This window comes from Denticeps clupeoides, chromosome 17 (assembly GCF_900700375.1).
Source record: "Denticeps clupeoides chromosome 17, fDenClu1.1, whole genome shotgun sequence".
NCBI lineage: Eukaryota > Metazoa > Chordata > Actinopteri > Clupeiformes > Denticipitidae > Denticeps > Denticeps clupeoides.
In genome coordinates this window covers 15387994-15460082 of record NC_041723.1, presented here as the reverse complement: position 1 = coordinate 15460082, position 72089 = coordinate 15387994, and the positions used below count along the sequence as shown (strand labels likewise).

At 42.3% G+C, this 72089-nt stretch overlaps 3 protein-coding genes and 1 long non-coding RNA gene across 6 annotated transcripts; 1 reads left to right on the top strand and 3 right to left on the bottom strand.

The window, feature by feature from the left end:
* Positions 1 to 3299: 3299 nt before the first annotated feature.
* On the bottom strand, positions 3300 to 7163 carry gnrhr4 (gonadotropin releasing hormone receptor 4). Of its 2 annotated transcripts, none has more exons than XM_028957942.1 (4): positions 6814 to 7163; positions 5428 to 5990; positions 4180 to 4384; positions 3300 to 3904 (listed from the first exon to the last, which is right to left on the bottom strand). In XM_028957942.1, the coding sequence occupies exons 1-4, from the start codon at positions 6818 to 6820 to the stop codon at positions 3375 to 3377; spliced, it is 1305 nt and encodes a 434-aa protein (XP_028813775.1). In that variant the 5' UTR covers positions 6821 to 7163; the 3' UTR covers positions 3300 to 3374. The 2 variants fall into 2 exon arrangements, with proteins under 2 accessions (XP_028813775.1, XP_028813776.1); XM_028957943.1 differs by having other exon boundaries at positions 5428 to 5977.
* Positions 7164 to 26696: 19533 nt separating this feature from the next.
* Positions 26697 to 39303, top strand: plin1 (perilipin 1). 2 transcript variants are annotated; one of them, XM_028959376.1, is made up of 7 exons: positions 26697 to 26834; positions 27014 to 27212; positions 28140 to 28222; positions 28303 to 28564; positions 29949 to 30136; positions 34137 to 34319; positions 38456 to 39303. In XM_028959376.1, the coding sequence occupies exons 1-7, from the start codon at positions 26790 to 26792 to the stop codon at positions 38633 to 38635; spliced, it is 1140 nt and encodes a 379-aa protein (XP_028815209.1). In that variant the 5' UTR covers positions 26697 to 26789; the 3' UTR covers positions 38636 to 39303. The 2 variants fall into 2 exon arrangements, with proteins under 2 accessions (XP_028815209.1, XP_028815210.1); XM_028959377.1 differs by lacking the exon at positions 34137 to 34319.
* LOC114767500 (ras-related and estrogen-regulated growth inhibitor-like protein) lies at positions 39052 to 41128 on the bottom strand. Its single transcript, XM_028959378.1, has 4 exons — positions 40718 to 41128; positions 40581 to 40634; positions 40415 to 40491; positions 39052 to 40267 (listed from the first exon to the last, which is right to left on the bottom strand). Exons 1-4 carry the CDS (start codon positions 40908 to 40910, stop codon positions 39845 to 39847), a joined length of 747 nt encoding a protein of 248 aa, XP_028815211.1. The 5' UTR covers positions 40911 to 41128; the 3' UTR covers positions 39052 to 39844.
* An 8554-nt stretch (positions 41129 to 49682) lies between these two features.
* On the bottom strand, positions 49683 to 67927 carry LOC114767142 (uncharacterized). The gene is made up of 4 exons (XR_003742894.1): positions 67882 to 67927; positions 67758 to 67800; positions 49921 to 50124; positions 49683 to 49820 (listed from the first exon to the last, which is right to left on the bottom strand). It is a non-coding gene; the product is annotated as an uncharacterized LOC114767142 (long non-coding RNA).
* Between the last annotated feature and the right edge of the window lie 4162 nt (positions 67928 to 72089).

Sequence of the window (72089 nt, the reverse complement as noted above, 5' to 3'; positions counted from 1 at the left end):
GTGTGAAGTGCTCATTCACAACTAAATATTGTGTTTTGTTATCTTGTACCTCGAGGACTGATGAAACACAGCTCTGATGACCATAATGGCAGTAGACTTGTCTCCATAATTTGTGTAAGATTGGGCATTCTGCAGGACCACGGCACTTCTGCAACTTTGCCTTGTGGAGAGGCAAACACCTCTTTGTTCTCGTGACCATTTGGTGGTGATGGTCCGTGGGGGTCGGTCTCCTGTTCTTTGTTCTTGCGACCATTTGGTAAATAATAGGTGTGAAGCGCCAGCCATGTTTTTTGAGATCACCTGCTCTCTTTGTCTGCCCCAGACGGGAGACTGAAACAACAAATTCTGATTGGTCTGTGACAACGTCCTGTGGGTCAAATGTATAAAGGATGTTCACATGTGGTAGCTGGGGGTCTTTTCCATCGGAACTGGGCATTCCAGCTCCTGAGTCTTCTCTCTACCCATTTTTCTCCTGGATCAGGTGATGTCTCTGAAGCTTGGTTCAGGCTTTTCTGTCTTTTTTCTATCTTTTCTTCCTGTCTCTCATTTTGGTTTTCTCTGTAACATTGGTACCTTTTTACATACAATATTTACATGTAACTGCAATAATAATCTACTGGTGTTAATAAATTAGAAACTGTTCATCCTTTTAACCTCTGCTGTGCCATGCCTCTTTCTGCCAGGTAACATCAAGTTCAAGTGGTTTGAATACAGTGCTTTTGTGTGTAGAGAGAGAGTTTATAACCATTCTCCTCCGTTTCACATTTGTGAGATGAGAGGTGACAGAACATTGATGTAGACCCTGTACACTTGTTTGCGCCTCTTTCTGCCAGACAGTGTCACCTGCCCCAACTTCAAAATGGGGATAGGTGGGATCTGCACAATTTTTGGCAGGTGAGGTTAATATTGTGGCTGATCAGTGTATAAGCTACAGGACAGCATGTGTACAAATAGGAAAAGCAAAAACATGTTAATATTGTAAGCAAAGTACATTTAATAGCAAATGCATATCTTTTGTGATGGGAATTTATGTTCCTTTATGTACATTAGTAAAAATACTAAATACAATCATGACTTCATAATTATCAAATACATGTATTTATCATGCAGATTTGCAGGTCACATTCCAAAGGAACCAGTTATCTCTTTCACAGACACACACACACTGTCATATATACAGTTAGCTAAATACTTCATCACTAATACTTCATCAGTTAAAACTATCAAAAATTACAGTAAATGTTGCACAGATTCTCATGTCACAGGTGGAAAAAACTGACCATAGTGAGATACTGTGTTACACCCTCAGTAAGTACAGTACCTGTCCATTCTGCTGCTTCACTCCTTACAACTACACTACTGGGGCAGTGGTGGTCCAGCAAGTAAGGAAGCAGGCCCATAATCAGAAGGTTGCCAGTTCAAATTCCAAACTCCCAAGGTGCCACTGAGCAAAGCACCGTCCCCACACACTTCTCCCCGGGCGCCTGTCATGGCTGCCCACTGCTCACTAAGAGTGATGGTTAAATGTACTAGACACATTTCATTGTATGCACTGTGTGCTGTGCTACAGTGTATCACGATGACAATCACTTCAATTTTTCAATATACTTTCACTACAAACACCAATATATAAATACTCAAAGAAACACTTTTTAAACATTTAACAGAGGTACGTCCACATTATATCACAAATGAATGTTTTAAATATACAGTTTGACAGGTTTTACAGTTTTGCAGCCTCCAGTTACATTTGTTGTGTAAAATGTGCAGCACTTTCCCTGAGATGCAGGAAAAAAATGTCAAAGACATAATACCACCATGCCCAATACACATGATAATATTATAAACATAATATAATTCAGCTACCCCATAAACCCATGTCATTGTTTGTCCAGGTGTGAAATGACAGAATGAAACCTTGTGTTGCCATAGCAATTGTCAAAAAGAGTCAACCTGCAGATGATTTGCTATCGTCTTTGAATACATTTCAGGTGTCATGCAATTTCTATTGTGATTAATTTCTATTAAGATGAAATATTCCATAAAAATCTATTGATGGAATTTATTTCCATTCATTTGCATTTGTGATTCATCTAAAGTTACATCTTGTGGTAACATATAACATTTTATTAGAATGTAGAGGTTTTCTGTATGTGTTTCACGAGTGACCTGTAGTTTTTCTCCCATATGACAAGGTTTATACTTCTAGGCGTATTGAGCCATGTGAGAAAAACACTGAATGAACTAATGAAAACCTCCTGAAATGGGGCACATGTTACAATGCATTAAATGGAATATGAAGTATTGCACTCTTTCTTAAAGCTGAAATAAGATAATATTTAATAGCAAAACACTCTTGCCAGTATGTATATCGCTTTTAATATCCTCTTTTTGATGGGCTGCTCAGCCCTGGAACAGAATATATTGCCTGGGATATCATTCTGATCATTTATTAATAGCCAAAACAGATGAACATGTCATCAAATATCTTTTTTTTAAATGATGAGTGAAAATAAAAAAATATATTTGAAATCTCATTCATGTTTACGTTCACTTTCAGTATTTATTCACTCTACCAACAGTCATAATGTGCAAACTGCAAATGAACATGACATGACAAGGTGACCTATAATCTATAATGGAATGAAAATTACAATTAAGATGAAACTTAATTTAAGTGTCCATCCCTTCTGTGTAAGATTATTTACAGGCACCTCCCACTGCACCAGGAAATTTAGGTGGAACATTCTTCGAATGTGCTCACATATGCTAATATGCCAATAGGAGATTACAGCATGTAGCTGGATATCCCTCCTAATAAAAACTACTCAGGCACTACTAATGCCAGCATCATTTAGATTTTAAATTGCAGTATGTAACATCCTGCAGAATACAGCCAAACCAGTGGCCCTCACTCACTCTCTCATTTCCAGGCGTAAAGTAGAGCCTGCAGTGTCCATCAGGTGCCACTAACACTGTACAGGGTTTGGATTCACGATTAGCAATAAATTACAAATTGTAGTTGTGGTACATGAATGTAAAATTACAGTCCTTGCAACAATTATTGCATAAATTGTATTTAGGGACAATAGGGACAATTTCTCATGTCAAATGTCAAAGGATTTCTCCAAATTTTGGTTCTAAAACCCAGAATACACATGTTCAGTTTCACACATACAGTCACAGAAAATATTCATACTGAACTATTAAGTCAATCAAAAAGAATTAGCTTCTTTAAATGAACATTTCTGTTCTCTGGTGAGATAAATATTAATAATGATATCTCTTGACCTGTTTCTTTTCTAGAAGGAATAACTAACAGTGTAATTAGGGGTAATCTCAGCACATTTTTTGGGGATTAGTATAAATATTCTTCATGAAATCCCACCATCCCGGTGAGACCCTGATCGGTGAGCATCACACCGGTCCCTGCCGTAAACGGTGAGGTAGTTCTGATAAAATTCTGTCTTCACGCTCTGGGCTTCGACCTTCTGCTCATGGCTGGCGACCTGACCCTGCTGGGTCAGCCTTTTCATGCGCATGGGCGATGGAGAGTATTTGAACGAGCCTGTCATCATGGTGGTGTTGTCTGACTCGGTCAGCATTACTGCACTGCGACAGTAACGCTTCAGCCCCTTGCGGAAGTGGATGGTGAACAGGCCGTAAGTGATGGGGTCCAGGCAGGCGTTAAAGAGTCCAAAAATAAAGAGGATGTGAGTCAGCGAATGGGACACCGTTTCCTCCAGGTCATCAGGAAGAAACCAGTACCACAGGCCCAGGAGGTAGTATGGGGTCCAGCAGACGATGAACGACGTCACAATAACAATGCTCATTTTTAATGTCCTCATGCGAGCTTTCGGGATGTTGCTGTTAGAGCGGCGGAGGTCCACGTCCTTTGAAGTTACTGCAAGACAAGGATCAAACTTTCCTTTTTTTCGCCTTATTTTCAGCAACTTTCATCATTGGAAGTAACATAGAATCTCACATTATAAGACAAACTTTATATGAATTATTATTATTATATCACTATTGGTTTTAAAGCTGTTTCCATAAATAGTTTTCAAATACAGGGTCAGACGCAACACTATTATTTAATCTCTGTTAGACCCTCATTCGCTGTAGATTAACACTGTAGCAGTTTTCCAAGGTCATGTAAAATTCCACATAATTAAGACTCACTGTTTCCTTTGGTCATTCGGCGGGATATCTCCACCAGGATCCGAGTGTAGCAGCAGATCATGATGGACAAAGGCAGCAGGAAGAGGCACACAAACGTGAACATGTTGTAGAGGGTCTCCTGCCAGTGCTTGGTGAAGCTCCCGCGCGTTGTGCACTGCGTGAAGTTTGCCGGGGTGGTGATGCTCACGTTGTGAAAGATGAACAACTGTTGGAAGAGAGGCACGTTGCTGCAAGTATAGCCCCCTGGAGCAGAGCGATCAAGTCAGCAATGTCAACAGGACGAGACGCAAAATGTCCATCTCAGCAAGGGAAGACATCGTCTCCAAAACAAGATTAAGAAGACTGGCAGTGAATCTGACAAGAGAGAGTAGTTGAGGAGGACTTTTGTCTCCTCAACTACAATTGTCTCCATGTCACATTGTCCCTAACAATTATCAGCAGTTGTTCCTCCACAGTAGGGAATGCAACGTGGTTTTATTTCCTTAAACTGCATTGAAGGCAGGACTGCAACCCGAAAAAAAAAAAATTGTATCCAGAAAATGGATAAGAGACATCTGCACCATCCAGAGAGTTTAAGACCATCTGGACGTAACACTAAACGGATCAGACATGGACACTGTGGCTTAATTCTAATACCCTTATTTCAAATATTCAGACGCCGTTTGCTTTTCTTGAAATCCCAGTCTTCTGAGACGTTTAATTAGAATTCTGACCGCACCCGGAATTTTTAATGACTTCAGATACGTTTTTTTGACGCCCTCTGAAATTCCTAATTATTCTTCTGATCATTATCATTTGCTAATACTCATGCAATGCCAATATTGCAACATTCCAAGCCGGGCAATATCCTGGACCACCGAGAGAATGCATGAAATAGAGAGAATGCAGCTGAATAGTCTGTTTGCAAGGTATATAAGACACTGAGATCCCTTTGATTGTAAATTGCCAGAATAAAGACAGAAATAGCCCTGAGTACATTATGATTACATTATGCTATATGTGCATTTTCACGCTATTTAATTCGACCAAGGTCCGAATAAAATAAAGTGTCTGATCGCTCATTCTCACAGTCTACTTAAGCCAGACGGAAATAAAGTTATTACAGCAGAGAGTCTGAGTCTGTGTTATTCGTACTTGACAGTTCAATGCAGCACTAATTACTGTTCTTCCTGACAGCGTGCCACATGTGTCCTTTACTGACGGGGCGGTGACAGAAAAGTAAGAGACCCCGCTGAAGCTAGACCTTACCTGGGGGACAGACAGCATCACGCTCGTAACCCACGCGACGCTCAGCATGATCTTATTTTTCTTCTTGGCTTCGTTTATGGCCAGCGGATTCAGGATGGCCGACTGGCGGTCCAGACTGATGACAACTGTCACAAAGGCGCAGGAGTACATCGCCACCAGCTTCATGAACATGAGGAACCTGCAGGCCGCGTCCCCTGCCAGCCACTGCACGGTGATATTCCAGGCGGCGTCCACGGGCATCACGATGAAAGTCACCAGCAGGTCTGCCACAGTCAGGTTCATTATCAGGATCCTGACGTGGGACTTGCGCTTGTGGTTGGTGCTGGCAGCCCACAGCACGGCGAGGTTGCACAGAGCGGAGACCGCGCACAGGGTGAAGGTCATGATCACCCGCACTTTGGCTGCGGTGGTGAAGGTGGGAAGCTGCCAGGACTCCTCGTCGGCGCCCTTGCTGCCGTTCGGGCTGAGTCCGGTCAGTTGGTGAAGCACGAGGACCTTGGAGGCTGAGGACGTGTCATTCATGTCTGTGCACCGCTGGCTTCTCCTCCATCTGTGTAAGGAAACTGACATTGTGCATAATGCATGTGTGTGCGAGTGTGTGCGAGTGTGTGCGACATGCACATGCATGTCTGCTGAGACAGTGCGCCCCAGTAACAAATTAACCGGGAGCAGAACAGCTCGTTTTGGTCATAAAAGATGCACGCTGTGTACAATGAATTATGAACCAACAGTTTGTGCGATTTGTGAGTCAGGGTTAAAAATAACTCTATTATGAAAGCGATCCACTGCGGCACAGCACACGGTGACACAACAAAATGTGTCCTGTGCATTTAACCCTGCATCACCCTTAGTGAGCAGTGGGCAGCCGCGAAAGGCGCCCAGGGGAGGCATTGGGATCAATGGGACCTCAGTGGTCCCATGCTGCCCCTGCTGTGTAGGAAGCGCCCCCCGTAATCAGAAGGTTGCTGGTTCGAATCCCGATCCGCCAAGGTGCCACTGAGGTGCCACTGAGCAAAGCCCCGTCCCCACACACTGCTCCCCGGGCGCCTGTCATGGCCGCCCACTGCTCACCCAGGGTGATGGGTTGAATGCAGAGGACAAATTTCACTGTGTGCACCATGTGCTGTGCTGCTGTGTATCACATGTGACAATCACTTCACTTTAACTTTAAGTGGCTCCTTGGCTGTTCGGAATTCGAACTCGCTTCCACTGCCCAATATTTTGTCCAAATGTATTGCTCACTACAGAAGAAAGCTCAAATTTGACTTTTTCAGTTATTTCCACATAGATTATTTAATGTGTAGGAAAATACATCCGAATGATTTTGACAGTGGAAGCGTATCACGTTTGAGGTATTTCCCTTTTCCATCTTTCCAGCCCACTCACCTGGCATGAAGTGATGCTGTCTGATCCTGGCTGATTCGGACGACCTTGCGTTCAGGTTTACTACGGCAGCAGCTCTTCGCTCCAGCGCCAGCCGCCGACTTTTCCAGCCAGCAGTAGTTGAAAAGCGTCGGAAACTGAGCTTCTCAAACGGAAAGTGGGCAGCATTAGGTCACCACACAAGGGTCTGTTTGGTCATAAATTCCCCTTGATAAAAAAACCACAGGTTGAGCATGAAGTGTTGAGGGATTTCCCTGATAGAATCCAAAAATCACAAGCGAGTGTAAATTAAGGAGGGCGAGTGTCCCAACACTCTGGGGAATCTGAGAGTGGTGTAGTGGTGAGAGGCTGATTTCCTTCTCCATCCGAGAGCTGAATTCATCATAATCCACGCAACACAGCAGCCAGGCGGCTCCCTCCCTCCCTCCCTCCTCGGCTCTCTCTCTCTCTCTCCATTTCACCCTCTCTCTCTTTCAAACCCAGTTCTCTCGCATTCTAATTCTCCCTTAAAATACAATTATTGTGCCTGTTGGCCAGCATTTGGACTCGCTCTCTCGCTCCTTTCCTCTCTTTTTAGCTCTGCCAGTATCTCTGTTCCTCGCTTGTTTTCTGAGAGAATGGTCATTAGTGGCTCATCTTTAAAGAGCAACAGTGGACGTCCCTGATCTTTCCATCTCTTTCTTCACTGCTAGACTTCTGTGTTATTTCTGATGTCATAAATTAAACCACACACACACACACACACACACACACACACATTTTGTCCTTTCAGTCAGAGTAAGGTCAATGGATGCTTCTCATGCGGCATGTACTGTACATTCTTAATTACCTGCTGAAACAGCAGAGAAGTGCTTTTCAAGCACCATTACGAAATCAGTCTTTAATACCACCCCCCCCCCCAAACACACACACTTCAAACACGGACGCAAATCTGATAAAGTTGCTTGATACAATCTTTTGCATTTGTTTCTCACAACAAGATCCCACCGATGCTTTGCCACGTGCTTCTATCACCAGCAGGTTGGTAAAAAGTTGTAGAACAGTCAAGAGAATCAGGTGTCATTGTAAACTGAGACAGTTTTTATACTGTGTTTTATACTGTGTTTTTACAAATGTGGTCATTAGAAATACTGAAATGTCATTAGAAATACCGGAATGTCCAGACATTCCATGTTCACAGGAAATGCTGATACCAGCGAGCCAATGCAGGATAGATGTTCATGTCATGGACCTTCCTGTACAACTTAATTGAATTAAAAAGGCTGAAAGTCAAGCTGAAATAAATGAAAAAGAAGATTCCACCCGAAGCATTGTTGCCTTCCCACAATTCCCATTTAATGGCTGGTGGAAAGAGGGGTGCAGAGACAGTCAAAGAAAAGAAGAACCTATGGCACATTTTGCCAAGATCAAGGTCATCTGGAAATTATGTAATCAAATTAATTCACTTTTATTGTCACATTTACATATACATTTACATTTAAGGCATTTATCAGACGCCCTTATCCAGAGCGACTTACAATCAGTAGTTACAGGGACAGTCTCCCTGGAGCAACTTAGGGTTAAGTGTCTTGCTCAGGGACACAATGGTAGTAAGTGGGATTTGAACCTGGGTCTTCGGGTTCATATAGGCGAGTGTGTTAACCACTGGGCTACTACCACCCTATGTCACATCACTTGCCACTAATACACTTGCCTCGCACACAAAAGAATATATATATATATGAACACATGTGGAGTTATGTACTTAACAAAAAAAGGTGAACTAACTGAAAACATGTTTCATATTGTAGTTTCTTTGCTCTGATTACTGCTTTGCACACTCTTGGCATTCTCTCGATGAGCTTTAAGAGGTCATCACCTGAAATGCTTTTCCAACAGTCTTGAAGGAGTTCCCAGAGGTGTTTAGCACTTGTTGGTCCCTTTGCCTTCACTCTGCGGTCCAACTCACCCCAAACCATCTGGATTGGGTTCAGGTCCGGTGACTGTGGAGGTCAGGTCTCCACTTTTTGTTTAGTACATAACTCCACGTGTGTTCATTCATAGTTTTGATGCCTTCAGTGAGAATCTACCATTTTAAGTGGTCATGAAAATAAAGAAAATACATTGAATGAGAAGGTGTGTCCAAACTTTTGGCCTGTACTGTGTGTGTGTGTATATATATTTGGATTGAAAAGTTATTCCAGATGTTATATAGTTACTGAAACGACGTTTCGCGGATGGTTTAATGAATGCGGGCAGCTGGCCGGACGTTGCGCCTCCAACCACGAGGGGGCGCGCCGCGTCGAGCTGTTAATTAGACGCGGGACAGCGTGATTTGGGAAGAAGCGGCTGTTCCAGGTAAGAGTCGCCGATGTGCAACGTCCAGAAAAGTTGTGTAGAATTCAGCTCACGAACACGGGGGTGTAAATTCGGGCTATTTGCCTTTTGAACCTTTCTGCAGCGTCGCTTAATGCCGGTTCACGTTCTTGCGAGATCAATTTCCGCAGCGAGGTGAGCAGACCTGTCTCATAATGATCACGATTAACACTCATTACTACAAATTGAGTGGAGCGAGGGGTTTTATAATGCAACACTCTGCCCTAATAAGGCACTTGAGGAAATAGCAGCGTGTGTTAACAGTTATATCGCTTCATGTGCCTAAAACCAACGTTCTTGCGACGTTACTCGCCGATAAAGCTCCCGGGAGTCGAATGGCTGTCCTTCGCAAGTTGCTTGCTTGTAAATTGGGTGTTCGGAGACATGCGATGATTTAAATTCCAGTAGTTCGTAACGCTGGACGGTCTTTGTCATGGACGGGTATTGAAATGTGTATTTAATGTTATAATGAGGTTAAGGCTGAAATGAGATGCATTCTTGGGCTTTGGACCTCATGTCAGTGCTGCTCAAAAGATGCCCTATACCCTCTGGGATCAATTTCCATCCCAAATAAAATAAAATAATTCTTTAGCCTGCCATCTGTTTGTACGGTCGAAGACGGGAGGAGAACCGCGGAGAAACAGTAGGGATCCAGTCAGGCTTAATAGGAGAGTAATGCAATGTGAACTCGTTCACCTGTTCAGTGCACAGCTGCTTTATCTGCTTTTCAGATAAAACTGGAATAAATTGATCCTTTTGTGATTTTTGGTTCCTTGTGCGTAATGAGTAAAAACTGGGAACTGGGAATAGAACTAAATGTGATGACGGTGCATGCGGGCGCGCCTCCTGAGGCTGCCTGGCTGCCTCGGAGAATAATCGCGTTTCCAGGTTTGTTCAAAGGGAACCAGAAAAGGTCTCCCTTTGTTCATGAGGAATAGACCCTGCATTAGTAACTATTTTTAACAAATGCATGTGGAGTGAAAAAATGGTTTGAGAGTGTGGGCCATTTGGCGAGACCGTGTCAAGACGGACACATTTTTGGCCTTTAGTCCGACATTTTGTGGTTTATACCTTTTAACCATCGCACTGGAGTTTGTGGAGATACAGTGGACTGTTTAAAGGTGACACTGGTTTACTGGTTAAGCAAAAAAAAGGGGGACCAACCCAGCTAAAGCGCCACATGTTCCTTCAAGATAATTCTTTTGCTTCAAGCTGATTTCAGCCCATCTTGGATTTGACCATCCCCCCCACACTAAAAATGCTGCCCTCTTTTAATGCGCAGATAAAAAAAAAAGAAAGAAAGTAATAATATATTGGGGCAGTGGTGGCCTAGCGGTTAAGGAAGCGGCCCCATAATCAGAAGGTTGCCGGTTCGAATCCTGATGCGCCAAGGTGCCACTGAGCAAAGCACCGTCCCCACACACTGCTTCCTGGGTGCCTGTCATGGCTGCCCACTGCTCACTCAGGGTCATGGGTTAAATGCAGAGGACAAATTTCACTGTGTGCACCGTGTGCTGTGCTGCTGTGTATCAAGTGCTGACAATCACTTCACTTTACTGTTTGCAGTAATCACTGATTCAGTTTGCACCCACTTCCATGCCTTGTGTCTCTTGGCCTTTCCTGACAGTCACCAGAGTGTATCCCACGCACAATATTGTGTGCTAATGTTTAAGAGATTCATGTTGTATTTAATGATTCGCGAACAAAGCCAGTTTCATACATCAGAATGATTTAAAGAAGCTTCAACGTCTGGCACTAGGTGTTTTCTCAGTTGAGAAGGGAGACCAGCAGCCGGTGCAGCCGGATGAATGATGGGAAAATGATTGGCGTGTCTGAGTGGATCCGACTGCTCAGACATCGGTTGATCCAGCTTTGTATGTGATTTAGCATTATATTTAACGCTATATCTTGCACTGCTCTGAAACCCTCATCAACACATTGTTGAAGGTAGACATTCAACATGCTGAAAATGCCTAACAAATTGTGCAAAGGTGATAAAGTGACTTTACTTCTAACTTAATTCATATTAATTTGTTCACTAGCTAATTATTTATGACTTATCGGGATCCATTGAGCATCTCATGTTTTGAGAATTTTCTAATGAGAATTTTCTAAGGACTGCTGCCATATCAACATGAATCCTAATCCCAAATATCTGAGGAAAATGTGCAACAGCAGCCATGCAAATAATTTGCGAAAAGCTGCCAGCATTCAATCAAATGTCAAACCATTTGAACACAAAGTTTAGAATGTTTGCTTCAATTTATTTCGAGCACCAGTCATGTTAACATGGCGAAAGGAAAACGCACACTGACGTTAATGAAGCACCACATGACTCCGAGCACCTATGTAGGAAACCGTGGCATTTATTATATGCTCCAGAACGCTGAAGGAATGGACAGAATTCATAATGCGGAGGAAAAACATTCTTTCTGACACACCATCGTATTGCATGATTCTAACAAGCACTGTGAGAGCCCAAGCCTGACTGCATTAAATATCTTATTAAATGATTGCATAATATTTGATCATTAAGGACTAACTGCGATATCACGATAGGAAAATCTCTAAAATAGTGATTTATTTGAATCACTGATTTATTAATCAAATGTCCACATTGTACTTACAGGATCTATTAATATTCCTGGTCCTGGAGATGGAAAGGTTGCAGGTTCGCTGAGGTAGTTCTTTGACTAAACAACGTCCTTGCACATTTTGCACTCTCATTACATCTGACAAAATGCACTACACAATATAGTCAATTTCTATTTATCAGACGCCCTTATCCACAGCAACTTCTAATCAGTAGTGACATGGACAGTCCCCCTGGAGAGTTGTAAATCCCGGCCCGACCAGTCAGGCCTGCATTGGACTCAATTTCGATTTTAATAAATGTTAATTATTTAATTAAATGTTTGATTTGTTTTAATTATTGCGACAGAGATACAAAAATGGGTGCTGAGAAGGTAAAAGAGGCTGGACTTTTGATTGCTTTAAACCTGCACATTTCCCTTCCATCTTAGGCAAGGGCTCATATCGCGCTCAAAGAAAGCAAGAGTCTTTTTTTTTTTTTAAAAAAGCTTAGGCAGCCATGTCAACCTAGGGCTTCTGACTCTGGAAGAAGCGGACTGACTGGGACTGCACACGCAAGTCCATTTGCCAGATTTGACAACACTAGGACACATGATAGAATAGTCTGTTGGCGGCGTGCTTATTTCCACATCCGGCAATCGGCATTGCGCTCTGTGAAGCCTTGCAAGCGGCTGCCAAGCCATTTCATGAAGCCCCTGGAGTATGGTGTTTTGTGCTTCCTGTTTCCTCCGTATTTTACGTGTCCTGCTGTTTCATGAATAAATAAATGAATGTCTGTTCTAGAAGGAAATTAATTTGCTGAGTGCCTGGCTAGGTGCTTGATATATTCGTACTACTTTTTGGACTGGGTTCTCTTGACGTAGTGGTTTTATACGACTCAATACTCCATTCAAAGAATATCTAGTTAGGTGAGGAATCAAAATTAATTGGACATTTAAATTCAATAGTTAATGCTGGGCTCTAGACTAACTTATTGTACTGGTGCGCCTAACCTGCTTTCTTAGGTGCACGAGCACATAAGTTAGTTGCATAATTTACGTAAAAAATTTATATAAATGACTCTTAACACACACAAAGCATGTTGGTACAGTCATGTTGTCTGGCATCTGCCACAACGATACGGTCTGTGTCGGGCTTTTAAAAAGCTGTACTTGCTGGGCTCGGGTCAGTACAGGAATATCTGGACCATGGCCAATCAGAGGCAGTCACCGCCCTTCAAAATTATCGGAATGTTTTAGAATACGACACAGACCTAATGCAACATTTTATTAATTATATCTTTGATTATAAAGTTAGTTTATAATCATAATCTATCAATGAAAGACTAATTCTCAATCTATGTCCCAATCCTCACCTATGGTCATGAGCTTTGGGTAATGACCGAAAGAACGAGATCGCGGAGACAAGCTGCTGAAATGAGTTTCCTCCGTAGGGTGGCTGGGCGCCGCCTTAGAGATAGGGTGAGGAGCTCGGACATTCGGGAGGGACTCCACATCAAGAGGAGCCAGTTGAGGTGGTTCGGACATCTGGTCAGGATGCCTCCTGGACGACTCCATGGCGAGGTGTTTCGGGCATGTCCTGCCGGCTGGAGGCCCCCAGGTCAACCCAGGACACGCTGGAGAAATTCTCTCCAGTCTGGTATGGGAACACCTTGGGGTCCTGCCGGAGGAGCTGGTGGAGGTGGCTGGGGAGAGGACTGGAATTCCCTACTTTGGATGCTGCCCCTATGACCCGCATAAGCGGAAGCAGATGACGACAATGTACTAACTTGTACATAATTGCCACTCTCCTACTTTTATCTGTTAAGCACCATTGTACGGTTCACGCAACGATTGACTGATAACCTGCAAACATTTCAGTCAAGCATTACTGTGTCTGAACTGATTTCCCACAGTGTTTGTGTAATTATTTGAGTGGTTTATTGATGAGCTCTTCAGTTGAGGGGTGGGGATGTCTGTCTGCGGCTGAATCATTATAATAAGCTGCAATCTCATTCCTTTGCTCTACTCTGGAAATTGATTTATGTGCTCTGTGTCATAGCAGCTTGTTTGACAGCAGCCACAAATCTTTTTGGACGGGTGTAGCAGGACCGATTGAGAATGTGCACTGAGAAGTGGCTTTTGGGGAAGTATTTGCAAGGATTTTCTACAAATCAGTCAATATTAAATATCAAGTTGTCAATATTCAGTCAAGTTTTCAGATTTGAAAGGTTATATATGGCAAGTAGGCCCTGCATATGATGTGCCATTGAAACCTACAATTTATCTGCTTGGGCTCTGTCCTATTAAATCTGTGAAGCAATATATTCTTAGACTATCAACTTTAGACATGTTATTTTCTGTGTTTTAGCTAATTGAAATGTGGCCATATACATTCTAACCACAAAACATTACTGGCCTTTTCATATTTATAAAGCACCTTGAATTGCCAATGAAAACGCCATATAAAAGCATTTGCCTTGATTAATGAATTGAAATCCAGTATTATGGTTTGGACATTATTGATGGAACAATTATTAATCATAATAACAAATTACAGTAAGACAGATCACCAGGGATACCCTGGGAAGGTGGAAGCCGATTATACCCACAACAGCATTGTGACTTGGGGCTCAGTCATTGAGATCACATCAACACCGACTCAACTCGACCCAGCTCAGCTATATAAAGTAAAGCCACTTTCAGACTGAACGTGGAGTGTGCTGCGCTCAACACTAAGTTTGTGATTCCTCTAAAAAAGCGACTTGCCGCAGGGGGAAAATTCAGTGGGGATTTAGGGCCGCTTAAGTTTTTCACTCATTGTTTTTCACATTGTTGGGGATCCTCCACCATTCCTCCTTGCAGATGCTCAATTGGGTTTAATTCAGGGCTCTGACTGGGCCATTCAAGAAGTCACAGAGTTGTTGCGATGCCACTCCTTCGTATTTTTAGCTGTGTTCTTTGGGTCGTTGTCTTGTCCAGGATATTCCTGTAATTGGCCACATACATCTTTCCCTCGATTGCAAACAGTCGTCCTGTCCCTGTAGCTGCACAACATCCCACAGCATGATGCTGACACCACCATGCTTCACTGTTGGGACCGTATTGGACAGGTGATGAGCAGTGCCTGGTTTTCTCAGGTTAGAATTAAGGCCAAAGACTTCTAGCAAAATCCATGCAGACTTTCATGTGTCTTGCACTGAGGAGAGGCTTCCGTCGGGCCACTCTGCCATAAAGCCTCGACTGTTGGAGGGCTGCATTGATGGTGACTTTCTAGAGCTTTCTCCCATCTCCTGAGTGCATCTCTGGAGCTCAGCCACAGTGATCTTTGGGTTCTTCTTTACCTCTCTCACCAAGGCTCTTCTCCCCCAATAGCTCAGCTTGACCGGTCGGCCAGCTCTATGAAGGGTTCTGGTGGTCCCAAAGTCTTCCGTTTTAGGATTATGGAGGCCACTGTGCTCTTAGTAACCTTAAGTGCAGCAGAAATATTTTTGTAACCTTTGCCAGATCTGTGCCCTGCCACAATTCTGTCTCTGAGCTCTCCAGACAGTCCCTTTGACCTCATGATTCTCATTTTGCAATTGCAAAAAAACGCGATTTAAGCACATGCTATTTCTAAGCCACTTAAGGCTGCGATTTTATCCATTAATTTATTTTGATTTTTATTCAGAGTACATTCTTGTACACATGATTTTAATATGTTAACCAATCAGATCTGACTCAGCGCACCAGGCAATCACAGCTAAGCTGAGCGGGAGAAAGATGTTAACCAATCAGAGCGCACAACGAAGCTGATTGGGAGAACCGAATAGGCGAGCGAGAGGAAAGAACATAAAATATGGATGCAGATCAAAATAAAAGTGATTTGGTGCCAAAGAGAAATTCAACGTCAAGTATTTTGGATTCAGGAGAGAGGATGTGTCCCAGAGCAAGGTAACTTGCAAGACTTGTGAAATTATTATTCCAACAAAACGGAGCAATACTACAAATCTGTTCCAACACGTAAAACCGAGTCATAAAAAAACTGCATGATCAATGCAGACTGAACAAGTATCCATTATTCAAGCATGTGCAAGTAATCACCTATCATATATGCAAAAATATGATGCCTGCGCACATAGTCCTTAAAGACGGCTTCCGAAGAGTAATACAAACACTTGACAAAAGATACCATCTGCCATCTCGCACTCATTTCTTGCAAAAAACCTTAATTCTTAATTTATTTCCATGTTGTCTTTTTTTTTTTAAGACAATTTATTAGTTTTGTTGTTAAACACAATGCTATTGTGTGTCATTGTGATGTTTTGTTTTGCACTTCTTGTGTACTGAATACATTTAGAATGTATGTAGCTTGTTTGAAAAAGCTAAAACAGTAGCCAAAATCGCAATATTCCAAAAAATCGCAATATGATTATTTTGTCCATATTGCTCAGCCCTAATCTGGACTCAAGGTGTGAACTAGGGCTGCACGATTTGGGGAAAAAGACATATTGCAATTATTGATCAATATTGCGATATGTGAATGCGATATGATAAAGGACACTTGCTTGTATATCAATGAAAAGTCGCATACAAATTACTAATAGTGAAATGTTTAATTTCAAAGTGAAACATACAAGCTACTTATAACAACTTGAAATGCCCAGTGCTTTCAAAATACAATATTCTACAAATTAGATAATCACAAAAAACTCTTTACTGTCGAACGACAAACCCTGGTAAGGCTAAACAACTGTTTTGATTTATATTTGGCCATTATAAAATCCCGTATTATACGTTTATCCAAAATGTTGTTTTGGAGGCTGACTTGAACACAGGAATGCATAGCTTCGCTAGCTTAGCCTAGCTTGGCTAAGGTTAAGACTTATAAATTTTATAATGGCCAAATATATTCAAATCAATTGTCCAGCCTTACCTATGAAATGTAATCTCCCGGAATCTGGTTTGGAGCATAAAGCGGTTTGTACACAAGCACTTCTCTCCATAGACATGTATATGCTTCACGCCACAGCAGAGCCTATCGCAATATGGCGGCGACGTTGACGTACGATGCAGCTCGTCATGCGACGTTTACTCAGTCATGAATCTGAGGTCTCCATTGAACCGAATAGTCATGTGACAAAACATGTCACATCCGACTGAAGTGAGACTGAAGTCAGCTCGCAAACTTTGAGAGAATGGATCGGATATGTTGCCGATCCAATCCATGTACCAATCATTTACATCGCAGGTTTTTGCGTTCATGTAATCGCACAGACTGACATCGCGATTAGATTAATCGTGCAGCACTAGTGTGAACCTTCACTGGTCTCAATTCAGATCAATTGCGATTATCAGTGCCTCAATATCGATGAATCACGATGCAGCCCTTAAACTTTTTAAATTGTCACGTGCTGTTTTCTAATGCAAGTAAGTCCGTACTTCTGTGTGGACACTTTGAATTGCTACAATGAGCAGAAAACTGTTTGTATTGTTCTCTTCCAAGATGGCTGCCTGTAACCACTAATAACTTTTCAAAACAAAATGTCTAATTTCACTGCAGTGACAGAAGGTAAAGAATTGAACTGACATTATTATTCTACTGTAATACAAATCCAAAGTAAATGTCAGTTTTTCAACTCGGAGCATAGAAATTGGACGTTTTCTTTTGAAAAAGGTTACATTCCATTCAAGCCATCTATTGTCAAGATTAAATTAAATGATAAATTAGCATTTAGAAATGTAAAACAATTTGATGTAACTATAAACCTGATATATCGAACAATTATTTTAATGTCTTATACCTTTCTATTATTTTTGTTATTAAATCGGGTAAAAATTTAGTAAACAGTAAACTGTCATTCAAACATAGATGTTGCACAGCAATACTGGCATCAGGTGAGGCCGCGCAGCATGAAACTACTGCCCCGAGCGGCGTTGTACTCTGTAGATCAGGCTGCCACAGTCACGACTGGCACTAGCTTTTATTTTTATACCGCGGCCAGAAAATCACCAAGCGACTTCACTATGATGTAATTGATTTATGTTCTGCACTACATCGATGCAATATCGTCCATGTCTGCACCGCGGTGCATGGAATATACGCGCCTATTTCAATGCGCCTAGTGTCGACCGTCTCAAGGATGATCAAAAGAAAGGGACAGCATTTCCATTTAATTAAATATGAGTCTCAGGAAAGGATCGGAATACTTTATAATGCAAAAATGAAATTTTCTGTCAATATGGGGTGCTGTGGGGGGGGAATGAACTTGACTGCAATACAACAAAGAGTGAAAAATTTTAAGGGGGTCTACGTTTCACTGGAGTGGGGATTAAAACGACGTTCTGTGTCTCAGATAACACTCCGTGTGGAGAAAATAGTTATCGTGTGGACGGCGCCTAATACTGCTTCCCTGACTACGCGCACATCAAGACCAGCACAGCTGCGGTTCTGGGCAGCTCTACAATCCTCGCATCAAACAGCCAATTGAACTGAATTCAGGTATTTCTGCAGCAGTCTCCTCTTGTTTGATTCAACCTATAGCCATAAAACCGTTTTCAACCAATTTGAAGGGGTGACCACAGCCATAAATGCAAGTGGAGAATTTGGTTGTACTGCCAGGATTGATGGGGATTTTTTTTTTTTTTTTTAAACTTGCTGACTACGTGCTGTGGGCAATAATGAATTCAGTTAAGCAAATGACTGCATTCCCACACAATTGTCTACAGTGCCAAAGCTTTTCCCTTGAGTTGGACTTCAGCTGTGTTTGTCTAAACTGGACAATATGTTGAGCCATATTTTCCATTAGCTCTCAGCAATAAATGGGTAATTGTAATGAGGGTTTTGAATAATTCACATGCCTCATTTGTATTGCAGTTGACTATTTAACAAGGATGAGCATATCTGCAAGTCAGGTGACTAAACATGACTCAATTTTGCACAAAATAAGCTTTGGATGAAGGCATCCAGTATGTCATTTTCTTGCTGGATTTCAGCATAATTCTGAAATGCAGCAGGCATGTGTGTTAGGGCATATGTTTTTTTTTGTTTTTTTACTGTGTATGTCAGCTGGTCAAAGGCATTTCCATCTTTCTGATTTGCCATGGAAACAGTATTCTGCTTCACAGACTTTGATTGCACCAAGACAAATGTTCTGAAGAGCCCTTATACCACATGAGCAAATTTCCCAACATGACTGAAACCATACAACAAACAAGACGTTCCCTTCTGCATCAGGGTTTCCTGGCCTTTCATTTTCCATAATCAGAATGTTGCCGGTTCGAATCTAGATCCACCAAGGTGCCACTGAGCAAAGCCCCGTCCCCACGCACTGCTCCCTGGGTGCCTGTCATGTCTGCCCACTGCTCACCAAGGGTGATGGTTAAATACAGAGGACACATTTCGTTGTGTCACTGTGTGCCGTGCTGCAGTGTATCACTTCACTTTCACTTTTTAATGGCAGATTGCTATTGATGTAAATAATTAATTGTCAATCTAAATTTAACCAGGTTAACCTTGTTAAAATAATTACTAATGTTACTAATTACAAATTAAGTGGAGGCGTTATTTATGCCATATTTATTTTATTATATATGTTCTATAAATTCCTGCAGTACTTTAGAAAAATCCCATTATACATAAATCCAGGTTCGATATGGAAATAACTTTTTAATGTGGTCTTCCACTGGATTCTGAAGAAAATCAATATCCATGTGAGGTTAGAATACACGGATTTAATTATTTTTGTTAAAAGGGGGGGGGGGGGAAGTCCCTCTAGACTGTTGGCAGAAACATGTTCAGCCTGAAGCGATGTGAACCTCTTTGGCGACTGGGCTGATGCGTCTTGGCCCCTGCGGCTTGATCCTGTTCAGAACAGCGGCAGGAAAGGGCATAACAACACAAACCCCGTGTCTCACGTCAGCCGGCGCGCTCAGTGGGGAGTCAGTCCGATAGAGCCGCCAATGTAGCGTAGTCATAAGGAAATGCGAGCAGATTGGCCTATTAATAGCTTGGAGAGACAATTATCAGATTATCACTTATTTCAAGCAAGCAGAATGCTCTTCCTCGCTACCTGCTGCAGAATGAATCATCAGACGTCCATCTACCAATATCAGATGTTTCCCGTGCCTCTCACACATGGCAACTGAGATTCTTGTCCCAGTGTTGCTAATGCTTATTGTAAAGAGAGAAAAAAAAACCTGTACTGTTTCCAGTCATAATTACTTTATGGATAGAAAATTAACAAACCACAAAAAATGTAATGTCTGCCCACGAGGATGTTAATCCTTCGATCCACCGAAGACTGCCTTTTGTTGTGCACATGACCCCCAGATGATTTATTTTTTTTATTTTTTTCCAGTCAACTTAAAAAATGTAATTAATTGCTGAGAATGAAGCGCAGTGTAAATAAAAGAATTAGCCTCATTTTATGCACAATATCCTGCACTATAGCAATAGTTGTGAAAGCCATTCTGGGAAACTGTGAGATTAAGGGGCAGAAAACGGTCAAATTTACTAAATTTTCTAGGTTTTATTTCTAATAAACCAAAGTAAAATATCAAAATGGATAGTTACAATTTTCTGTTGACTGTAGGATAATTTGGGTGGTAGTAGCCTAGTGGGTAACACACTCGCCTATGAACCAGAAGACCCAGATTCAAACCCTGCTTACTACCATTGTGTTCCTGAGCAAGACACTTAACCCTGAGTGTCTCCAAGGGGGGACTGTCCCTGTAACTACTGATTGTAAGTCGCTCTGGATAAGGAGGTCTGATAAATGCTGTAAATGTAAATGATAATTTGATAGAATTGTTTTGTCATTTTGTTTAAATTGGCACGTTTAATTGATACCTCAAGGGGCAATTAATTTAGTATGCTGGGACTAAATGTGCACAGGGGAACTAAAGGGGCTTAATCCAGTCCTGGTTGCATAATGTGATCAGCACATTTTTGTAAGTCCATTTGCTTGAGGTAGTTTCCACACACACACACACACACACACACACACACAGACCTCTTCCTCCTTTTTTTGTTTTTCACTTGGAACAAGCTAATCATTACTTTAATATTTTATGTGTGACAACAGACCATGTCATTTAGGGAAATGACATGGGCCGTTTCGTTTTTGGACTGGAGGTCTATGAGCAAGTAGATATGAATATTTGTTAACCTCTGTCTTTTTCACAGATTAGATGTGCAGAGGTGTAGATGTCACAGAACTTTAGACCCTAATCTTTAGATCTGAGCGCCTGACACGGTGCGCTTCCCACACAGTCATTTTCACCTGGAGCTTTTAAAATGTGGGCAGCAGTCATTTCAGGATTATTTTTAACAAGACTTGTGCCATGGGAAGTTTTAATTTTTTTTATATAAAGCAAATTAATGTAACGACCATAGTATTAATAGAATTATTCACAATAAATTTTGGTACTTCATGTATTTTCAGTCTCCAGTGAGCCTTCTATAACCATCTGGACACTTTTTTCTTATTGAGCATATATGGTTGTACTGTCTTAAACAGGCTCTATTTATTTATTTGTTAACTTTCCATTTTGTGTGCTTTCTGGGCAGACCTCGTTAATTTGTGGTTTTGTATTGTGCTTTTAATTTGTGCATGATAACCTTTATCATGCATTTCAGATTGCAAGCCTGAATTAATCAGGCACTGTGAATGAACTAATATCTTGCACAGCATTATTCCACAGTATCCTCAAAGTGAACCGAACAGTTAATCAGTTCATCAGTCTACCCTGAGAAAAACCCCACAGACAAACATGCAAGGTTCCCACCGGACCTCTAATTTCCCAGATAAGATTTACAGAAATAGGCCTAAAATTCACTAAAGTGTTTACCAGTATAATAAGACTGAATAAAGTATAACACGTACACAGTGTTTGGAGAGAATAAAATGAACCGGAATCCAATACAAATTCTGTCCAAGAGGATTCTTTTGGGTTTGGGCGGCTTGCATTGACTGAGGAACCAATGAGTTATATATTAGATTGTAACATTTTACAGCAAGTGCTTGTCTGTGACTATCATACGTGACACTGAACTTTTTTTCTAGACAATTGAGCCGAATTGACTAACAGCTCTTTGGCATTGAGGCCTCTAGCTGCTAAACATTACATTAGGTTTGGCTTCGTGAAAAAATATAAAAACAATAAATTAGCCTGAAAATGTGTTTGCTCTGTCTTAATTGTAAGACGTTTATGGGTCCAGAGACAGTGACGTGACCTGTGAGGCTTAAATATCAGTTTTCACAATTCCTGGAAGCACAGAAAGGGACTGACCCAACCTAACTCATGGGTAGCAGCTGCTGTCAAACTGCAGTCATTTAATCTTTAGTAGCCCATCCACTGTAAAAGCATATTCACTGCAAACATTTCTCAAAAATCGTAATTTTGTATATAATGCAAATATTGGCTCATTGTAATTTAACAGGCCTATATATATTAATAAACTTACCGTGCTCATTACTCATTCACATACAATTCTTCTGCTTTAATGAAAGTGATTTTCATTTATATATTTTAATTTATTACACATTTAATTTATCACATTAAGAACAAATCAATGCAAAGGGTTGGCAGCATCTGAAAAACCTGTAAAATATAGATAAATCCATCTTTAATATGTGCCTTGCCAGTAAAATCCCAGTATACATACATGCATGCTTTAACCGATTTCATCAGTGTTTTATGAATACCGCATGTGAGGCGCGCTTATGCATACGTGCGTGTTCATTATGTGAAACATTGTCCACATGTAGCACCGTCTGTCCAGGAAATACGAACAAATCTCAGACCTGTCAGTTTTGAGCTGATCCAAGTCTCTAATGTCATTTTCTCCTGCACCGTGTTTTCGGGTGGTGCATTGTACATCGATCAGCAAGGTGAAGCCCCCATGGATCTGACTGCTGCTAGACTATTCCTCTGGTACTTCACTGGGCTCATTATTCTGCTGAGGGATGCCACTGCCATCAGGTATACTGTTACCATGGCTGGCTCTACGTGATTTACAGCAAATCTGTGGGTGAAGTGAACTTTCTGCTGGTGGAAATAAGGCTGTCGAGATGAATATGCGGCACTGCAAAGGAGGACAATGAGAAATTAGGTCATTAGAAGTATTACAAAAAGAAAAGATTCCCAGGACCACATGAAAATAGATTAAAGTTGGGTGGATGTGAGGAGACAGGACGAACATGTGGGCAGAATGGTGATTGGGTCAGGCAGAGACCGGAGCAGGGGTGGACAGAGGTGGGGTGGAACAAAATGACTGTGGAGGAAGTACCTGATCTAACTGTGTGGCTGTGACCCGCACATAAAAGTGGCAGGGGAAGAAAATGGCTTAGTTTTGTTTTAATGTAAAGTTTTTTTTTATGCCTTGCCTTAAATGGCAATCCTGATAATGACACTAATCCAGTTTTGTATTTCAAAGATGTCTGGTTTTCCAAATTGCCCACTTGTCAAACATTGTGTGTGTGTGTGTGTGTGTGTGTGTGTTTATTTATATATATATATATATATATATATATATATATATATATATATATATATATATATATATATATATATAATATAATATAATATAAAAATGTGTGTGTTTTCCCCCTCCCCCCATTGATCTAGCATTAAATTTATTTAATGGAAGTCCGGAATCAGACCATGTGCACAAAAAAACGGAGAGCAGGGCCATATGGACACTTGTTCTCGCTTAATATATGGACAAATAGGCCAAACATTTGTTTTAATGACTCCTATTATGCATGCAGTTTGAATGTCCGTGTGTGTGTGGAGCTGTACATCATGAATACTCAAAATATTTAAACTGCATTTATACAAGTATAAATAACAACAACAACATTTATTTCTTATATAGCCCAAAATCACATACAGTATGTCTCAATGGGCTTTGACAGGCCCTACAGTTGACACCCCCCACACTTGACCCTTCTGCACACAAGGAAAAACTCCACAAAAAAAAAAAAAAAAAAAAAACTCTAGGAGAGAGAAAAAAAGAAAGGAAGAAACATTGGGAAGGAGTGATACAGAGAGGGACCCCCTTCCAGGGTAGAGTGAGCCTGCAAATGGTGTCAGTGCAGGGTTGGATATGATATAATGAGTCCTACAGTTGTAGGGTTGGAGAAGTCCAGGATGTAGTCAGTGTCATGGTCTAGATTACGTGTCCATAATGATGTTACTGGTCCATTTGAAGATCCCTGAAACTGTAGTTGTAATGGTGGTGGTGGCTGTGGTGACCCTCTGGTTTGTTTTATGTTTTGTCCTTGTAAAGCAGTTAAAATGCTCTTTAAGGAAGATGAGTGGAGTTCTTCCCCCTGAAAGCTCTACAAATGTGTTTCTAGAATCTATCGTTCAAAGGTTTAGGGTCATTTAGTAATGCCCTTGTTAACTAAAAGTGGCTGTTTATGTAGAGAGACCATCATCAGCAACAATGGGGGGGGAGACACCCGCAGAACACCCTGTCTGGACCAGCTGCTTTTTCTGGCCGGAGTCTCCTCACCTCTCATCTGCCCTGTCCATGGTAGTTTGGGCACGCACACATCAAGATTTCTTCTGTATGATTCTTCAGCTCCTCTCAATCTGACTCACGATGGGATCTTTTAGACTGGGCGTGATCCCAACAAATCAGTTTAAATTTGCATAAAACCTAACAGACCCTCTAGGTGGATGTACCAAGTTCCATAGCAACAAGTTAGTCTTCTTGAAAGGCCTGTTTTGACATCAAAAAATAGCCTTTTGAAAATTGTTTGTTCAATGCTGGATTTTAAAAGCATTTTTTTTTTGTAACCTCTGCATGTTTTCTATATGCATCATAAATAGTCGCTATCTTGTCCAAATGGTAGTCCAGGGTCACAACATGACTAATATGTAAACAAATTGTTCCTGTACCCCACCCAGTGCTTTGCCGCGTCTGGCTACTTACACCCTTTTCTTCATAGCTTTTATCGTCTGGGACTCTTGCCCCACTTACTGCTACATTTTTGACCTTCAGACACCTGGCCCACCCTGACTGTATAGTGCATGCATTTCCAAAGCTTCCCTTTTAGCCTGCATATTACCGTCATGTCTGTGTGGGGACTGACCCAGGCGTGCTCTCTCTCTCTCTCTCTCTCTGAGTTCTCTAATCTGTCCGTGAAAGCAGGTCGAAAGAAGTTTGCCTTCTAGCCATCTGTTCTCAAACTTCCTCACACTTTCTTAGATCTGTAGCCATGAACTGGAATGCATATTAAGTCACTCCATATAATAACCTTTTTTTACTATTATTATTTTTTTATATATATATATATATAAAACTTGCACCAGTTAATGTGCAATTCTAACACACACAGAGCGACCTTGACCTTTATGGCATTATCACATCAGTAAATCATGGCAGCACCATCCCATATTATGAGATCAACTTTTCTGTTCTTTGGACATCCAGTTGGGTCTGATCTACTTCTGCCGACACTGTAATGTCTCAAATCGAACAAGTCTTTTTTTCCCATTTCTATGTCACAGTTGGGGACATTTGAATAACTCAGTTCAGTGTGAGAAACTGTCCTCAAGTCTACGGTGTTGTGCCAGCGTTGTGGTGTTGGTGGCAGAGACCAACATGAACACTACCATTCAAAGTCATTTACTAATGTCCCTAAATTAATTTAATTTTTGAAATAAGGTAGTTGGACCCAACTCTGCTAATGCGCTGCATAATGCACTATTGTGAATGTGGACTATTTTATTGCTTTAATCAGTGTAACTGTTTTTTAACTGGACTAAAATAATTTAAAAGGGTGAAGCTTTTAACACTTGGGTTCACAAACACATTACATTGGAATTGATGAAGGTTTACATATGCAGATGTTCCATCATTAATGAACATGAACAGTGTCTGGATCAAAATAGGGTATCTCTATGTCAGCTCCCAGGACCGTGGATCCATGTGGTTACGTTTCATTTTTGATTGCTAAGTTTGTTTTAATTGGTGAAACTCTGTTTGCTAACCATTTCAAGGATAACTGATTTGTTAACTTTGACCAGTACAAACTAGGATTAGGCTAGGCAGATTTCACTATATTATAATGTACATATTACATGTACACTATAATGGTATAATATGGGACATTTAAATTTTAGAATAAGAATTTTTTTTTATTTTTTTATTTTTTCTCACACTTGTGAAATCAGACTGTCCACTTAGGAAGGAACACTGCTCACATGCTCTTCTGCAAATGGAATAAACAGGTGGAAATTATAGCACGACATCCCCAATAAAGGCGTGGTTCTGCAGCTGGAGACCACTTCTCAGTTCCTATGCTTTCTGGCTGATGTTCTGATCGCTTCTAAATGCTGCCGGTGCTCAGCCCTCATGCCATTAGGTACCAAGATGAGATCCTCAGACCCCTTGTGAGACCATATGCTGGTGTGGTTGGCCCTGGGTGCCTCCTAATGCAAGATAATGCTAGACGTCATGTGGCTGGAGTGTGTCAGTAGTTCCTGCAAGACGAAGGCATTGATGTTATGTACTGGCTCGCCCCTTTCCCCAGACATGAATCCAATTGAGCACATCTGGGACATAATGTCTTTCTCCATAGATATTTTTTGCGTGATGTCAGTACAAAGTATTTAATAAGAATATTTAATTAATTCAGATTGTGTTATTTGAGCAGAGTGTTTTATTTAATTAAGGGTAGAAATTTTGACTCGTGTGTTTCTTCCTATTCTTTTTCTCTTTCCATCATTGTAATTAGAATTAAATAAATTGGTACGAACAGTAATAATGTGCAAGACTCTGTTCTGCACTACTGTATACGGTCACGTATGCCCCCATGTGGAAGTAACAAAACACACCATGTTACAAAAGCAATTTCTCAACATGCAAAAATGATTTTTGGACCATACACAGTTGGTCCCCTGAGGTTTCAAAAAGCGATATTGTGTAAGTGGGTGTATCCTTTGAACTTTATGAGCGCGGGCAGAGGTTTATTTACCAGGGATCTACAGTGTCATTATTCATTCTATGTAGGATTTGAAGGGTAAGTTTTATACCATTTCATTTTCAGATTTATCAACATGGCTCCAGAGAAAACCTCTCCCAGCATGACCGGTACACGGCAGGTACACTAAGATTTACTTCTTGCCACATTTTTTTTTTGACAATTGTATCAATTGGCACATATATAATATAGTCTTTTTTTTTTTTTTTTTTTTTGTATTTACTTACACTTTTTCTGTTTACTGTAGATCACCTGGTTCCAGGTTCCTTGTGAGAGATTTGTGAGTTTGTTTCTTCTCAGGAGAGCGTGTTTCGGCGTCTTCTGAACCTCCCGGCTATAAACTCGACCTGTGAAATGATAGAGAGGACGTACAGCAGCACAAAACAGAGCAACCCGTTGATCTGCTCCGTGTGTGTGGTGTATGAGCGAGGGGCCTTGGCCGCCGGAAACCTGGCCATATGGAGCACGCAGCCTGCCATCCACATGCTGGAGCCGCAGAGTGAGTTTAACATGCATTTGAGAGTTCTGCCACTTTGACAGATGTATATGTGCACATTTTGGACCGCTTTTGCTGTTATTAGTTGAGTGCAGTTTAATACAGTTTAAACACAATTTAATAAGCTGACCTTTATTTTTTTGAGATTTATTTAAAGTATTTCATACCAGAGCATCATTGTGGATGTTAAGCTTAAAACATGAAGGTTAAATGTCATTAATACTTAAATTAATATAACTTACATTATGAGTAAAAGTATTTTCTTGAACACTGACCTCACCTTGGTTGGTTGGTGGGAATATATGCAATGCCTCCAATCTGAATTATTTTCTCCCACCCAGAACGTACTTTATCATATATAGGCACATGTGGTAATGTTGAGGCTAATGATGTATGTGGTGCCTGCCGTGTGGGTTGGAATGAAGATGTTCTGGGAGACAATCCACCAGTTCTAAGACTGAAACATCCTAATGCAAAAGAGTGATCTTCGTCTTTGCCAGCACCTTAAGCCTTGTTCTGTCTTTTTTTTTTTTTTTCTCCCTTTGTTTTTTAATGAGGGTACATTTCTCCAGATGGAAACTCAAAGAGACCCCAAGGGCTATGTCTGTCTGATTGTGCAAGTAATATTAAAGTGAACCTGAACCTAAAGCTGAACTAAAAATTGCACAACCAAATGATTGCATGAATAACTTGGCAGTATCAAAATGCGAAGATTGTCTAATGCGTGTCTGACTCTGAAAACTTGGTCAAAGGTTATGGAAATGTATTTGAACTTGGTCATATAATGAAACTATACTCCCTAAATATGTATTTATTTTTTTCCAGGGTTTGTGTGGTTTTTTTTATATATATCTCTCACACATACATATTAAATTGTGTGTGTCTGTATGTATATAATGTGACCTTTTTGTTTTTCTTTTATGTGTATAGTAACTGCAGCAAATAGTATGGCATGTCGAGGTCTGGACCACTTGGAGCAACGGATTCCTGCTCTGCATTTCTCCCCCGAGGAGGTGATGGCACGTCATGCTTCCACTGACTTCTTACATGATGTCTCCTCTTCACCCTAAACTGTCTGTGTCCTCTTTCCCAGCTGGCAGTCAGCTTCATTGCAGTGGCATCATCGACGGTGCAGACGGCCAAGGAGGGCTTCTCGGGTCCCGTCATCAGTACTTCTGACCGGGTTATGAACTTGGCATCTGAGAGCTTCCAGCTGACCCGGGCTGCCCTGAGCAACGGGCTGCAGTATGTGCTGAACAGCAGACCTGCCCTCATCGTAGGGGAGGGAACTGATGCTGCCCTTACGATGGCTGAGCGCTTTGTCAACTATGTGCTGCCCCCTGGTGAGGTCAATGGTAAGTGAAGACTGTAATGGTAGTGAAGACGGCCACTAGGTGTCATCATAACACTCGTTATAATGCCATTCCGATCATTTTTTTCTTCCAGTTCAACAACACACTGAGGACCTTCATTACTGTCAAAAGATGAGGAGGATGATTCTTTTATCTCTGGTTATAGGAAAATGTATTGATTGATTTCACAAAATACAGTAAATTGTGCCAGATCCCTACTTGTAGAAGGGATTTTCAAAATTACTATAATTATGCTTATATCTGGATCATGAGCATGCATTCTTTGTCAAAACCACTTCACTGTCTAAACACTTGCTCTGTTGTTCCCAAATGATTTATTATTTTCATAGCAACTGCCTGCAATTCCAATTAGATAACATTTTGTAAAAAAATTTAAAAAACTGTTGCAAATGTGCTTATAAAAGGTTAGATTCAGTAAAAAATATTATCGTCCCATCCTCCAGTTAGGACTTTTGTTGGTTAGTTGTTTGCTCGACCTTCATTACCACTAGGTAACCCAGTAGACCGAAAACACACCAGCTATTTCCATATACTTACGCAGAAAGGGTTTGTGTGTGTGTGTGTGTTTTCCCCTTCAGCTGACCTGAAGACTGCCATATAATAGCTTTCTCACGTGGACCTTCAACAATGTCACGTTCCTGCCCAGGCCATTAACGCCTTCTGTAATGGTGCATTCTGTGCAGAGAATCTGTTTAACGTGCATTTTGGCTGCTTTTGTAAATTGAATTTTCTTCTCTATGTATTGAACAAGGGTGAGCTTTGTGGTGGCCAAACCAGGCGAGGCTAATTCATCGCCGCATTGGCCTACATGTATTTTTTTATTTTGAGCCGCGCCTCCTGTTTGCACTCAGATTAACCGAGACCCATCTGGACTCTCGGCACCGGTGATCAGTGAGTTCGGCTCTGCATTGTTGCAATTGCCTGTCTGTCTGTGTTTCGGCCACACCAGCCACCCTGAGGTCTGGTTGAGGTCAGGGGAAGGACGAGCTACCACAGATCTTTCATAATAGCATTATTAGTCTAGTAATGCTGTTTGAGTGTAGAGAAGCAGTCTGTAGTCTGGTCTTGCGGGAACAGCGAGCTTGAATTTATTATTTTATTTAATCAGATCAGTTTATTTTGTGATTCTGTGAGTTTTTATTATAAAGAAGTTGGTGATAGTAGCCTAGGGAGTGTCCCTGTAACTACTAATTTTACGTTGCTCTGGATAAGGGCATCTGATAAATGCTGTGAAATGTAATTTTTTTTAATGTAGATACTACTTAAAAGTAGTTTACTTTATTACATTAAGAAGTATGCGAGCTGTGCTTTCATGAAAATAGAGCTTGTTTGAAGAATGTTGCCTAAAGTCATGTTTTTGTTTTAGAGGAAGATGTTCCAGGGGATAAGGGGACTGTCGTTAACCCTCCAGGCCATCAGCAGACCTACAGAAGACTGGAGGCTCTGACAAGAAAGGTTTACAGACGTGCCTATGATCAGACATCCATCCAAATCCAGCGCACCAAGAGCAAAGGACAGGACCTAGTCACACGCTTTCCGGGTGTGAGTCCGTTGGTAAGCACTACTGGCTATTTTGAAAGAGGACCCAGGAAAGAATAATGTAAAGTCAGTAAACATTACACCACCTTTTATGCACATCAATGACCGATACAGCATTAATGGTAAAACTGTTCCAAAATAGCTAGCATGATAGTCATATATTTACTTCCTGATCAGTCACATGTGTTTATATTAATAAAATAATATAAAGGTATAATACTGTAATATAAAGCCATTTAGAAAAATTTGCTTGTATTTGTACTGCACTTGTCATTAAGTTGCAGTTTGGGCCCAAAGCAGACCCATTCTCATAGATATTTTCATTTATATAAACAATTTTTAGTGTCAGTGTTTCCTTAAAGCAACATAGACTGCAGGACATAAGGCTGAAATAAATGGCAATTTGAATGTGGATGCCAATTGCTTGTCGGCCCGCTATGTTTTCACGGTTAATAGATGGTAGATGCTTATGCGAGACAGTGGTGACCTAGCGTGTAAGGAAGCGGACCCAGCAATTGGAATGTTTTGAATTCTGATTTGAATCCAGCGTCACCTGGCCATGGCGCGCCTTCGGGTTGGTGTCCTGGACAATGCAGCAGTGGTCTACCGTCCTGTTCACTGATTAGTGTCACGTCAGTTTTGCTGGAGAAGGCGATGGTCAACATGGTCCCAAGGGATTGCTTTGGTGGAGGAGGTGTAACAGTCTGGGCAGACATCACCAGTCACCGCAAAACAAACATGGATCAGTCACTGCACGTTCTTACCTCAGAGACATCATAGAACCCATCATCATCCCCCAACTCCGCCAGCACACTCCCAACTTTGATCATGGATGATTATGCACCATAAGGTAGAATAGTCACAGCTCTACTTCAGGAAGTTGGAGTGCCTCATATGCTACGGCCATCAATGTCCCCTGACCTGAACCCCATAGAGCACGTCTGGGACCAGTTGAAGCAGAGACTGAATGATTGTACCCCACCCCCTTGTGACCTGGCAGACCTGCGTGTAGCACTTGTGGAAGAGTGGAATGCATTGCCTCAGAACAACATCATGAGGTGTCGCTGTCATTGCAGCAAATGGTGGAAACACCCGCTACTGACACAATTTTTTGTTAGTGAAGTAATGGTCTTTGTGAAACACTGCAGCACAGGGTGACACAATGGAATGTGTCCTCTGCTTTTAACAATCACCCTTGGTGAGCAGTGGGCAGCCATGACAGGCACCCAGGGAGAAGTTTGTGGGGACAGTGCTTGGCTCAGTGGCACCTTGGCGGCTCGGGATTCGAACCGGCAACCTTCTGATTGTGGGACATGTTTGGGGATATCTCCCCAAATTTTTTGGCTAATAAATATTAAACTAATGAAAATGGTCTGTCTTATACATTGTTAGTAATATCAAAGGGAACTTTTACTTATTTCCTCAAAATTCTGAGCAAATAGGAAAAGCACTCATGTAAATAACAATATCCCAAACTTATTGTGTGTGTGTGTGTGATAGGTATTTTAATTGATTGTATTGCATACCTACCTTTAACACACAGCCAGAGGGTGTGCCATTGAACGTGGTGTTAGTGTTTTGGCCCTGATGGTGAGAATTTGTGCGATGTTCTTGAAAACAGACGTCAGACCGTCAAAGCGTGACTTTAAAAAGCATATTTATGCCCCTAACAGAATGCACTCACGAAAGCGTAGCATGGCATGTTTACTGGCCCGGCTTTGTTAGAAAGGCTGATTGCATTATTGTTGTCTATGAAAGAGACCTGTGAAAAGCATGCCACCCACATTGTTGGATCATGTTCAAGTTCTTGTTCTATAAACTGGAAGCGGGGTGTTCCAAAACCCAGAGAAAGACTGAATGATGAGTGTGCCACTGGGTCAGGAGATATACAATTAAGCAAATTTGTTTGACCTAAATTAGCCAGGGTATGTAGAGGGTGGGGGGGACTTTTAGAATTAAAAACTAGGTCACGTTTTCCCATTTGCCACACTTTCTATTAACTCCCACAAGCCACAACATTAAAACTGCTTGCTGTCAACCGAGCGCACTAAAGAGCGTCACAGACCGAACGCATTTATTGTGGCACTGCACACTGAATCCCATATTGAAAATAGTTTAACTTTGACCATTGGCTGTATGATGCATGCAACCAATAGAAAACAAAGCATCAAAGTGGTGCTCAAACCAAGATTGAGGAGAGGTTTATTATAGCAGTGATTTTATAAGTGGATTATTCCATTTTACCACGAGGAAGGAGAAAAATGTTGGATGCCGTAGGTCTCCCAGTAAACTTTGCTTGTTGGCAGTGTAGAAATAGCACAGAGACCTATAGACCTACTTCTCAGTTTAATGCGGTGTAGTTCTAAAATGCGTTACGCATTTAACTCAAACACATAAACTGCACATACCCCTACTGTATCTGCTCTGCTGCTGCTACATTACCTCATTCTACATCTTTTCAATGTGTTTTTTTTTTTTTTTCTTTCTATTTTTATACATTTTTGATTCTCGTTTATTATCTCTCGAGGTGCTGGGCAGGACTACAATCTCATTGTTCCAAGTATGTTTGTGCCTGCAGATTAAATGATTTGGGGGTTGCGAGGCAGCACCTTGACTCCTCAAACCAGTCCTGATCATTTGGTGCATTACCCTGCTGAAAGACGACCGCACCTTCAGCAAAGGCAGTCAACCTTATGGCATGTCCATGGTTTGCAGATAGGAAGGATCAGTGTTAAAAAGTCAAGATTGCATGTCTCACTGGCCCATCTTCATGCACCGTGCTGCCTTCTGTATCCCTGTATCATCTAAAAGGAAACATGATTTGTCCAACCTGGCCACCTTCTAGCCCCTTTTTTTTTTTTTTTTTTTTATTCCAGTGGAACTAGATCTGTAGTGTAGCTCACAGATAAATGCTGTATGTTTGTGGAAAGGGGCTGGTGCATACATGATGTGGTAGCAGGGCTCTTTTGAGGGTCTTTGTCTAGTTTGGTCTGCTCACCATGGGCGCTTGCTGAAAAATCCATGAGCTCAGAGTTAATTCCATGGCATTTGTGAGCACCTGTAATTCGAGTTTAAAGCTGTATCGTGTCGTTCACTGAAACTGAAATGCCCCAGAACATCTCCCATTGTGACCTTAAGCTGTTGTTGGTGGGGGGTGTGGGGTTGTGTTAGGGGTTTAGTTTTCTTTTCCTTTTCTCTCCACTCATCCATAATTTGATGGGTTGGCATCAGACAAAGTGATATGCAAACTGTTGCATAACATGCGACCTACTGACACTTTTGTAAGTCTGTCAGGAAGGCTGATCTCAAGAGATTTATGTGATGAGTTCATGAGCATGTGTTAGAATGTGTGTTAAGACTGTGTTGAGCTGGGCAGTCTGGCATAAAAAATACCTTATTTCATATTTGCTACTCTAAAGAATGAAACATGGTGGAAAAGGTCATTTGTTTTATTAACTCAGTTCAGTATTAATGGATGTTTTCACCCTAGGTTAAAATTGAATAATTTTAGAGATTGAATTTCAGATTTTTCAGGAGTCATCATGCTAAAATTGCAGTTGCTTTTACACATTTTCTTTCCAGTTGAATTTTGGTCCTTGAATTTCACGAGTTGTATTTGAACATGCTAAATAATACTACTTAATGTTTTTACTATGAATTTATTGGCTTTGAAATTGACATGCCAAAAATTCATTGTTAATATAACATTGTTTCAATACAAAAAAATTGTTTGAAATTCAAAGGGCTAATAAAATTCCTAAATCAGATTGGCTATAAAAGACTCACCATTCAAATTGTGAGTGTATATACAGCTTTCGAATTAATATTTACTTATCTAGTGAATGATATCACTGTATAGTTTTCCATATCACACAGTTTGATAAAGGAATGGTAAAGGTATTGGTAGAAGTGGTATTATTGCTAATCTGATTTACCCTAAAGCTGTAAGGGCTGAGCTGAAGATGAACAAATAATGACACTAATTTCTGATTTGGTTCTCAATATTTTGTTGCAGAATGTTGAACTGGTCAGTGGGCTGGGACCGCAGTTGGTGAAGGCCTATGCATCTGTGGTGTCAGAGGCCAAACGTGCCCCTCTCACCACCATAGGCCTTGCCAAGGATGGGGCCGCTACTATTCAGGAGTCTTTGGGTGCAGCCACAGAACTGGTCCGTAAAAACTTGTCCTCCTGGGGTCTGGTGAGTCAGCCATCCCAGCCTTTGATTCAATTTGCCCGCGCTCACGTGCATGTATCCTGTTCAAATTGACTTCTCACGTGTGGCAGTGTCCTGGTTCCCTGTCCTTGACCCTCCCACACACCAACATATTCCGTTATCCCATTACTGCCTCAGCCTGCAAGATTGATATAATTTGGTTTTGTTTGTACATTGCTAGAAGGTTTCTTCAAGTAACATGCTGGGTGGATTTGTTTAGTTGCCAATGGAGATTAGATTCCCTTGCATCTATTGAGTTTCTGCGGTTTTGGGTACCCAAAAGGTCCAGGTTCTCACAACCTAGGTAAGAACAGGATATAGATAATTGTGGCAGTGGTGGCCTAGCGGTTAAGGAAGCGGCACCGTAATCAGAAGGTTGCCGGTTCAAATCCCGATCCGCCAAGGTACCACTGAGGTGCCACTGAGCAAAGCACCGTCCCCACACACTGCTCCCCGGGCGCTGGTCATGGCTGTCCACTGCTCACTCAGGGTGATGGGTTAAATGCAGAGGACAAATTTCACTGTGTGCACCGTGTGCTGTGCTGCTGTGTATCACATGTGACAATCACTTCACTTTTAATTGCCATGATTTTCAAGGGGGAAATTTTGTGCTTCGGATTTTCAGGCACAATGATAAATAGTTATTTAAGATACCTGCTAAAATCCAGAAAGGGGCCTGTCTAATAGAACAGGATATCCCACTTTGAGCCTCCATGTAGTCTTTCAGATCTTTCCTGGGATGGCTGGTGAGGGCTGTGACCTGGGGATTCATATCACCATGTTACATTCCCTTAAGCACACCATATTTAGAGGAGAGACCTCAGGCCTGTCTCAGTGAGTCATGTACCATGCCCATGAAAAAACGGTTTGTAATGGGAGAAAAACGGATTTCGCTGGAGGCCTGTAAGTTATGGTGTGGATCTGGATTTGGTTGCAGGAGAACTGGGAACTGGAGGCCCTGGCACATGCACCAGCATGTTTTAAGGACATCTGTGTAATGGGAATGCACTCAAATTTGGAATAAATATTTTCTGTGTTTGTATGGAATAAAACATCAGCTTTCCAAAAATATATCATTCATACAAAACAGTGATTCACAAAGGTCCTATTACTACATTTCTTTAAAATAGTTAAATAACTGGTTAATATTAGATTACGGCATTCCTCCCATGCTTTAACATTGCATAGTTCACACAGTAGTAGCTCATAACTTGGAGCAGATCTCCGCTGGGGGCTGTTTCATACTTTGCTGGGGACATTTTTGAACAGTTACCACATTTCTTCATCACTCTTTAACCATTCACAAATTCCAGACCCCCTACTGACCATGATAAATCCTTCATACTCGAGTTGAAAGTCCACGTCGGGGGCATACAGATGTAATTATAAAAGCAGTGTTTTTGGTTGTATGATGTGCTGAAAAGAAATGTTAGAAATGAAGAATTGCAAAGTAGATTAAGCGTTTCCTGTCTAGTTTTTCCCCCATAACCTTCTGTTACTGTTTTAGTTTAAACATTAACTTTTAATGTATGACATTTTTGTTTGCTCACTAGTAAAGGCACTGAGATCAGCTGGTTCTTGGCTATTTTTTATTTTTTACAGTTTTTTCTCCCCCCCGTACCTTATCAGCAATTGCCAGGATATGTGGTCCTAACCCCATCCTAAACCGAATCATAACCCCTGCCAGGTACCAACTCAGCCTTATGAGTATTTAAAGTAATTGTTTCATACGAGTTGCTCTTAAATGATTATACAGGGTTGTAATTTGCACTCGTGTCCATTCACAGTGTGTGTATATACATCTGTGTTTCTCTTATTTAGCACAGATTGGATGATCCTTCGTAATCTCTGCATATAATTCACTTGCTCCTGCCATAATAACCGTATAGATAATTGTGGTCCATAAGAGTAAGGGAGATGAATGTGCAGCATTTTTATTATTTTAGGCTGTAGTACTCATTGTCTGTGATCTGTAGGCCCTCTACAGCAACTACCAGTTGTGAAGACAACAAGGTTAAAAATTCATATTTAAACAGCAGCTAACTGCAGTTTCTTTAATGTGATCTAACAGAAATCTGTAAAGGATCTAAGCCTTCGAGAAGAATGTGAGCACAATTTTGCCCAAATTTGTATGTAAATAAATGAACAAGTTGGTTGAGTTGTGTTTCCTGTTAATAAGCATATCATGGAGCTTAGTGGTTCTTCCAGGTGCGTACCCATGACCTGCATGTCAATATTTCATTACGCCAAGGTCTCCGCACGACACACCAGGCTGTTCAGAGCTGAAGCTGTTAGTTGAGTTAATGTATCCTGGCGTGAAACCGTGAACAGGATGGGGGAAAAACGGGGTTTTGTGCCGGCCCGCTTCTTTCTCTAGATTAGACCTTATGAAGTGTGTACATGCAAGTTTTAACGTAATGAGTCGGTCATCTCTTCAGCCCTCATATGGTAAAGCAAGTCCCAATTCCTTGAAGAAACAGCAGGCACGTCTAGTTGGAAGAGGTCGGTGCCACACCGGTTTTCTTCTTGGAAAAGTCCCCCGCTCCTTGAGCCGCGCTTTGACGTCGGCTGAGAGCAGCAGGCAGCTGGCAGAGTCAGTCAGGTGACTTCTCTATAGAGCTATACAGATCTCAAACTAGATCTGCTCTCAGTATTAAATCATCTTTGATCATTTGGATGACGTCAGTTAGAGTATAAACAGTCGTGGTGAATATGAGGGGATTTACCACTTCACATTGTTTACTTTGCACTTGTTTTATCTGTTCTTTACGGTCCGGATCACTTCTATTTAGTTTAGAAATGCGTGGATTGAGTGCTGATTGATGTGCACGCACAGCGGGAGATGTGAAATGGGTGCACGCTGGCATATCTCCACCCATCTCTCTATCAGGAGAAGGTCCCCGTGAAAATCTTTAGTCTCCAGACGTCTGTGTTTTGAGTAAGGAGAGCGCTACTGTCTAGTTAAGGATTGGAACTTGTTGTGGTCCGTGAGTACGTCGCGGTAACGGCTCCGGAGGGCGGCTCATGCGAGACGGGAGATCGCTGATACACAATGAGACTGTTCCCCGGTGGTAAATGGAAAAGGCATGGCATTTTGCACACACATTAAGATATTCCCGTCCAAGGAACGCTGTGTGCTAGGACCAGCACATTTCTACCATGCAAAACATTTGTATTGGTTTCATTTCTACTATTGACAGTGACAGTGGAAAATTGTGAGGTAAAACTTGCCATCGTTCGGGGGTTAAAAATGCTGTAACCAGGTTATTTCTGCAGTCTGTGCACTGCGTGTATTGCTCATCTTAATTTGCGCAAATCATTTAGCAAATACTCTTTCTGTTGCACTGGCTGAAAGCAGTGACCACCAGCGCCCTGGTCAGGGAAAGCCGGACGACGACAGACCCCCTCCTTCATCAACACTCTCTTGCCCCGGAATCTGGAGAAACCGGGAGACTCCAGCATGTCTGGCACCAGCCTTACCTGTCGGCTCCACCGCCATCGCCTCAGTCGCATTCCTTAAGCCCCCCCCCCATACCGAGAAGGTGTGAGGGAATAGCTGGAGCGTCTAAATTCTGGCCCCTGGAGGGTCATCCCAAGTTCACTTCCAGCAGCGGACGCGGTAATTGGACCAGAGTGACATCTACGGGTTGCGGGTTGGAATCCATCGACACTGTTCTAGCAAGGGTGAACCGAAGTGACCCTCCCCCATGCAAAAAAATAATATGGCTGTGCAGTGTTCTTGCTGGAGGTTTGGGGGATGGAATGCTAAATTTGGTGAAATGTTGGCCCTTTTTTTTTTAACACATTAAAGATTAACTTAGTTTGTTTGAAGATAACAAAATGATCAATTTGCAGGAGTCCAGATTCACTATTTTATTTACTCTTAAAATCTCTTGAACACTGGAATTTCAGCAGACATCACAAACCTGATCTCTGCCGTAGACATCTCGGGACCACAGCCGCTGCCAAACTTGCAGATTATCAGCGTTTTAATTCAACCATTCTGTGTGTGTGTGTGTGTGTGTGTGTGTGTGTGTGTGTGTGAGACGCCATTGCAATTGTATTGTGTGCCAACTCTCATAGAGTTAATGAGAGCAAATGAAATTGTGTTTTGTCCACAGTTTTCTCAGTCCTCTACTGCCGAACCAGAGAAGAGCGAATCCTGCAACATGAATGGAGCCGGGCAGAAGCAAGATCCAGACCAGACCACCCAGTCGCCTTCAGAGAATGGAGACGTTGATGGCGACCCACAGCAGAAGGTTGTGCAGCAGGTCCTGGACCTGCAAAAAGTGGCCGCTTAGTTCAAGAGAACTCATGTACGTTCCCCAGATCCAGTGGCAGCAGGGGGAATAAACTCACTTAACACCTAGACAGGCACTTGGAGCTGATTGCGAGTTTGGGGACAGGGGCTGGGTGTGTTTTTGGAGCTGGTAGGTGTGGTCGGTTTAGAAAAATAGCACGTGTGACAATGCATTGTTGAGAACATTACTGTGCTTTATAATATAATCTATATATATATAATCAGTGCGTGTAATGCAGATGTTCATGGTGGAATGTAACCAGCACTATTATGCTACAGACATTGGGTGTGACCCTCTTTTGGTTTTAGAATCATTGTTTTGCACTATTCATTGTGTAGCTGTGCGTTTTTGGTATATTTGGAAGAAGGCTTCATGTTACAATATACAGTTTGATGGATTTTTTTTTTTTTTTTTTGTACCAACCAGTTCTATAGTGGAACATTAAACATTTAACGTTCACTAACAACTATTAATATTTTACTATATAATAATTTAGAACAGACAAATATAAGGAAACATGTAGAAACATACAGTGGCAGTATAAATGCTGAACGGAATACTGAGAACAATAACGAATGTAAAGTAAAAATGTTTGTACTGCTAACTTCTAATATTCTGCTTTTTGATTTATTTGTATCTCCAATATCAATAAAGAAACCTCTTGAGAATTGAACACGATTCTTACAAAGGAGGGGAGGTGCAATATAAGCTTTCTGCAGTTTTACTTTATAAAGTGCTGACAGGAAGCTGCAGTCTTGTCAGTGTAGAAAATGTATTTAGATGTGGGGGAAGATTCGAAATGTATTTACATGGTGAACCGCTTTTTCATAACCTGACAATAATGCAGTACTTGGTCAAACGTGTGATGGGAACGTCCACATGAATGCAGGACCTGGTCCTGTCCTGACATTCACACGCCCGTTGTAGGTATGGGTCCACTCTGACCTGTGTGTAGCTACACAAGCGCAAACACTGTTCAGCAGGTGATCGGATCAGGTAGGGTAACCAGTGACCCTTCACCTACTCATCACAACGTGACTGGTGTATAACTGTCTACATCCAGTCTTGCAGTCAGATCTGCTGCGTTTTATCAAAGTGCTCAGTTCCTGAGGCTTGGGAGACCGTGCATCACTGCTTCCCTCTGCAATGTCCCCGGTCTATTATTACATCATCTATAGAGAACTTCCGCACCCATCATTCCTGCTTGGCTCAGAGTGAATCGGTCCGCTTCCTGTTGAACACTGCTGACATGCTCTTCACGATGCCCCTGATCCCAGCCGGCTTCTTGACCGCAGATCTGCACTCCCTGATTCGGTCCACCAGCGCATGGAACACCATGAGGACGCTGTGGTAGTTCTCCGCTGCCGAGACCTCGTAGAAGTGGCAGTCTGAGGAAAGGGCCAGGAGCCGACCCTCTTCGCTGAAGACAGTCCGTCGATGGTGTAGGTCCCTTTTGTTGCCCACAATGATGATGGGCATCTTCTCCAAGCCCAGGTCCTTACTGGCCCTGATGCAGTGTATCATTCTGGAGACAGTGTTGAAGCTGGACCGGTCGCAGATGCTGTACACCAGCACAAAGCCGTCCGCCCACTGCAGTCTCTTCTCGCACAACAGGGACTCCTGGGAAAAGTCCTGGTTGGAGAAGAATCAAATTAAAATGTATTCATGTCGTCTTCCGTTCCACAAGTTCTCATTTGCTTAGAAATGAACTTTACACGACAACAGGCAGGCAACCTGATCTAAAACAGGACTGCAGCTCACTCTGATTTCAGTGTATACCTGAGAATAAGGAGAATCCCAGATGTTCAGGGTCATCTCCCTCCCATCCAGGCAGATGTTGTGACTGTAGATGGACTCTGGAGAGAAACGTTGCAAATTACCCACCTTCAAATACAACAAAAAACAACAAAATGTAGAACATTATATTACAGAAAGCGGCTCTTACCGATGTCGCCATACTCGCCAATAAATCTCCGTGTTAAGAAGCGAACGGTCAGCGCTGTGAAAGCAAGGGCCGTATTAAACACACCGGGATACATTCATTCACAATAATCCATAAACCGTGAATACTGGGCGGCTCACCGGATTTGCCAACGCTGTCCGAACCCAAAATGACAATGTTCGCGTCCATTTTAAACGCGTTCATCTTTGAACCGGTTGAAATAGCTCCTCTGACGCGCACCGCGGCGCTCGGTGGAGCGAGTGCCCGGCGCGGCGCGGCGAAGTTCGGGATACCCCCGCCGGAACGTACCACCTCACGGGGTCCGGGGTCCATGAACAGCAGCGGCCGGACCGGAGGTACAGCGAGGTCTGCATGTGGGCTAATGTAATAAAGTCAGTATTATGTGTGCCGTGTGCGAATGCCTGGTCTGCGAGAGTAATCAATAAATGAAACAACTCCCTGTTCGCTGAACTTGGTACATTCCGAAGCTTTACGTGAGATATAAACACATCCCTCAACAGAGGTGGAGCTCGATCAGGACCAGGGTGGCATGCACATTTAAAAGGCCTTAAGTGAGCAGGTCAAAGGCAACGGTGGCAGGGAAGAACTCCCTGATAAAGGAATAAACCTAGACAGGAACCAAGGCTGAGCCTCCACCGTTCAGCGCTGGGATGTTCAATGAGATTTATCCAGGAAATATGGCATATACAGTACAGGCCAAAAGTTTGGACACATCTTCTCATTCAATGTGTTTTCTTGACTTTCAAAACCAATTACATTGGTAGATTCTCACTGAAGGCATCAAAACTATGAATGAACACATGTGGAGTTATGTACTTAACAGGGTGGTAGTAGCCTAGTGGGTAACACACTCGCCTATGAACCAGAAGACCCAGGTTCAAATCCCACTTACTACCATTGTGTCCCTGAGAAAGTTGCTCCAGGGGAGGACTGTCCCTGTAACTACTGATTGTAAGTTGCTCTGTAAATGTACCAAAAAAAGGTGAAATAACTGAAAACATGTTTTATATTCTAGTTTCTTTGCTCTGATTACTGCTTTGCACACTCTTGGCATTCTCTCGATAAGCTTCAAGAGGTCATCACCTGAAATCGTTTTCCAACAGTCTTGAAGGAGTTTCCAGAGGTATTTAGCACTTGTTGGCCCCTTTGCCTTCACTCTGCGGTCCAGCTCACCCCAAACCATCTCTATTGGGTTCAGGTCTGATGACTGTGGAGGCCAGGTCTCCACTTTTTGTTAAGTACATAACTCCACCCCCTCCTTGAACCGCCACCTTATCATGGTAGAGGAGTTTAAGAGCTTTAATGATCCTAGGAGCCATGTTGTAGGGTCTCCCATGACAAATTGGTCTAAGGTAAAGGGTGAGAGAATGGTTCAGAAGAGCTTTCATGGAGGGAACAATAAAGAGCCAGTGTACCCATCCCGGAGGGTTACCAGGGTCCCACCCTGGAGCCAGGCCTGGGGTTGGGGTCCGTGAGCATGCGCCTGGTGGCCGGGCTTTCGCCCATGGGGCCTGTGGACCCACCACCTGCAGGAGGTAAAGGGTCTGGTACAATGTGGATCGGGTGGCAGACCATGGCAGGAGCTTTGGCGGTCCGATCCCCGGACAAGGAAACTGGCTATTGAGACATGGAACGTCACCTCTCTGGAGGGGGAAGGAGCTGGAGCTTGTAGAAAAGGTTGAGTGGTACCGGCTGAATATAGTCAGACTCACCTTGACACATAGCGTTGGCTCTGGAACCCAAGTCCTTGAGAGTGGACTCTCCTTTGCTGGACTTGCTCCAGGTGAGAGGCGGAGGGCTGGGGTTGGCTTCTTGTTAGCCCCAAGACTCTAAGCCTTTTTGGGGTTTACCCCGAGGAACGAGAGGGTAGCTTCCCTGCGCCTTCGAGTCGGGGAATGTGTCCTGTCTGTTGTTTGCGCTTATGCACCAAATAGCAGCTCAGAGTACCCACCTTTTTTGGAGTCCCTGGGACGAGTACTAGGTAGTGATCCGACTGGGGACTCCATTGTCCTGCTGGGGGACTTCAACGCTCACGTGGGCAATGGCAGCATGACCTGGAGGGGCGTGATTGGGAGGAACAGCCCACCAGATCTGAACTCGAGTGGTGTTTCGTTACTGGACTTCTGTGCAAGCCGCAGTTTTGCCATAATGAACACCATGGAGGAATTGGAAAACACCTTTTGCCATCCGGACAGTGTGGAAGACGTCGCGTCGCAGCTCTACCATCTGCGCCAGGGTTCCTCATCTGTCAGCCAGTTCAACGCAAGATTCCGGACGCCCTCCGGATGATTTACTATGAAGGTCTGGCCCCACGAATTCGGAGGGAGATGGTCAGCCGGGAGATGCCAGCAACATATGAGGCCCTCATTCAACTCACGCTGAGGATTGATCGCCACCTGCTGGCACTCCCAAAACCCTGCACCAGACTCCCCAACCACCTTTATCACCACCTCAGCCAACCGTCACTCCTCCAGACCATAGGGGGGAACCCATGCAGCTGGGATGGACAACCCTCACGCCCGAAGAAAAGCAGCGACGTTTTCGGGAGGGTTTGTGTGCGTACTGCGCTTCCCCTTCACACCTCCGCCTGACCTGCCCTATTCGCCCGGGAAATGGGAGTCCCAGCTGATCGGTACGGCATGTTCGGCTGGGTCAATTCCTCACCATCTGATGACGCTGACTTCCCGACTGGAAATTTCATAGACCACTCTTTCGTTCAAGTCCATTGCATTCCCCTGGAACTCCTCACCAATCCTCTCACCATCACCTCCGTGGATGGTCATCCGGTCTCCTCAGGACCCATCATTCACCGCACGGTCCCTCTGCAACTCCGGCTTGACTCCCATGTGGAGAAAATCCAGTTTCTTGTGACGAAGATTATCACCTCACCACTCCTCCTCGGGTTCCCCTGGCTGTCCTTACATCTCTCCTGGTCATTGGGCATGGTGTTGGAGTGGGGAGCGCACTGCCATCGCCATTGCCTTCTGCCACAACCCTCCCCGTCTGTCTCCATGAACCCAGAACCGACTCGTCCAGTGTTAGACAACGTCCCCTCCTGTTATCATGACCTAGCCACCATCTTCAGCCGAGCCAAAGCTGCCCAGCTGCCTCTCCATCGACCAGGCGACATGGCCATTGAACTGCTGCCGGGAACCACTCCCCGAAAGGACATCTCTACTCCCTCTCGAAGGCAGAGCAATTGACCATGGAGTGGTTTGTGGCAGAGGTGCTTCAAAACGGCACCATCCGGCCATCGACCTCCCCGGCCACGGCAGGGTTCTTCTTTGTGACCAGAAGGATGCTGGGCTGCGACCGTGCGTGGACTATTGTGGACTCAATAAAATCACTGTCAAAAATCGAACACCTTTACCCTTAACCAACAACGCCCTCAACGCCCTCTCGGGAGCAAAATACCTTACAAAGCTGCATGTCAGTTTGGCCTACAACCTGATTCGCATCCGAGAGGGCGACGAGTGGAAGACCGCCTTCATCACCCCCACTGGTCATTTTGAATCCCTGGTCATCCCATTCGGTCTATGCAACGCACCGCCGTCTTCCAGCAGTTCATCAATGATACTCTCCAGGACATGCTGGGACGGTGGGTGTATGCCTACCTGGACGATGTACTAATCTACTCACCCACTCTGGAATCACATATTCAACACGTGAGAGCAGTACTAGAGAGATTGCTCGCCCACCTACTGTACTGTAAGCTGGAGAAATGCACCTTCCACCAGCGCTCCACCACATTCCTGGGTTTTACCATCTCGTCCCAGGGTGTGGCCATGGAGCCCAAGAAGCTGGAAGCAGTGGCGTCGTGGCCCCTACCCATGACGCTGAAACAACTGCAACGTTTTCTTGGGTTTTCAAATTTCTATCGTCGCTTCATCCGTGGCTACAGTACGGTCGCAGCACCCCTCACTGGTCTCACCAAACCTTCGTCACGTCCGTTACATTCTTCAACACCCAGATCCTTCCCTTCCGTTTGTTGTAGAAGTGGACGTGTCAGAGGTGGGACCCTCTCCTTTATTCGCCGGGCGTTCTGGTGGCCCTCGGTACGACGGGGCGTACAGGCCTACGTGGATGCCTGTGATGTCTGTGCCCGGGCCAAGACTCCTAACACTCCGACTGCTGGGCCCCTACGTCCTCTTCCCATTCCTCATCGCCCCTGGACCCACCTCGCCTTGGACTTCATCACCGGTCTCCCAGAAGCCAATGGTATGACCACCATCCTGACCATAGTGGATCGCTTCTCCAAGGCAGTCCACTTGGTCGCCCTGCCCGGCCTACCATCCTCTGCCACAACCGCTGACCTCGTGCTACAACACATGGTCCGCCTTCATGGGTTCCCCCAAGACATTGTCTCCGATCGGGGACCCCAATTCGTCTCAGCTGTGTGGAAGGCATTCTGTCGTCTTATTGGATCGACCTGCAGCCTCTCCTCTGGCTACCATCCCCAGACCAACGGCCAGGTGGAGAGGGCCAACCAACAGCTGGGACGATACCTGCGGTGCTTTGCGTCGGAACATCAACGTACCTGGCCCGGATATCTCCTTTGGGCGGAGCTGGCCAACAACCTGCAAGTCTCCTCCGCCACCGGTCATAGCCCCTTTGAAATCTATCATGGATATCAACCCACCATATTCACTCAACAGGTGCCCGCAGACGGGGTCCCCTCGGTCCGTCAGTTAATCCGGGGTTGCCGAAAGGCCTGGAAATCAGCGTGGTCGGCCCTCCATGATGCCTCCTGAAGGATGTCCATCCAGCACGATCGCCGGCACCCTCGCCGACTGCACTTTCAAGTGGGACAGAGAGTGTGGCTGTCCACCCAAGACCTACGTCTCAGGACTGAGTCACACAAACTGTCCCCTCGATACATCGGGCCATTCCGGATCCTCAGTTGGATCAAACCCCTCACCTACCATCTCCAACTCCCTCCTGCCATCCGTGTCCATCCGGTTTTCCATATCAGTAAACTTAAACCCTTTGTCCGGTCCTCCCTTCATCCTCCTGTCAACTGTCAACTGATAACCACCTGGTGGTGAGTTGGATCAGATGGCAGGGGAAGATGCCACGTAGACCTGGCAGACCTAAACATATAGTGAGGGTCTGCTGGGACGCTTAGCAGAAGAACCTGTCAAGATGGTCTTCAGTTCCGACCTCCAGCAGAGCTTTGTCCACGTCCCAAGAGCAGTGGGGGACACTGAGTCCGAATGGACCTTGTTCCGCTCTGCAATTGTTGAGGTGGCTGTTGCTAGCTGTGGTCGCAAGGTGGCCTGTGCCAGTCGTAGCGGTAACCACCGTACACGCTGATGGACACCAGAGGTTAGGGGAGCCATCAGGCTGAAGGAGGCCTACAGGGCATGGCTGGTCTGTGGGTCTCCAGAAGCAGCAGACAGGTACCGGACGGCCAAGCAGGGGCAGGGGCAGAAGTTGCTGAGGTAGTCAAACAGCTACACAGCGGCAGAGCCCCAGGGGTGGATCTGTCCTGGGTATCTCATGACTATGGATGTGGTAGGGCTGTTGTGGTTGACACGTCTCTGCAACATTGCGTGGACATCGGGGGCAGTTCCGGTTGAGTGGCAGACTGGGGTGGTGGTCCCCATTTTTAAGAAGGGGGACCAAAGGGTGTGTTCCAACTACAGGGGGATCACACTCCTCAGCCTCCCTGGAAAGGTCTATTCCAAGGTACTGGAGAGGAGGGTCCGGTCGATAGTTGAATCTCAGATTGAGGAGGAGCAATGTGGTTTTCGTCCTGACCATGGAACTGTGAACCAGCTCTTGGGAGTTTGCCCAACCAATCCACATGTGTCCCCAGGGGTACCCTATGGGGGGGCACTCCAGGAGTATGGGGTGGATGGCCTTTTGTTAAGGGCTATTCAGTCCCTGTACCAGAGGAGCGTGAGTTTGATCCGCATAACTGGCAGTAAGTTGGACCTGTTCCCGGTGAGGGTTGGACACCACCAGGGCTGCTCTTTGTCACCGGTTCTGTTCATAACCTATATGGACAGAATTTCTAGGTGTAGTGGTTGCCATGGTGTTGAGGGTGTCGAGTTTGGTGGCAGGAGAATCTTGTCTCTGCTTTTTGCAGATGATGTGGTTCTCCTAGCTTCATCAGGCTTTGACCTTCAGCTCTTGCTGGGTAGGTTTGCAGCCGAGTGTGAAGCGGCTGGGATGAGGATCAGCACCTCCAAATCTGAGTCCATGGTTCTTGACCGGAAAAGGGAGAGAAAATGAGATCGCGGATACAAGCGGCCAGAATGAGTTTCCTCCGTAGGGTGGCCGGGTGCAGCCTTAGAGATAGGGTGAGGAGCTCGGACATTCGGGAGGGACACAGAGTAAAACCGCTGCTCCTCCACATCGAGAGGAGCCAGTTGAGGTGGTTCGGACATCTGGTCAGGATGCCTCCTGGATGCCTCCATGGGGAGGTGTTTCGGGCATGTGCTTCCGGCTGGAGGCCCCCGGGTCGACCCAGGACACGCTGGAGAAATTACATCTCCAGTCTGGTCTGGAAATGCCTTGGGGTCCTGCCGGAGGAGCTGGTGGAGGTGGCTGGGGAGAGGGCTGTCTCGGATTTCCTACTTGGGATGCTGCCCCCGCGACCTGGACCCGGATAAGCGGTGGAAGACGATGACGACAACATAATTTTGATGCCTTCAGTGAGAATCTACAAATGTAAATGGTAATAAAAATAAACAAAACACATTGAATGAGAAGGTGTATCCAAACCTTTGGCCTGTACTGTTATTGCAGTCCATCCAAAATGCTCTCCAAAAGAGATTTACCTTCAAGATTCAGGAGAGGTTTATTGTCAGTACAACAGTATACACAGAATACCGTGTATTTGAATACTGTTTCACACAGACTCCAGCATAGTGCAATCGTAAATAATAATAATAAAAATGTAGAAACACACTAAACTATACAAACTAAAACTTAAATACTGTACAGATCTCTGTTAATTGTACAGATTTTCTGTACAATGAACAGGACAAATAGAGCAACATCATGTAGGAAGCTTGTAAGTGGATATAGTGGATATTTCAAAGGAGACACACAAGACAAATATGTGCAAAATGAGCAGAGATGTGCAAGATGTTAGGATGTGTATGAGGCTGGAAGTGCACTGATCCACATGGGAGTAGATGGTGAGAGATAAAGAAAAGAGAAGGCTGTGTTAGCAATAAGTTAGCTAAAATGACTATAAATGAGCAGAGAACTAAAGATTTCCAGTGGCACTAACTAACTACTGCAGCATTGCTAAAGGTGAGTGGAATGTTGGTAACTTCATCGATGGTAACTTGAAAGCACGTTGTAAGTCGCTCTGGATAAACGGCGTATACCAAATGCCATGAATGTAAATATAAATGGTAAAAATTGGTTCTTTACAAATGACATGTATTTACGACCAAGCAGCAAGCAAAATTATTGTTACCGAAGTCTACTTTTATATGTATGATAGACATTTTAGTGACTGCAGAAGGTCACCACCACTGAAATGCACGGTAAACATGGCTGGGGAAATATCCATTTAATATCCTCTTCTGGAAGTTGTTGTCGCCATCTACTGGAATATACAGAGATTTACCTTCAAGATTCAAGGTTCAAGATCGGTTCATTGTCAGTACAATATTGAAATACTCTTTCACACAGACCCCCCATAGTGCAAAAAAAGAAAAAATATGTATAAACACACAAAACTATACTAACTAAAACTTAGAAGAGTGAAACTTTTCTGTACAATGAACAGGACAACATCATGTAGGAAGCTTGCAAGTGGATATTTCAAACAGGACACACAAGACAAACACAAACCCTGAGTGTATAAGGAGATTTTTAGGTTAAATTAGAATTTTGAGACGATGTCTGATTCCCCAGAGCAAAAAATTCTATCAGTCTGACTATATTCTAATCATTTGACATATTAACTGTAGTCCAAATTAAAGCAGAGTAACATTAGACACGGATTTGTTGTACTAGTACAACAGTACCTTAAGCAAGTATGTTCTTTTTCAAGTTTTAGCCTGATTTAGCTTTGAGGGGCAGTGGTGGCCTAGCGGTTAAGGAAGCGGCCTCGTAAGGTTGCTGGTCCACCAAGGTGCAACTGAGGTGCCACTGAGCACCGTCACCACACACTTCTCCCCGGGCGCCTGTCATTGCTGCCCACTGCTCACCAATGGTGATGGTTAAATGCAGAGGACACATTTCATTGTGTGTGCTGTGTATCACAATCACTTCACTTTCACTTTAATTATCCTGTATTAGTCCTTGTACTCTAGAGCCCAGGAAGACAGTTAATTGAACTTTTGATGGCTGTTGACTCAATCATGCATTTAGTACTTGTATGCATTTTGGGAAACATGCAGGCAGCAATGCTGTAGTTGTAATAATGTACTATTTTAGAGCCAATACCCTGATTCTGGAGGATCCATGTGTTAGATTGGAAATAACAGTACAAATACTTTGTTCCTGTGCTCTAATAGAGTTTTGTGTTACTATGTAATGCAGTACCAGTGGACACCAGCAGTACCTGCGATGTCATGAATAGAACGAGAGGGTAGTGCACCTGTCTTTAGAGACAGAAATGGAACATAGAGTTTGTAAGCATGGAGCACATGTAAAAAAGTTAAAAAAAAAAAAAAGGCAATTATAATTATAAACTAGGTAAATCACATGATTGAGATACAAACATCACTTTATTCATACATACCTGAATGCCTATTTTTTTTTACTCTTTACATGTTAAAATCATGCTTGTTTCAGCTACTAACCCCATTTACTATTATGCTATTGTTGAAGACAATATATATGTCTACCCTATTCCAATAAAAACATCACAGACATCATTAAAGATTGTGTTTCTTTATTGTTTTATCTGTTTATGTAAATGCTGAGGATGCCATAAGCCTTACAGTACAGCATAAGCTTCACACTATTCGCTTAGTGCCAGCACAAAAAATAGTGCGCTTTAGACTGTTTTCAACCAAATTGGAATAGACTTTGAAATATACTACTCACATATTGCGAGAGACGTAGTGGATGTCATACATACATGTTTGTTTCACTTCAGACATTTTTGAGATAGGGAGGCAATTGTATTGGGGTGATAGACACACCTCATTTAGTGTTTTCCATGTAATGGACTCATTGTGTACAGGTGTGCCTTATATTGGCTAATGTGGCTAATATCAATATTCTCAATCTGGCATCAATTTCAACTGTCTGTGGGTATAAAAAACTGGTATTGTCAGTAAGTCATTCCAAGTTCATCATTCAAACAGCCACGAATACACAACGTCACTTAACGAACAAGCAGCGTCACCTTGCCATGGCGCACCTTCGGGTCGCTGACAGGCAGTCAGATGTTGCAGGTGACTCCACTGACACCACAAAAGACCATGTGAACTGGGAAATGCAGCAGTGGTCTACTGTCCTGTTCACTGATGGGTCACCTTTCTCAGAAATGATGGTGATATGCTGATGTCAACATGGTCCCCAGGGTGCACTGGTGCACTTTAAAAAATGGCTGTGAAATTAACAGTAAAGTGCTGTAAAATACCGACATAAAAAAATGTAAATAGAAAAACAATCAAGTAGTGTTTTATTTACACTAATATTTACTAAACTACTAAACCAAACAAAACTTTTTTTTACAGTAAGTAAATGTTAAATAATTATATTTCTATGTGGAAACTCTAGATGACTGTCATTTTAACAATGGGAAATTGTACTACAAAAAAACTACACAATACAGGTAAAATGACATAATCACAGTGTTGATCTAATGTATTTTGTACAGAAGAACAATTTACAAATAAATATGTTATCATTTACAGGCAAGATTGTATGTAAAATATACATACACGAATCAGCTATAACATTCAAACTGAATAACACAAATTATTTTGATACCATAATGTGTTGTGAGGTGTATTGGAAGCAGTAAATGAGTCTTGTGGGATGTTCTTTTAACAGAGGCAAGTGGCCAAAGCGCGTAACTTTGAAAAGACAGTTGTCTTAAAGGAAGAAGAGGCAATCAGTTTAATACTTGCAATAACTGACAGCGTATACCTGTTTATCAGTTTATTATTTTGTTATTTAAAATGATAAAATGGTTGGTAATGTCATTGTATAATATTAAGGCTTTAAATCCAATCTAATTGTAAAAGTGTGAATTTCAGTGTATAATTTACATTCCCGCGAAAATACACGTATACGTTTGAATTTCAAACCAGGTGAGCTCTGTGTTGTCAAGTTACCAGGCTGCAGGTTTCTATCTGTTCTCTGATTGGACAGCGCAATTATCGCGAGAGCAGCCAGCGACGCGAAGTTGCAATGAGTGGAGCGGGATCTACATGAAGACACAGAGAGTCACGTCTATAACACTGGTAAGCTAACGTCTTTTTTCCTGTGAATTTGAAGTATATGACCGATGGTTGTGTGGAAAATACAAACTTCTCTTTTTAATCGTCGATGCATTTAGCTGTTAGTTCGAACGCGACTCACCGGGCCTGTCTAATTGGCTTCGAACTAAAATCTTCCAGTTCGTTTTTTAGTTAACTTCATATTTTGAAGTAATGGTTTTTATTGCATTTTGGCAGAGGTTACAAACTTTAATAATATGCCATAATAATAGACAGGTTGTTAGTCTGACAAATATGGTAACCTGCCGTTTTTGCAGCAAACCAATAGAGTTTGAAGGGTTGTGTTTTACATTGTAGAGTTCATAAAAACGAACCTCATTGTTTTTTCAAATGTGTTGCCGCTGACTGCAAGCGGACATTTTGCAGCTTTTAAAGCTCATTTCTATCGTGTACATAACACACCTACACCTCCCGCCATTGCTGCAGCAGTTGTTACAGAATTCAAATGTGCAATTTCGCTGTGTGCGCGCCAATTTCACACAGTGAAAGGACTTGTATCACACTTAAAAGAGCACTTAGTTGAGGGGCGGCCTGTGACATGTCCAGCAAAATGTTGTAAAAATACATTCACTGTGAAATCATTTACTGCTCACATGTACAGGAAGCATTAAGCATGTTCAGAGGATAGCATAAATGAGATTGTTAGAGTTGTACGTCGTTCCAACATTTATTAACTAGAGAAGAAAGACACAAAGCAGTTGAGTTCTTTTTACTTGCAAGGAGAGCGTTGCGTTCCCTGCGTTCTCAGACGCATCTTCTCTTTTTATTTAGTACAGGGCGGTACATTTATAAGCTTATAATTATCTTTTGCATGTAGGCTTGTTTCTTGAGAGGTTTCTGCAGAGGTGTGTATTTGAATTGACTATCCAACCAATTAACTAGTGCTGCACGATTAATCTAATCGCAATCGTAATCGATGTCAGTCTGTGCGATTACATGAACGCAAAAAGCTGTGATTTAAATTATTAGTACATGGATTGAATCGGCAACATATCACTCATTCTCTCAAAGTTAGCGAGCTGACTGAAGTCTCACTTCAGTCGAATGTGACATGTTTGGTCACATGACTTTCGATTCGGTTCAATGGAGACCTCAGATTCACATAGACATATGGGTAGACGCCGCATGACGAGCTGCATCGTACGTCAACGTCGCCGCCATATTGCGATAGGCTCTGCTGTGGCGTGAAGCATATAATTGTCTATGGAGAGAAGTACATAAAATTGCCTCACTCTTGTGCTGCTTGGGGCTTATAATGCTTTACTATTTTAACTTTCAGACATTGGTCAAGTTTTTGTCTCATTGATTGCCATTATTAGTGCATAAATGGATATAAAGAATTTTACTTAAAAAGATTTACTTAAATATGTTGTATGTAAGCGATACTGTTTTAAATGTTATTGTTTTTTCATCAGAAAGCCCAGTTTCCTCGTGTATCTGTATCTGTATTAGTTTATATGGCGCTTTTGCCTATCGCAAAATGGCGGACGCGCTGACGTATCGTGTCAACTGGGGATTGTGGGACCACAGTGAATGCGGTGACTATGGTGACTCATGAGTCATTTAATTGATCCGAGTGATTCACGAATCACACAGTTCCAAAATGAACCAGGTGAGAACGAGGGCTAGCATGGATGTCGAGTCGGGCGACGGTGAACTAATAGCAAAAAAAAAAAATGCTACTTCTAATATTTTGGCTTTAGGCGGACTGACACTGAACAGAGTGTCAAAGTTGCTACAACACGAGGCAACACGACAAATTTGTATCAGCACCTCAAACAGCACAAAGAAAAGTACAACGAATGCATGACGGCAAAGAGACAGCTGAACTACTTACAAGCCGAACAAAACAAAATATAAAAATAGATATGTATGCAAGTCTCACACCATATGATAAGTCTTCGCAGAGGTTCAAAGACATCACCGACTCAATAACACACTGCTTGGCAAAAGATATGATGCCCATTTACACCGTCAGCAAAGTGGGATTTCAGAAAATCGCACGCTGGACAAGCGATACCAGCTACCATCGCGAAATTATTTTTCTCAAGTTGCAATCCCAGAGCTTTACAACAAATGCCGTGGCGAGGTTCACCTGGAAATGAAACGGGTGAAGTTCTTTTCAACCACTACAGACCTGTGGTCAAGCAGAACGACTGAGCAGTATATTAGTTTAACTATGCACTATATTGACGAGGAGTTTAAACTGAAAAGCCGCTGCTTGCAAACATGGTATTTCCCTGAGGACCACACCGGAGAGAACATAGCCTTAGGCTGAAGAGAGGCGCTGGCTTCATGGGACCTCTGTGAGGAGTGCCAGGTCGTAATCACAACAGACAGCGGTACCAACATTATCAAAGTGGTCGAGCTTAATAAGTGGACACGGTTCCAGTGCTTCGGGCACAGGCTTCATCTTGCCATCGGTAAGAGAAATTGGTTTTATAATTTGTTAGCTTACAGCAAATATTTTATACAACTGTATTTTGAAGCATAAGAATAAAATAAGTTTAGAATTGTGTGCCAGAGAACCATTGCATTTAGAGCTAATTATAAGGAAAAACATTTTGTTCTAAACAAATGTCTAAACAACATCTGCCTCAGTTATGACATATGAATATTAACTGTATGTTGTAATTTATGTATTGTTGTTTTTATGCCATTAGTGAGATTATAACCAAATTATAATCAAAGTTAATGTTGGCCAGTCTCACTGTAGTAACCAAATGTTTTGTCTTCCATTCTTATCTGCATGTATCTCACAGAAAATGCTTTGAAAGATGATGCACAACGCATCAGCAGGGCTACTGGAACATGCAGAAAGATTGTGGGCCACTTCTCCCATAGCTGGAAGAAAAGAGTGGCTTTGAAGGAAGCACAAAGAGGGCTCAACCTCCAAGAGCATGCCATGGTGACAGACTGCCCAACACGATGGGGTTCTGCTCAGAAAATGATAGCAAGACTCCTGGAGCAACAAAATGCTTGGTCCAAGGTTCTCTCTACAGACTGCAAAGTTCGACACCTACTACCCTCATGGCAAGACCTGGAGGTCCTGGAATCTGTTAACAAGGCACTTGGTCCACTCCAGGACTTCACAGATGCCCTCTCTGGTGAAAGTTATGTGAGCATATCTTCGGTGAAGCCTGCACTGCATCTTCTAAACACATCAGTGCTGGCTGAAGAGGAAGGGGACACCGATCTGAAATCAAAAATTCTTAACTACCTCAACCAGAAATATAAAGGAACACAAGACCTGCTGAACATGACCACCTTCCTAGACCCAAGGTTCCGAACACAATACATATCCGCAGAAGAAACTCAAAGCTTAAAAGAACGGGTCATCTCAGAGTTGACAGTTTACTTAACTTCTAATAACTCAGTGTTAGAGATTTCTAAAATATTGTTTTACTTATTTAGGAGATTCTCCAGCTACAGCATGTAGCACAAAGGACTGCCACAATGGAGAAAGATAACCTGGATGACGTTGAAAACCCACCTGCAGCTAAAGCCAAGAAGAAAATTAGCAATTTTTTTCAAGGGAAGTACACACACAGCAACATTTGATCCCACTGCACAGTTTAAAGAAGCAGTGGTTGCTGAACTGAATGCTTACATTTACATGCCACCTGTAGACCATGAACAAGATCCATTGAAATGGAGGAAGGTCCACAAAATAAACTTCCCAAGGCTGTGCAAACTAGCACAAAAATATCTGTGCATACAAGCAACCAGCTCTAGGTGGACATGCTTGTTTTTTGGCAAAGAATCTGTGAATAGATACATGGAACGTTTCTGAGAGTTTCTGAAGCAAAAGTTTGTTATTTCCAATAAGCTTGAGATGTGAAAAAACTATTTATATCCACCAGTTGCTTTTTCAAGTAACTGTAGCAAGTATGTTGTATGTCTTTCTTAAAATGTAACTTTTATTTGACAAAAATGTTTTCTTTATAAGAAAAAGTAAGTTCTTATTTATTGTTTTATTTATTTTATTTATTTCCACCAAACTGCAGTATTAGGAAAATAACATTTGCAGTAATGTAAAGAGTTTTTTGTGACTATTTAATTTTGTGGAATATTGTATTTTGAAAGCACTGGGCATTTAAAGTTTTTATAAGTAGTTTGTATGTTTTACTTTAAAATTAAACATTTCACTATTAGTAATTTGTATACGACTTTTCATTGATATACAAGCAAGTGCCCTTTATCATATCGCAATCGCAATATGGATCTCAATAATTTCCCCAAATCGTGCAGCCCTAAAAGTAACTGTTGATTTAGGGTTACAGGACATGTCATTCTACTTTATTTACTGTTTGTGATTTTACTGCACTGGTTAAATAATACCAATATGTAAAGTGTTTTGTTGTTAATAAAACTGTTTTATTTATTTAATGCTGTTGTCTGTTTTCATCTTTTCCCAAAGGTGTTTTTTCTCCATCAAGCCAGAAAAGGGCACTAAAGTGGAGAATAAAAGCACATCTCGTCTTCATGTGAACCCTAGAGTCCTTACCTTGATACAGGAATGTTCAGACCACCAGTGGCGTGATGTCTGAATATGGAGTAAAGACAGTAATACTTAAAACGTGATAATGTGAAACAGTCACACAAGTTTTTTTTTTTCTCAAGCACAGTTCTGCTCAGTTCTTCAAACTGAAGAGGCAGGTAAAAGTTTCAGACAAAATTGTTGTTTTTATCAAGTTACTGAGAGTTGTATTACTCTTCTATTTCCTCATGATCCAGCGAGGCCCAACTGTAGTCATTTGCTGTGACCAGGACACCTGTGTAGTAGTGGCTGGTTGTGTGAGCTATGGGTTGAAAACCTCAACACCGAGTGTTTGATTTATTGTTGTCTTTGTTTTTAAAATGAAAGCCTTTATTGTACTTCATTGCACATAATTAGCAACAGTTTGCAAACTGTCTTGGCTATGTGAGCACTTTCATAATTGTTATAGGTTATTATCTCTACTACCATTATGTAGCTCACAAAAACATAGCAAATCATTTATCAATGATATCAAATTATTTACCAAATCATTTATCAATGATCATTTATCAATGATTAAGTACTCAATCAATAACTAACAATTATGCATGTGTTCACATAGATAACACAGCAGACTATTAGCCTCATATAAACATATATAGAACAATGGCAATGTAATGTCTTCCCCTCTTTTTATCTGTTCTCTTTAAGGTCCATTGAGGTCCTCACTAATTTGTTAATTACTTATATTCCCAAACTTGTAAAGTACATATTACAACTAGAAGCCAAAATTCCAGGGGAAATTTTGATGGGTCTGTCCGGGCATTGGTCACAGCTGCGGGCATGGGATTTTTAAAATGGGGCTTCTTTACTGTGGTACTGCAGTATCACTTCAAAGAAGTTTTATTTTACAAATCCGTTGTTTCTTTACGTTTGACGGTCTTCGCGTGGCGGTCTTTAACATTCTTTAATGTTCATTTTTGCCATTCTCAGCACAATAATAAATGGTCTGTCTTCCTGACAGACCCAATTATGTATGTGGAGGAGTGATTGAAGCTTTGTTCATTACTTTGAACTTAATAAATACTTGGATAAGCTCACTATTACTGGACTTATTTAATCTTTATTTATTTCTCAATTTGTTTCTAAATGCTTCTTTAAATGAGTTTTTTTTTTTCTGGGAAAAGCCAAGCATTTGTAAGAAGGCAGTGTAGTTTAAATGGAAATTTCTGTCTGCCTGCCAGAAGCTGTTTTTATGTAACATTGAAAAATAATTCTAACTGATGATAGAGAACTACTGGTAGGCATTTTGAGTTTATATTTGAGACAATTTATAAGAGTAATAAAACGTGATTGTATGCTTTTAAATTGCAATTACTATAATTTACAGAGAATTCAGTGGCAGGATTTAGATGGTTTCACAGTAGAATTGTTTTTAATACTGCAACATACATTATAATATAAAGAACTCTTGAGTAAAATTTGCAGGAGAATGCAGTTGAAGAGTTAAATAGTGTTGTTTTTATACTATTCTTTAGTGAAATTGAATGAGATTCAATGAGATTCAATGTCCAATAAGCAACAACTACATGTAAATATTACCAAAAAAAATTGTTTGATAACAACATTGTTATGCTAATTCAACAAAACATGTCCTTTAGAGTTACATGTTTAAAATGTTTTTTTTTTTGTCATTTGCAACAGTTTTAAACTGTTAAATTTACAGATTGTTCTGTAAAGTTGTTTACATTTTTCATGTAATTTTTACATCATTGTATTGGCAACCACAACGGGCAGTATTTTTTGGTAAAAATTACATAGATTTTTTTTACATTGTGGAGGAGGGGTAACAGTCTGGGCAGGCATCAACAACAACATTTATTTCTTATATAGCCCAAAATCACATACAGTATGTCTCAATGGGCTTTGACAGGCCCTACAGTTGACACCCCCCACACGTGACCCTTCTGCACACAAGGAAGAACTCCACACAAAAAAACTCTAGGAGAGAAACCTTGGGAAGGAGTGATACAGAGAGGGACCCCCTTCCAGGGTAGAGTGAGCCTGCAAATGGTGTCAGTGCAGGGTTGGGGATGATATAATAATAAGTCCTACAGTTGTAGGGTTGGAGAAGTCCACGATGTAGTCAGTGTCATGGTCTAGATTACATGTCCATAATGATGTTACTGGTCCATTTGAAGATCCCTGGAGCTGTAGTTGTAACGGTGGTGGTGGCTGTGGTGCCCCTCTGGTTTGTTCCAGTTAGTGCAAAACAAACATGGATCAGTCACTGCACGTTCTTACCTCAGAGACATCACAGAACCCATCATCATCCCCCAATTCCGCAAGCACACCTCCAACTTTCTATTCATGGATCATGCTCCACCACATCGTGGCAGAATCGTCACTCGACTTCAGGAAGCTGGTGTACCTCATATGGTATGGCCATCAATGTCCCCTGACCTGAACCCCATAGAGCACGTCTGGGACCAGATGAAGTAGAGACTGAAGGATCGTACCCCACCCCTGGCAGAACTGCATGTAGAACTTGTGGAAGAGTGGAACGCATTGCCTCAGAACAACATCATGAAGCTATTGAGGAGCATGAGGCGTCGCTGTCAAGCTGTCATTGCGGGAAATGGTAGAAACACCTGCTACTGGCATTGTCAATTTTTGTTATTTTGGGCTATCCCTCTTATTGTCAAAATTTTGGGCGTAATAAATATTAAAGTAATTAAAATGGTGTTTCTTCTCATAAATTATTAGTAATACCAAAGGGAACTTTTACTTATTTCATTAAAATTCTGAGCAAATAGGAAAAGTAGTCATGTAAATAACAATATCCCAAACTTATGGTGAGTAGTGTACATAAATACACATTTTTGCACATGATGCATGACGATTGACATAAAAGAGAAAACACTGCTTAGTGTTTAATGTATAATGAAAACAATATCATGTATAATGAAAACAATATCAAATTATTCAGCTTCATTTAGTTTTTCACTTTTTGTGCTTTACATTTGTACACACTAAATTAATTCATCAGCTATTCAATTCGATTTCTACTCCTTTACAACAATGGCTGTTGTGTCATTCACTGTGCTACATTTATACGTTTCACTTTAAGGTAGTCAATACATCAAGGTTTCCTGCAGTCTTTAACAGAAGTATCTATATTTTTTCATTGAGTAAAGAATGTGTGGAATTTTTACTCTTCTAGAAAAAGGAAAATAACCAGACAATCCGGGGCTGGAATGGTTTAAAATCTACTACTTTTTATTAATTGTATGCAAGGCCAGAAGTCCAACCACAAGGCTCCAAACATGACTTAAAAAAAAGGCAGACTAAAAGAAAACAGCCCTGTTTGATCTTGCAGTACCGCCAAAAACAGTAGATGGTGCTATTTGCACATGGTCACAAGGTTTTGATTTCTAAGAGAAATACAACATAATCAGTGTTGTTCAATTTTTTTTCCCGGCCTGTCAGTAACACAGTTGACTCATGAAAGTGTGTATGTGTATCTGTCCTGTCATTATTCACTGCCTTTTTTTCCCAAATAAATTATATTATTTTTGTTTTTCTTGTTTAACTTGCTACATTCACGACAGACCGGGACAGAGGAAAAAGGAGAGAAATAGGGAAGTTGGAAAGAAAGTAGACATATAGAGGAGGGAGAGGTTGGAGTACAAAAAAATGGGGATGGGGGTTGGTTGGAGAAGGATAGGGAATAAACACTGACCATCTGCTTCTTTACCTGCTTAAACAGGCAAAAAAACAGCAGGAAAAAAACACAGTAACATCTGTATAAATCATAGTAAAAAATTCATATTAAACATTATAACAGCACACAATACGAATAACACAAGACATGTTCAACTGCTCCACACAATGTGTCTATGAGTATGAGTTTGTGTACCTGTGTGAATGTAGCCCTGAGTGCACACTTGTGTGTGAATGTGCCCACAACGTTTACGTGGTTAATAGTGTTTGTGGGGACCCACAGCCCCTCCTACCCAAGGACATGAAGCCAACATAGGAGGCTCAGGCCATAACTATCTAGAGACTCTCACAGGGCACAGGAGTCCTAAGAGGGCCACTGCAGGTACAATTGTGGCATCCACCTAGAAAATGGAAGATGAGAGCCCCAGATGGGGCACCCAGCAGTCACAATAGTGGCCCAACAGTGCCAGGAGGGCCAGGACCCACCAAGCAGGGTCCATGGTGGCCCCACTGGGCCCAGGGTGGTCAACATTCATTCAGCTCCCAGACTACATAAGACAATTGACAACACCACCCCTGACTGAATTTCCCCTCCACCTGTGTGTAATCTTCCTGCCCACAAAAGAGGCTAGAAATTGACTCAATTTGTTACCATGTTAAATTTTTTGCCAGCAAAGTCTTTGTGCTAAAGGTTTTTCATTTGATAATTTCATTTATATCTAGTTTGATTTACATTTTTTATTCAGTATTTCCTGGTTCTGGGGTATTATGAAATTTTCTTTTCTGGATTTAATGTTTTCTTCTCATTTCTGAGAATGTCTTTTTATGCAACGATAATGAAATTATTTTACCTCTCACCACAGCTTCTAATATGTGACAGACAGAACATTACTGTACCAAACAATGACTCACAATGTACTGAGAACATGCTGAGCTGAGAAAGCATCGAACTCTGCAACGACACATCTCTCTTCCAAATGTTACTGCTATTGACATTTCTGTCATTTTTGTCATTGTAAGTAGACTAAAAAGAACAAACAAGACCCTAATCTGAAACGGCCGTGATATTTATGGGATTCGCGGGGGAGTAATTATTCATTGTTATGTGCAGTGTCCTGGGCACGTGTTGGTTTGTATTTTTTCGCTTGTCCTCCCCTTCTCTCAGGCTCCTCCCCCAGGCTGATTACACCTCGTCAGGAGATCATCTGCATGTGGAGCAGGGCGGAGCTTCGTGTTTATTAGGCCTCTGAAACTGGAGGAATGAGGCATTTATCCTGTTGACTTCTTAGTGGTGACTGTGTGTAGAGAATTGACTTGCTGTTGTATAGTGTCAGATTGGTGCATATAATCATATTTTTATTCTTCCCTACTAGTGCTATGATTATTATTATTAGTGATACTGAATAGTGTACCATTAGACTGTACAGGTTCATGTAGGCTGGTAATCATCTCCAACAATCCCTGTATCGCGGACTTGTGCACCCCGTGTGCAGAGATAAGGTGGTAAATCTGTGCACCTACATATCACCCATAGGTAAATCTGTTTATACATTAGGAGTAGTGGGTGAGCGCCAACCCCTGTAAGTTTTGGAGGCTGCTTACAGATTCAGTGGCAGGATATGTTCGTGGTGTAACTCGGTGATGGCCACATGTCTTATCCAGTAGGCCTGTATCAGCTAACTAGGTTGGTTGGGTGAAAGGCCTGACCTGTAAGCATAATATGACATTTTTTACTGCGGTGGGGCCCGTGGGTCGGCCACAATCCAGGACCAAATTTGAAAAAAATGTGACCTGTTGAGCGCGCACACCGACTTTTCTCAGGTCGTGGGGCTTTTCGTTCCACACAGTTTATGGTTATCGGGACTTCCTGGAGAGACTGAGGGCAGAGTTCGATCGGCCAGAGCCCGAGCCAGGGATCGAACCCTGCCCCACCACCACCACCACACCCAACACCAGCCAGGGGTTCCTCCTGTGGGGAGGGTGGGTGGGTAAGCGACGGATCTGGGTCCTCTGGTAGCTGTTAAGCAGGGAGCACCACAGAGCCCCCTGGGAGCCATGAGGATCCAGCTGGTACAGGCAGTGAGAGGGCCTGCTTGTCCCAACAGACGCAGGAGGGGCTGAGCAGATGGTCCGGCGAAGCCCTCATACTGCCAGCAGGGTCCTGGGGAGCTGGTTTCACTGCCAGCAGAAGGCACCATCCAGGGGTACAGTGAACGGTTGCGTGAGGGTCCTGGACCGCCTCCCTGCAAGGAGCAGGAAGCAATGCAAGACTCGTTACAGAGGATGTGCGGGGACAGGGCCTGCAGTACACGGAAGGGTCGGACCTGACTTTTATGTGCAGATTGGAGGGAGGCCACGTTGTGGGACCATGTCTGGGAGCCAGCCAGAGGGTCTGGGTCCTCCAGTGGGTGGACACAGCAGGACAGGAGCCCTGTGGTTGCCGCCGCCTGCCCCGCCTCCTCCACTGATTGTACTGCTGGGGCTCCGGGGACGTAGCCGTGGAGGGAGTCTCTCTCAGGATTGGCTGCAGCTGGAGACACGCAGTGGAGCAACCCATCATCGGCTGCAAAATTTTAGTGGACCGTAAAACGTATGTGTTGTATTTCATGGCCGCACAAACCCTATAGACCTTATGCCTTGCTTGACTCTTCAATCATTTTAGAAGAATTGGCTGATGTTTTGACTGTGACTAAAGAGCAAGTGAAGCTGAAACCATCACCAGTGTCATCAAGGACAACAATTTTACTTTGTAAAAGATTAAAAGGTCTTCAAGTGAGAGGTTTATTCTCCTCCAAGAGAATCACCTTACTTACTGTGTGTACATGAACTCATTCCCGACAGTCGATCTCACATTCCTGTTCCACATCACTTAAGATAATAAGCCTGCTTGGTACATTCCTCATCATGGGTATATCATGAGTGGTCTTTATTTGTTCAGCAACGTTTCAATCACCTTCTTACAGGACCAGATCTCACAAATGCCTTGGTGTGAGTTTTATGTAGGTTCTGTAAGGATCCAACTGGCATCATATATAATGTGGAACGTATGTTTCATTACTTGCAAGGATTACCTCAGATTCTTATGGTGGGAACAAGGAATCCGTACAATCGAACTTTAATCCTGAAAACTATCTATTTCGGACTTAAGCATCTAGCTGCAAAAGGAAAGAATCAGTTTGATCAAGGCACCATTAACTTCATTCAAAGGAACTTTAACATGGACTTGTTAGTTTGAAATCAGAGCTTGAAGCAATCCAGCTAATCAAAGAAGAATGTGCTCATTTCCCGATCCTACAACAACTGTGTAAACTCAAGGTTGATTGTAATGAGTAACTCCCAAAAGAGTTCGAAACAGTGGGAGATGTGGCTACAAGACCTCCAAAACAAGATTTTACGTTAGACGTTAGCTTCTCAGAAGTCAAGCGATATGAACTTCACTTTTCGAATGCTAATTATGGGTAATGTACCTATCTCAGATCAATGAACAGTGATGGAAATGTTCACTGCTCAATAGTCATGAGGAAAGCACCCACAAAGATAACCACATTGGCTGGACTTATCTGCAGCAGTGGTAGCCACAACAAAGGAGAGGGATGTGTGAGGCGATAATACACACACGCATTAGACTGGTAGTCTTCACACTACCTCACACCCCCAAACAAAACGTTGGTACGTTACTTAACTCCATTAGTTACTTTTTCAAAGTTTACTAGTTGTAGGTGACTTTAAACGTGCAACGTCAGCCCTGCAGTCTGGTTACCACTGCACATCCACAAACATAACGGGCACATAATGGACCACCAGCTTACACCAAAAATAAATGGCCGATGATGCTGGGCCACTTGATCCCCCACTTGTCACATCCTCTTCTACGGAAGGGAGAGGGATGTGTGAGGCAGGAATACACGCACCAGTCCGGACTGAAATATTGTGCATTTATGTACAGTGAGAAGTGAACAACCAACCATAAACCTAGGGTGCTGTACAAACACACTGTTTACATGAAAACACTGTTTTCACACACTCTTTACATCAAAACAGAATGAGGAACAATTATAACAATTTCTATAGGTACTGACTATGGCCACTGCGTTGCTTTGGTACTGTTGGACCCAACGGCTGCTTTCAACCCTGTGGACCACCAGATTCTTCTGTCTTGCTTATGTTCCTGGTTGGTGTAAGATGGGACATCGCAGGACCTTGACGTTTCTGCAGCTTTTGTCTTACGGAGAGACCAATCACCTCTGTTTTCCATATCTTTTTCAAATGGCAAGAGGTGTGAAATGCCAGCAATTTATTTTTTTTAGATCCTCCTGCTCTGCCTTTGCCTGCCACAGACGGGAGACACCGGGGACGTGACAGGGCAGAAACAACAAATTCTGTTTGATCTGTGGCAACTTCCTGGGAGTCAAATGTATAAAAGAATTGTTTTGTGAACACAAGGGGCTTTTTACTTCTCCTTTTACTTTCCTTTCCATTGGGAACTGAGCCTTCCAGATCCTGGGCCTTTTCTCTCTAACTGTTTTTCTCCTGGACCAGGCGACTTCTATGAAGCTTGGTTCAGGCTTTTCTGTCTTTTTTTCCTCATGTCTTTCATTTTGTTTTTCTCTGTAACATTTGTCAGAAACTGTTCATTCTTTTAACCTCTATTGTGCCATGCCTCTTTCTGCCTGGTAACATGAAGTTGACGTGGTTTTAATACAGTGCTTTTGTGTGTAGTGTTACATCCTTTAGGCCATAGAATGGCTTGAGGTGCTCTGTGTTGTGCGTGTTCTCTTTTAGGCTGTCTGTTGGGGAGAAGATTTGGATTACGGTTCCGCCCACCAATTCCCCCGTCAACTGGCAGCCAATCAACGCACAGGACAGAGAACTACTTATGGACCATTCCAGCCTCCATTCGGCTCATTGTTGTGGAGCCGGAGGAGGAGGAAGTGAGAGGAGAGTTTTGAAGTTGGAGTTTTGGTATTGTTGTAGAGTTGCTGATAACCCTTTGTTGTTTGTTAGTGATTAGCGTGGTTAATTGTGTTTTTGAGTATTTGTATTGTTTCTTCTTTCATGGTGTGCTGTCCTCCTGTGGGTGGTTGTTATATATATATATATAGCACTTTTGGTTTGGCTTGTTGTTCACCTCTCACTGTAAATAAAAGCACAATATTTCACTTGGGCTTTGACCACATCACCCCAGTCTTACAATCACTGCACTGGTTACCCATCAAATTTAGAATTGACTACAAAATCCTACTTAACCTATAAAGCTCTAAATGGTCTCGCCCCACAGTACCTGAGTGAACTTTTGGTTCTTTACGAACCGCCACGCCCCCTTCGATCAATGGGTGCGGGGTCACTTCTGGTATCAAAGGTGCAGAAGATCACAGCTGGGAGCAGATCCTTCTCCTATAGTGCTCCGCAGTTGTGGAACAGCTTGCCTGTCAGTGTCCGGGACTCAGACACAGTCTCAGTGTTTAAATCCAATCTCAAAACCTATCTGTTTTCTCTGGCTTTTTGTTAAAATCCTAGACCCTCATTTCACTTCACTTTGACGTCAATTATAAAGTCCAGTTTATTACAGAGTCCCCCTGTTAGACACAGACAAAGTTAAATTCACCCTAGTTAGGCTGTCCTAGTTAGGGTACCGGGCCACTGTAGCACCAATATACCACTATAACCACATATTTCAGTATCGGTTGTACAGTGCAACCGTCTGCCGCTGCTTCTGTTTTTTTTTCTCCGATTCACGGAATAAAGCGCCCAGACTACTGGCAGACCCCAGTGAAGAGACCAGCAAATAAATCCTGGTTCCTGACAACTGTTTAACAAGGACATACCATGAAACAAACCAGAGGGTCACCACAGCCACCACCACCGTTACAACTACAGCTCCAGGGATCTTCAAATGGACCAGTAACATCATTATGGACATGTAATCTAGACCATGACACTGACTACATCGTGGGCTTCTCCAACCCTACAACTGTAGGACTTATTATTATATCATCCCCAACCCTGCACTGACACCATTTGCAGGCTCACTCTACCTTGGAAGGGGGTCCCTCTCTGTATCACTCCTTCCCAAGGTTTCTCTCCTAGAGTTTTTTTGTGTGGAGTTCTTCCTTGTGTGCAGAAGGGTCAAGTGTTGGGGGTGTCAACTGTAGGGCCTGTCAAAGCCCATTGAGACATACTGTATGTGATTTTAGGCTATATATTGTTGTTGCTTGGTATCTGTGTCTTCCCACCGCACACATTCCCCTCATTTGTTGTCATGTTTCCTGACTCATAGACAGGGAGAGAGTTTTTTATACTATTCTCCACAGTTTTACATTGGGTATTCAGGGTCGTGCCCTAGAATGGCATAAGAGACTAAAGAGAAGTTTTAGTGTTCAAATTGGTACCGATGTGTCCCCTGCAGCCCCTCTCAGATGTGGAGGGTTCAGTTCTTGCCCCTCTTCTCTTTTCAATATATTTACTCCCATTGGGGTCTATTCTCCACAAAATAGCATTTCTTTTCATTTGTACACCGATGACAACACAGGTATTCAGCAAAAAGCTTACTGGACTGCATTATGAAATTAAAGCATGGATGTTTTTAAAGTGCTTTATTTGTGAGTTTGGTCTGCATAGCCAGCAGTATGTCGGACCTGTTCCCGGTGAGAGTTGGACTCCGCCAGGGCTGCCCTTTGTCAACGGTTCTGTTCATAACCTATATGGACAGAATTTCTAGGCACAGCCGTGGTGTGGATGGTGTCGAGTGTGGTGGGAGAAGAATCTCTTCTCTGCTTTTTGCAGATGATGTGGTCCTCCTAGCTTCATCAGGCTCTGACCTTCAGCTCTTGCTAGGTAGATTTGCAGCCGAGTGTGAAGTGTCTGGGATGAAGATCAGCACCTCGAAATCTAAGACCATGGTTCTCGACCGGAAAAGGGTGGCTTGCCAACTCTGGGTCAGGAGAGAGGTTCTGCCTCAAGTGGAGGAGTTTAAGTATCTCGGGGTCTTGTTGACGAGTGAGGGAAGAATGAAGAATGGTGAAGAGGGAGCTGAGCCATCCCAATCCTTACCTATGGTTTGAGTTTTGAGTAATGAACAAGATCATGGATACAAGCGGCTGAAATTAGTTTCCTCAGTAGGGTGGCTGGGCATAGCATTAGAGATAAGGTGAGGAGCTCGGACATTCGGGAGGGACTCAGAGTAGTATCGCTGCTTCTCCACATCGAAAGGAGCCAGTTGAGGTGGTTCGGGCATCTGGTCAGGATTCCACCTGGACGCCTCTTACAGACGGTAGCTTGATCCCCTGGGGTGCTTGAGTATTCAGGGTCCATGGGGATCACAATTGGTTCATGATTGTGCATCTGATTGTTCGTCCTGCTCCTTCCTGGTCAGTTAAGAATTCAAATGTAGCCGATGGTGGTGGTTCTGTGTCCTTTACGATCTTCAGGCGTCTGAAACCACACTTGTAAGGAAACACAGCAGCATACATAGAATATTCAACTCTATCAAAGGCTTTACACACTTAGTGGGGATCATCATGGGGCAGTGGTGGCCTAGCGGTTAAGGAAGCGGCCCCGTAATCAGAAGGTTGCTGGTTCGAATCCCGACCCGCCAAGGTAACACTGAGGTGCCACTGAGAAAAGCACCGTCCCCACACACTGCTCCCCGGTCATGGCTGCCCACTGCTCAGTCAGGGTGATGGGATAAGTGCAGAGGACAAATTTCACTGTGTGCACCGTGTGCTGTGCTGCTGTGTATCACATGTGACAATCACTTCACTTTCTTTCACTTTCTTTCTTTCGTTTGGAGTCTGATGAAGTCAAAAGGTTGCACACAGATTGTACATGTAGAAAAACAGTGTCCATTGTAGATTAAAACCAAACCAGAAAAACAAATGACAACAATGATCAAATATTGTAACGCAAAGACATGTAAATATAGTGAGAAGCTTGAAATGATATCAGGGAATTCATAACTGCAAATTTGCACCGACGTATTGAGTCTAATCAACAACAGTGGTGGAAAAATAAATACAAATAAAAGGTCCTGCTTAATGCCATGTGATTAGAGAATTACACCTTTATCACTAAAAGTTATTGTTTGAGATTATAGCACTGTTGAGGTGTTCAGAGAGAAAAACAGTTTCACATAAATATAAATTCTGATCCTAAACATGTTGATCATACTGAACATGAAGATGAATCTTTTAACTGCAATATCCAATCCCTGATCAGTTATTATCAAATTGTTCACCATGGGACATTAAGTTCAATGTAATACCAGCAATCTAAAATGTCACAAATCTTGGTTATTACTGGTTACAGTTTGGTTTGTGAGTTCATCTATTGTGCCAGCCATATCTACATGCCACATTGTAAGTGATACAGTAATTAGTCTATGTTCATTTTATACCTTGTCGGAGTGGATCTGAATTTAGAAATGCCTCGGTTTCTACAGGCGTTTTTTAGGATATGTAGATCCTTTTTATTTAAATTAAAGTACAGAGATTCTATTCCTCGCTATACAGTAAAATTCAGATAAAAAAGACTTACGGACGCAGATTCACATCCGAACAAAGGTATTACGTTGGATCACCTTTTGTAAAAAACGAGGAGATTAAAAAACTCTCTCTACACACAAAAGAACTGTATTCAAACCACTCCAACTTGATGTTACCTGGCAGAAAGAGGCCAGGTCCCATCTGGGGAAGACAAAGAGAGCAGGGCAATCCCGACGGCCAGCGCCTGGCACCTTTGGCTCGGGGGAGGGCCGTCAAATGCTGCAATGCCGTCCGACAAAGACAGTAAAACAGAGGTGTTGAAAGTGCCAAAACGCCATGGCCATGCGATGTCCCATCTTACAGACAGCCGCTATGCAAAACAAAAGCGCAGAAACGCCATGGCCCTGCGACGACCCATCTTACAGGGCTGTCTGGAATTCCACACTTGGGATGCTGCCCCATGACTCGGACCCGTATAAGCGGAGGAAAACGATGGTGGAAACTATTTCCCCATCAAGTCATATAGGAGGTGTCTGCCGCTGCTTCTGTTTGTTTTCTCTGAGGCACTGAATCAAGCACACAGACCAAGAAATTATTGTGTGATGACTATATAAAAACTCAAATTTTTGCTCACCCTCTACACGCGCGGTTGTATTTTTTCCTCCAAAACATTCGCAGGCATGGATCAGCGTTTGCATAAATATGTGTACATGTACAAGTGTTCGCAGAAAATGTCAGCTTTTATTTTTCCACATTGTGCTCATGCTTGGTGGTTGGCACTATACAAAACATTTACATTTACTTTACGGACTTATCCAGAGCAACTTAACTGTTAGTATTTTTACATGGGTGTGAGCAGGGTGTTACCTTGAATATGGCTGCCAAATTTGAGGATGTTTGGTTAATGTTTACTGTGCTACAATGTTACTTTTTTCAGAGTGGTCTTAAAAAGGTCTTCGAAGGTCTTAAATTTAAGATTAAAAGTCCAGGGATTTGTGTTCTTTTATGTGTGTTTATAACGCTGGAGACCACATTCCTTATCACAGAACTTGCGTGCCGCAGACAGATTAATTTATACTGATACACCGGTAAATCAACATGGCTTCTTGCCCATGCGCTGTATGTATTTCTCTAGTCTCATTCTTAGAAGCATAACATGAATTGCTGTTAATCAGCATAACAAGAACAAGTGTTCTACAAGGGAGGAACCCTGAGTTACAATCTAGGAACTTTTCAAATGCAGTAAATGAAAAATGATCAGTATGTCCTATTAACTCCAACAAATTGTTGAGGAAAGCCCAGAGTCATATCTAGGGTCTTTAGTTCATTACTAGGTAATTCCCTGGATTGTTTGGCCTCCACCTTTATTTTCCTCTGATCCTTTTTGTTGCCTTCATCCAGGATGTCATTAAGCTTTTTAATATAGTCCTCCTACTTCTACAAGTCATGTTCTACCTGTTGGCACGCCTTCTCTTTTTGCTGTAGAATGTCTTCCATCTTTTTTAAGTGTGTGTTTCTTTGGTCTAAGTCATTTAATATTCGTAGGTTGGCCTCCTCTCTATGCTGTAGCATTTCCTCGCACTTTTTTAAGTAAGCCTCCCTTTTCTATGAGTCAAGTTCTACCTGACGGTTGGCCTGCTCTCTTTTTTGTAGCATTTACTCAATATTTTTTATGTCTTTGTTCTTTTTGCGTAAGTCACGTTCTACAAGTTGGCTGTTTTCTTCTTCTTGCTGTAGCATGTTATTCCTGTGTTTTAAGTCTGCCAACTTTTTAAATAAGTCTTGTTCTAAATGTTTGTTGGCCTTGTCTTTTTTCTGTAGTATGTTCTTCTTCTTTTGTAAGTCTGCCACCCTTTTGTTTAAAACACATTCCAACTCTTGGTATACCTCCTCTCTTTGCTCTTTCATGTCCTCACTCTTTTTTAAGTCAGTTTCCCTTTTGTATAAGTCATCTTCTAACCTTTTGTAGACCTCCTCTCTTAGCTGCAACAAGTCCTCCATTTTGTCAAAGTCACTTTTTATCTTTTGGTTGTCCTCACTTTCCAACATGTCATCCCACGATTTTAAACTTGTCTCCTTTCTGTAAATGTTGTGATTCATGACTTTTTCGTTGGTCAGTGTAGCCTCTAAGATCTCATAAGGCATAGTAGCCTCTGTCTCGTACATCCTACTGGATTTATCATTGTCATTCTGCTTTCCATGACAGTTCTTCATGTCCTTATCGCCCTCTACCAAGATTACCTCAGACTTATCTGGCAAAGGTTCATATGCACTTTCTGGTACTATGAGTTGGGCATTTCCACGACCCAAGGCTTTCTCTGTGTGGCCCTTCACGAATTAAAAGGCTGATTTGATTGTATCGGTTAAGCAAAGAATCATATTTAAAATTCGAATTATTAAATTAATACTTACTTATGATTTAAATACTTTTGGATGATGTCCTGCAAAAAAAGACTAATCTAATTGGGCTGATTATGTGAGAATTTAATTCTTTATTAAAATTTCAGTTCTTTGCAATTCAGTCCCCTTTATGTTTTATTTATTTATTACATTCTCAAAACAATAAAGAATATGCATAAACAAAAGGTAATACAAAAGAGATCTTTTTTTTTTTTTTTAAATAAAAAAAAGGGAAACATCAATACAAATACACCAAACCGAGAGGAGGAAGGTGGTAAATAAATAAATAAAATATAAATAAAATAGAAAAGGCATTATTAAGTCACAAGTTCAACTTATGATATAGTTCTTATCAGTGCTTTAAATGAAACTTCTTGACAACATCCGGCCTAATTTCACGTGATTTTGATTAACTGTGTCCGGGCACGATATTGAAAACGAAATCAGCTTTTACTTTTCAATATCGTGCATTTTCTGCAAACGCTTGGTGGATGTTGTCAAGAAGTTTCATGTAAAACTGGTTTCAAGTTTTATCGAGAAGTTACCCTGAATATGCCTGACAAATTTGAGGATGTTTGGTTAATGTTTACGGCACTTAAAATATAATTTTTTTCAAACAAATTATATATTTCCTTCTTATGCCAGGATTGGTGCCCCATTGGTCTTAAATTTGAATTAAAGTGTTCTTAGAAAGGTCTTTAAAAGTCTTAAATTTAAAATAAAAGGTCCTGGGGGTACCCTGAGTCACAATCTAGGAAATGATTTACTAATGCCGTAAATTAAAAAAGATCAGTATTTTCTGCTAACTCCAACGTAAAATTGAGGATAGCCCGCAGTGAGATCTAGGATCTTTTGCTCATAAGAAGGTAATTCCCTGGACTTTACGTCCTCCACCAATTTTTTCATTCTCTGTTAGTTTTCGTTGGCCTCCAACTGTCTTTCATCTGGGATGTCATTAAGCTTGTACAAATCATGTTCTACCTGTTGCCACGCCCCCTCTTTTTGCTGTAACATGTTCTCCCTCTTTTTAAAGTGTGTGTTGCTTTCGTATAGGTCATGTTTTACCTGTTGGTTGGCCTTCTCTTTTTGCTGTAATATTTGCTACCACCTTTTTAAGACAGCCTCACTTTTGAATGAGTCAAGTTCTAACGGTAGGTTTGCCTCTTCTTTTTGCTGGAACATCTGTAGCATTTCCTCCCACTTTTTTAAGACATCATCACTTTTGTATGTGTCAAGTTCTACCTGATTGTTGGCTTTCTCTTTATGCTGTAGCATTTCCTCCCACTTTGTTACGTCAGCCTCACTTTTGTATGAGTCAAGTTCTACCTGATGGTTGGCCTCCTCTGTTTTTTGTAGGATTTACTCAATGTTTGTTAAGTCTTTCTTCCTTTTGCAGAAGTCAAGATTTACATGGGTGTTGTTTTTTTCTTTTTGCCCTAGTATGGTGTCCCTCTGTTTTAGGTCTGCCATCCATTTGATTAAGTCATGGTCCTACTGTAGACTGGCCTTGTCTCTTTTCTGTAGCATGTCCTCACTCTTTTGTAAGGCTGCCTCCCTTTTGTATAAGTCACATTCCGACTCTCGGTTGGCCTTCTTTCTTTGCTGTAGCATGTCCTCAATCTTTTTTAAGTCTGTTACTCTTGTCATATCTAATATCCAAATGATATAATTACAACTGAATTATGTTTTAAATACTTTTGGATGATGTCCTGCAATCTGATTAAAAGAATTTAGTTCTTTTTTATAATTTGTTCTTACCCGTCCACCTTATCCGTCCCCCGTTTTTTGTTTATGATTTATTTATGAAAATTTAAGAGCAATAAAGAATATGCATAAACAAAAGGTAATACAAAAGAGACCCCTTTCCCAATCCCACCAACAAGCAAGAATTACAAAAAGGCAAACATCAATACAAATACACCAAATAAATTAAAAATCTAATATAATATACTACTGCTGAAGTGTGGAAGGGAAAATGTGCTAA

Bases quoted from the DNA above. Each gene is read 5' to 3' on its own strand.
- gnrhr4 (XM_028957942.1), bottom strand. The intron at 4,385-5,427 runs GTAAGGTCTAGC...CTCTTCCAACAG, and splicing joins TGATGCTGTCTGTCCCCCAG to TTGTTCATCTTTCACAACGT. The intron at 3,905-4,179 runs GTGAGTCTTAAT...CTTGTCTTGCAG, and splicing joins CCGAATGACCAAAGGAAACA to TAACTTCAAAGGACGTGGAC.
- plin1 (XM_028959376.1), top strand. From the start codon at position 26,790: ATGGCTCCAGAGAAAACCTCTCCCAGCATGACCGGTACACGGCAG. The intron at 28,565-29,948 runs GTAAGTGAAGAC...TTTTTGTTTTAG, and splicing joins GCCCCCTGGTGAGGTCAATG to AGGAAGATGTTCCAGGGGAT. The intron at 30,137-34,136 runs GTAAGCACTACT...ATTTTGTTGCAG, and splicing joins TTCCGGGTGTGAGTCCGTTG to AATGTTGAACTGGTCAGTGG.
- LOC114767500 (XM_028959378.1), bottom strand. From the start codon at position 40,910: ATGGACCCCGGACCCCGTGAGGTGGTACGTTCCGGCGGGGGTATCCCG. The intron at 40,635-40,717 runs GTGAGCCGCCCA...TTGCTTTCACAG, and splicing joins GGACAGCGTTGGCAAATCCG to CGCTGACCGTTCGCTTCTTA. The intron at 40,492-40,580 runs GTAAGAGCCGCT...GTTTCTCTCCAG, and splicing joins TGGCGAGTATGGCGACATCG to AGTCCATCTACAGTCACAAC.